Genomic DNA, 72,089 nt, shown 5'->3' with positions numbered 1-72,089 from the left:
ACATTTCTGTAAATGGAATTCTACCACTTAGACTTATGGAGTTTTGTATATAATATTAAAACAACATTCTCCAATTGTCCGACTGTTGTTGAGCAATTTTTGGATATCAAACGGACCTCCCCAGAAGGTAATTTTAATGTGGCCGATTTCCCCTCTTTTGCAATTAGTTGCTATAGGATCTGCTGCTTTAGCTAATTGTCATCCTTTTAGAATGGATCCTACAGAGATACTCCTTCTTGATGAATTTATTTTAAATCAGGATATTTTGGCTCAACTTTTTCCTAATTTTTCCGAGGGAGCAACCCTATTTTTTACCTTGAATTGATCAAATATGCAAAATTATTCTGGTAATATTTCCAAAAGAGTTGCAAATGGATCTACGGGATCACCAACCATTAATGGTTCTAGAACCGTTAATCCTATGTTACACGTAATAGTTCATAGAATAACTACAGAAAAAATATATAAAAGATCGTTAGGCCATGTGGGAAATAATCTCTTAAACATCCCATCAAATAAGTAGAAGACTCGTTAAATTGTGAAATGTTACCCTGCCATAATGTGTTGTGCTTCCAATGGCAATAAAAAGTAACTCATCCAATGGTATTTAACATCGAGCATCCAAAATACTGCCAAATTAAATGCATCCCAAGCCGAAATATCACTAGTTCAATTGGAATGTGTATTATCCATATAGAGATTCTCCAATTGAGAAGACCCAAGGGTATAATTGATTCTATTCGGTTCGATTCTAATCAAAATGGTTAACTGAACCAAACTAATCAGTTTTTAAACTACACAAACCAAAACCAAATCATACACTCATGGTTTATTTAAACCAAAAACCCTTTTTTTTTTTTCAGTTCAGTTTGATTTTTTTTCAGTTATTAATACAAAAATTTATAACTTTGAAAACCCTTAGGTGGGCCAAAAATAAAATATTCTATGCTTAAAACAAAGGCTTCGAATAGTAACCCACAACATATTCAAATACCCCTAGTCCATCAATGGTCAACTGATATAATTAAGAATCTATCGTAATTAAAGTTAATTAAAAATTTAAAATTTTCATCAAACATAAACTAAACTAACAGTGTAATAAATTTTGTTGAGGTGGACATAAATTTTAAATTATTTTATGCTGATTATGATTAATTTAACTTGCTTTAAATAAAATTCTTCAAATCAATGTTCATTAAATCCATTTATAGAACTACTTGTTTATTCGAATTCTTGGCAACTCTGTTCCAAGTGTTAGCTTCCAGGTCAAGATCTGGAGACTCGGAAATAAAATCGAAAAATTAGACGAATGATCGACGGCACGGCGAGGATTGTGAAATTTTGTCAGTTGCTCTCACCATGGCCTTTGCTTCTACAACACCCCAAATTGACTCTAATTTGCTTCGGCAAAACAAGTCGAGATCCCCCGGCGCTAACGCCGGATCCTGCAGTTTCGTCGCCGGATCCGGAGCAAGCCCTTTATCCAACCCGAACATAAAGCGGATTCATCACCGCGATTGCAAAATGCGTCAAAGATGTTTTTCGCACTGGATCAGGACGGAGTTAAGGGCGTCGATGGATCACCGCTGTTCAGCCGAAACTCACCGGAATTCAGCCACGCGGGCTTGTGGGAGCCGCGGCACATATATATATATATTTTAAATTTTTAAATAATTACCAAATTCTGTTATTTTTTTTTTAGTTTCTTAAAGATTGTATTAAAAATATAAATTATAAAATTATATTTTTTTTTTCAAATTTTAAGATATGTATTAAAAGATAAGAAATAAATAAATTTTTTCTTGGAAAAAATAGTTTTGGTTTTTTAATTATAGATTTCAAATAATTATAAAAAATAGTTTATTTTTATAATTTTTTTTAAAAAATATATAAGTTCTTATATGAGATTATGAATTTTGGATTCGCATATATTTGAAAAAAATTCAATGTATAATTCACACAAATCAATTTATAAGATTCGAATTCTCTGCTTCCATACATAAAAAAGTATTTTAAAAATTATTTATAAAAAAATTAAAAAATTAAAAAGCAATGTGACATTTTTGCAATAATTTTTTTTAAAAAAAATAAAATTATTTTCACACACCGATAATGTCAAATTTTATTTTATTTTATTTATTTATTTCACATAGATGTTGAAAAACTTAAAATTAGCTCTTTTTTTTTTTTTTTTTTTAATTTTTAAAAAGTTAAAACAAAAATGAAAACGATTTTTCACATTTTAAAATATCTTTTACTCTTTTGAGAGTGGTGTCTTGGGAGTTTTTTTGTAGCGCCCCGACCCTTTACATGGGTCCGAAGTGCTACTAAAGCATAACATATATGTCTCTCTGATACCATACATATACAACTCGCCAAAATAAGGAGAAACGAGTGTTCCATACTAATCATCATATACATACACAGCGGAAATTACATATTAATACATCCAACACTTACTAGAATTTTAACTATTTCCCACATACATACATAGCTAATTCCATAACTTGTTATTACAATCCCCAAAATAACAAAACTACTGGCTATGTCTCACTAGTTCTGACAATATCTATCGACTGTCTAACACTAGCCCTGCAGTACGCTAGACTCGATCCCTCGAAAGACCTAAAACAAGATTTGTATAATAGGGTGAGACACCTCGCAGTAAGACAAATTATATTATTATCTGTAGAGATCCAAATTGTAATAAGTTGGGTTCATCGACGAAGGAGTCACGTTCGTCGACGAAGTCCTTCAGATCCTCGTCAACAAAATTCAGAGCCTCGTCAACGAGAAAATACCGAGTGGGTCAGAGAAATATCTGGAACTTGGGCTCGACGACGAAGGGATGGCTTCGTCGACGAGTTGTGTGGTAGATTCGTCGATGAAGACACCGACTCGTTGACGAGTTGGACTTGGTCAAAGGCCCTATAAATATCCATTTTGGTTGCTTAGAAGCTAATTCTTTTCCCAAAGCTCTCTCTCTCTCTCTAAACCAACGAAAACTATCTCTCTCTCTCTCTCTCTCTCTCTCTCTCTCTCTCTCTCTCTCTCTCTCTCTCTCAGATTCTTTGCTATTCATTGTCTGTTTCTAAAAACGGAAGTTCCTGCGTGGATCAGAGGAAGAAGTTTTACAACTTTAGGGGATCGGATCGTTATTTTGAGGATTTTTGGGTTTTCCCAAAAATTGAGGTAAGGACCTGATCTCAATTTTGATTGGATATTTGCATAATAGACGAAATTATAGTAAGGTTATGTTATGTGGTTTTAGGTTTCAGGATCCCGTGTTGTCGGTTTGGATCGGTATTGTTTGTAGTTTCGTGTCAAGTTTAAGGTAAGGGGAATTTGATTACAACAGTTATTTTTTGGAAAATTAAACCGCTTAAAAGTTAGTTTATATTTATATGTATGATTTAACTGTTTATTTGCTAAATTCTACCGAGTAGAAACGCCGATTTTACGATTTTACGGTTTTTGGTAAAAATGAGGATTTTGGCGTATGATCTCCAAATTTTATGAAAATCACCTATTTGCATTTATACTGTAATAGGAGATGCTTGAATCCTTTACTTTTACATTTAAATGATGTTTATCGGATTTTTATCATTTAGCGGATTTTTAGATTAAACTCGTGTGATATATGTTGAAATGGAAATGTATGGATTTGATATACTATGTATATGAGATATGGGAATTGAAGTTCCAAATTTGTTATATGGAAAATGTGGAAAACAGAGGCCGATTATACACCGAGCGTTATCAATGAAACAAAAAGGGGAAAACCGAGTGGATAGGCGCCGGTTTGAACCCGATGTGATTATCTGAATTTGTGAAAATACTAGAATTGCACAGTTACTATATTTTGCTATAAATTGTATATATAATAAATGGAACCACAGCTTGCTACAAAAGGGGTTGAAAGATACTCTAGTAAAATGGGTTGAAAAATACTCTAGTAAATGGGGTTGAAAGATACTCCGATGTGAGAAGTTGAAAAAACTTCATTAATGGAGGTGAAAGATACTCCCAATGGCAGGGAATTCCTCAGCTGGAAGGGTACAGTGTAACCACACATGTAAATTAGTGTGGGTACGTAAATAGTTGGCAAACAAGAGTAATGAAACCACTGGTGAAATAATAGACCAGATGGGGGCAGTCGGACTATATATCAAATACTTGACAAATGCCTGTACGAACAGGGCATTGTAGGAGATATCAGTGCACAACCCGTGCCACGGGGTAAATAGGAAAAACATGTTATGACAAGCTGGTCGTTGTTCTACTATTCATATGCATGATTTAAATACTAGAATTTGCAAATAAATCTTATATATTACAGTATTGTAAAGAAATGTTTTACATATATATATATGTATGGGTTTTATTCAAATGTGCACATGTGGTCACACACTGTTGTAACACTTTCTTCCTTACTGAGAGGTGTCTCACCCCATTATACAATCTTTTTTTTCAGGTCCACCAGGACGTCGGTCCTAGTTGCTTAAGGGACTTACAGAATTGTTTTTGGTTGTAGCATACGTAAGTGGTTTATGTGTATATTGAACTTAGTTGGAATATCCTTTTGCGGTTGTATTAATAGGACACGTTCTAAGTCTGTATAAATGTATTTAAGGATACAACAGTAAACTCTGGTATATGTCTATTAGAAATCCCAATGAATGTTTATGTTTTTCCACAACATTTACATTCCCGTTATGTATGAGTTACACCCGTATGTCCCTTTTTAGGGCGGGTTGTCTATGTATCTTGAACAAGTACATGTATTTTGTATGATTGAGTGACACTTGGGTCCGTATTAAGGGCTGGGATGTTACAGTTGGTATCAGAGCCCTTAACCAGTCGGAAGTGTGATTTAAATCATGCTGCCTGGTTAGGGATATGTTCAGAATTAAGAATTTTCTAGTTCTTGTAGGTTAGAATATACCAGAGTATAGGACATGGATACGATCTTAGGTTTTGTTTTGTATACCTAGAGACGAAAACAATTGGCAGACTTCTGTGTTTTTCTAGATCATTAGAAGGGTTCAGAAAATCATGGCAATCTATTGATGGTGTTGTTTCCAAGTGAAAGGGCAGAACTTGAGTTAGAATGATGATGTTGAATTAATGGAGTACATCGATATTCAGGATGTGGATTTAAGGGAATTGAGTCTATAGTATGGTAGTGTTAGCTGATGCTTAGGCTATTACCTTCTAATGGATTCTCATAATTTTCTTTCAAGATGGAATCTAGGGATATTACTGTCAACGTGGGAGGCAGTAGTAGTGAGGGTGCCGGCCCTGAGACTGGTAATGATTCCACTAGTGTTTTACGGGATTTTGCACAACAGCTTATGGCTGAGGTGGTGCGAACGAATAGGGGACAGGACCATCTCACATTTGAGATAGGATGCTCCATTGATCATTTCACCAGGTTGAAGCCTTTGGCTTTCGTAGGAAATGCAGATTTAGTTCATGGTGAAAGTTGGATTCAAGAGATCGAGAAGATCCTGGATGTCTTGAATTGTACGGAGAATCAGGAGGTCACTTTTGCCACGTTCAAGTTGGCAGGAGAGGCTAAGAGATGGTGGGTGTCTATAAAGTAGATGGAAAAGCACCGACCTATACCAATGACATTGACATGGGCTCGATTCAAAGAGCTCTTCTTTGAACGTTACTTTCCGGCCATGGTTAGAAACGCGAAGAAGGAAGAATTCATGAATCTGACTTAGGAATCGATGACAGTGTAGCAGTACAATGCCAAATTCCAGGAAATGTCACGATTTTCTCCATTCGTGATACCGGATGAAGTGAAGAAGGCCTGGAAGTTTCAGAGGGGTCTGAGGGAGGAAATCTGTAGGAAGACGGCGATTCTGTAGTTGCAAAACTTTGCTACGTTGGTTGATAAAGTCATGGTGGCAGAGGAGTGTTTGCTTGAGGACGCAGAGGTCTAGGTTTTGAAGAATAGGCCGGAGCGTCCTAGTTCTTCCTCTGGGGAAAAGCAGGGTAATTGGAAAAAGAACAGTGGTGGTATGTCTTAGAACACCGCACATTTTCAATGTTGCCCTTTGTGTGGTAGGAGACACCTTGGGCAGTGTTTGTTGTCTACAGGGGCTTGTATGCGGTGTGGTAAGTAAGGGCACGAGGTGAGAGACTATGGGATGCAGGGAAATAGTGGAGCCTCGCAGCAGCTCTACAGAGGGAATGGTCCGACACAGCATGGCGGTCAACAGGGGGGTATGACCCAGGCTAGGGTGTATTTTCTGACTCCTGGTGACACTGAGAACGTTGGTGACGTAGGCACAAGTATCATTTACATGCTTTCTCATAAAGCTGTTGTATTGTTTGATTCCATGGCAACACATTCTTTTATTTCCCGAGGTTTTGTTAAATTGTGTGGATTGGAGGTGCAATTGTTAGATTATGAACTGGTGGTAGCTACACTGTCTGGATCTGTGGTTGGGTGTAGCAAGGTAGTTCATGACTTCCCAGTTGAAATTCAGGGAAGGGTACTACCAGTTGATCTTGTGGTTTACGACATGTATGACTTTGATATCATCTTAGGGATGGACTGGTTGTCTACTAGTTATGCCAGTATTGATTGCCACAGGGGGGAGGTGTTGTTCAGACTACCAGAAAAGCAGGAATTTCAGTTCCTTGGATCGTGTGTATGTTCTACACCACGGATCCTTTCTGCTATGCAAGTTAGAAGGCTACTCCTTAAAGGGTGCCAGGGGTATCTGGCGTTTGTGAAAGACATGCCAGCAGAAGAATGGGAATTGGAGATGATTGCTGTAGTGCGTGAGTTCCCAGACGTGTTTCCAGAGGACTTGTCAGGATTACCTCCAGACCGTGAAATGGAATTTTCTATTGAGTTAGCTCCAGGTATGGTGCTGATATCGAAAGCTCCGTATCGTATGGCTCTAGCTGAGCTAAAAGAGTTAAAAAAACAATTTCAAGAGCTGCTAGACAAGGGGTACATTCAACCCAGTGTTTCGCCTTGGGGAGCACCGGTGTTATTCTGAAGAATAAGGATGAGTCGATGAGGATGTGCATCGACTACCGAGAACTGAATAAGGTGACGATAAAGAATAAATATCCGCTACCCTGGATCGATGATTTGTTTGACCAACTTCAAGGCACGCAGGTCTTCTTCGAGATTGACCTACGGTCTCGGTATCACCAACTGAAGGTGAAAGCGAAGGATGTCTCAAAAACTGCATTTTGAACTCGGTATGGCCATTTTGAATTTATGGTTATGCCTTTTGGTTTGACTAATGCACCTGCAATATTTATGGATTTGATGAACAGGGTCTTCCATGAGTATCTAGACCGATTCATCGTGGTATTTATCGATGATATTCTAATGTATTCTAGGAGTGTTGCAGAGCATGAAGTTCATTTGAGGCTAGTATTGCAAATGCTTAGGGATAAGAGATTGCATGCTAAACTGAAAAAGTGCGAGTTCTGGCTGGAATAGATTGCATTTCTGGGGCATGTGGTGTATAAAGAAGGTATATCCATGGATCCATGTAAGATTGAAGCAGTAGTGGACTGGACGAGACCGAAGAATGTTCAGGAGGTTAGAAGTTTTCTAGGTCTTGTAGGTTACTATCGTCGGTTTGTGGAAGGATTCTTTAGTTTAGCATGTCCTTTGATGAGACTCACGTTGAAGAACGTGAGGTATGATTGGACGGATGATTGCGAACTGAGTTTTCAGGAATTGAAATGGCGACTGGTTACCGTTCCAATTCTGACTATTCCATCCAATGATGGTGGCTTTGTTATTTATAGTGATGCTTCAAAAAAGGGTCTTGGATGTGTTCTAATGCAGCAGGGCAAAGTAGTTGCTTATGCTTCTCGTCAACTCAAAGAATACGAGTAGAACTACTCAATGCATGCTATGGAGTTAGCAGCGGTAGTGTTTGCACTGAAAATTTGGAGGCACTGCTTGTATGTGAAGGTGTGAGATTTTTACCGACCATAAAAGTCTTAAATACTTTTTCACCCAAAAGGAGCTCAACATGAGACAACATAGATGGCTTAAGTTGATTAAAGACTATGACTGTGTTATTAGCTATCATCCAGGAAAAGCTAATGTGGTAGCCGATGCTCTGAGTCGGAAGTTTGTGGATGCGTCTGTCTCGGCAGTGGAGGTTCAGCATCAGATCTGTATGGACCTTGAGAGGTTGAGTTTGGAGGTGGTAGAAGGAAACCATCAGGATGTCCTTGCTAGCTTGGTGGTACAACCGACTTTATAGGAGAGGATTCGTGTAACGTAGAGGGAGGATCCTGAGTTGGTTGAAATTACGGAAGGAATTAAGAAGGGGTTGAAGATGGATTCAGTATCTCTGGTGATTGGATATTGAGATTTCGTGCCAGAGTTTGTGTACTGAATGATGCCGTGATTAAATAGGTCATTCTGGAGGAGGCACATCGTTCACTCTATACTTTACATCTTAGTAGTACGAAAATGTACCAGGATTTGAGGGAATCTTTCTAGTGGTCCAAAATGAAAAGAGAGATCGCCCGTTTTATAGAGCAATGCCTGACATGTCAGTGGATCAAAGCAAAACATTAGAAATCGGCAGGATCACTTCAGCCACTCGACGTCCCTGAGTGGAAGTGGGAACATGTCTCGATGGATTTTGTAACGGGTTTACTTATGACGGTGCATGGGCAGAATGCCATATAGGTTATAGTGGATCGACTGATGAAGACTGCACATTTTATCCCAATCAGAGTCAATTACTCTCTGAATAGATTGGCAGAACTTTATGTGCAGGAGGTGGTACGACTCCATCGTGTCCCTATTTCTATTGTTTCAGATCGGGATCCATGTTTTACATCTCGTTTCTGGAAGAGTTTACAGGGTGCCTTGGGATCGGGACTGACGTTCAGTACGTCTTTTCACCCACAGACGGATGGAAAGTCGGAGATGATTTAGACGTTAGAGGATATGTTGCGGGCTTGTGTACTAGATTTCGATGATAGTTGGATACGATATCTACTGCTTATTGAATTTGCATATAACAACAGTTACCAGGTGAGCATAGAGATGACACCTTATGAGGCTTTGTATGGTCGTCGGTGTCGATCTCTATTGTACTGGGATCAGGTTGGTGAGCGGCAGATACTGGGTCCAAAATTAATTCAACAGACCTCTGCAAAGGTCAGATTGATTAGAGAAAGAATCAAAGCAGCTCAGTTAGAGAAAGAATCAAAGCAGCTCAGAGTCAACAGAAGAGTTATGCTGATACTCGTCGATGAGAGTTGGAATTCGAGGTAGGAGATATGGTATTCTTGAGGATCGCTCCAATGAAAGGGGTGATGAGAGGTTTGGGAAGAAGGGGAAGTTAAGTCCTCGATATATCGGGCCTTTTGAGATCCTTGAAAGGATAGGTTTAGTTGCTTATCGAGTGGCTTTGCCTCCAGTACTATCTAGAGTCTATGATGTATTTCACGTGGCCGTACTGAGGAAGTACGTACCAGATCCATCACATATACTGAGTTACGAACCTCTAGAGATCAGTGATGCCTTATCGCGTGAGGAAGTACCAGTACAAATATTGGATTGGAGGGTGCAGCAGTTACGGACTAAGGAAATACCTCTCGTAAAGGTATTATGGAGTAACCATGCAGTGGAAGAAGCTTCATGGAAATTATAATATGAAATTCTCCAGAAGTACCCATAGTTATTTAATAGTATATAAGTATGTATAGTAATGTAGATGATGTAGATTGAATGATATGATCTTCGGGAGAGTCTTGTTTATAGATGTAATCTTCCAATGTATCTTTTGTGTAACCATGGTATTCCTCCACCATATGTGAGGGTATGTAATGAATTTGGGCCAAAGTCATTTTGTAGGTGACGGTCGACTCTTTTGTAAAGCGGCATTATAAGAAAAGATTAAGTTAACAATTGTTAGTAAATTTCGAGCATGAAATTCTTATTAGGAGGGGAGATTGTAGAGACCCAAATCGTAATAAGCTAGGTTCATTGGCGAAGGAGTCACGTTCGTCGACAAAGTCCTTTAGATCCTCGTCGACAAAATTTAGAGCCTTGTCGATGAGAAAATACCGAGCGGGTCAGAGAAATATTCGGAACTTGGGCTCGGCGACGAAGGGATGTGTAGTGACCCGAAGAATAATAGCATTTTAATAATAATATGAGGGAGAAAAATAGAACCAAAAACAGAAGGAGGCCGTAGACTTTGTCGACAACATTTCATTTTGGAGACAATATTAAATAATCAAAATTTCAAAAAATTGCTAAGCTTCGTCGACGAATATAGGGTTTCGTCGATGAAGGCCTTAAGGATTTCGTCAATGAAGGCCTTAAGGATTTCGTCGACAAACACAGGGCTTCGTCGACGAGAAAATACCGAGAGAGGTTTCCGGCTGCTTTGAATTTCGTTGACGAATACAGGGCTTCGTCAATGAATTTTATGAAAGACTCGTCGATGAGGTGACGTGTCTCGTCGATGAATCTAGTAGTATATAAGGAGGAAAACCGGGATATTTCTCATTTCTCTCGCCGCTCTCTCTCTCCTCTCTCTCTCCTACGACTCTCTCTCCCTTCTCTCTTCGTTTTTGGCCCCACCAGTTGCCGGATCGACGATTCGAAGCTACCACGACGCTCCTAGCGGAGTTCTCTGCAAGACAGCCAGAGCGGATCGTCAGGAAAACGAAATTGGATTTCATCCCAAATTCAGGGTAAGACCTTTTAGTTTCCTTTTGACCTTGTGATAGTTATAAAGTATGATGTAGGCAGAAAAATACTGATGTTTAGTTCTGGCAAATATGGTTTCAGGGTGTTGTATAGGAGACCCTGTGGGTATCGAACTAGAGTACAGTAGGGGCTTTTCAGAGTTAAGGTAAGGGAAATATGCTATGTTAGAAAATTTCTAAATATTATACAGTGTATTTATATACGAAAATTATGTATTAAAGTATGGTGTGGCTTGTGAATATGTATGTAGTATGGGGATATGTTTTATGAATTGTAGTTTCATGATTTTTATGAATTTCAGTGCCATGATTTTACGGGTTTAAGTACTATGATTATGTGAACTTCAGTACCATGATTTTACGGATTTTAGTACTATGATTATACGAATTCCAGTATTACGAATATGCAGTTCCATGTTATGATTATTCAAATTTCAGTTCGTTATGCAGCATCATGGTTATTATGATTACTTCAAAATCATGGTAAATCAGTTAGATATGTATAGAAATATATTATATGATATCAGACCCTGTTGGACTTGCAGCTATAGAGCACGGTACCATTGCTACAAATGTTACGTTATCAGTGCAACCACCTATTCAGATAATACGTGGTAAGGTCGACCACCTAGGCCCTTGAAGAGGTTAGGCTCCCCATCCAGATATGGGTTGAGGTGGGCAAGTCGATTGATGGAGTTCAGTGATTTATTCCTGGTTGACCAGCCAGGGTAAATCAAGCCTACGGGCCGCACAACCTTGTCATGAGGGGGCATGTCATGACACAGATAGCCACAGGGAACAGTTTCAGTTACTATTACTTACGTATTGATTTACAGAAACAGGGATCCTACTTATGTACACTAGAAGTATTTTGAATTATTAACATAATACTGATATGTTAATCAATAGGGAAAAAGGGGTGGTGTACTTTATTATTTGTATTGTACTTTAGTACTCAGTTATTCATGTTTATATGAAAACAGATTTCATGATATATACATAGTAGCTCATTTGCCACACACTAGTAATAGCATATTTCTCCTTACTGAGCGTTGACTCATCCCAGTGTTGATATATTTTTCAGGTGATCCAGGTAGGCGAGCAGACCAGGCTCGCAAATAGAAGGGCTTCAGTAGTGTCTTGCAGAAAGTGGGTATGTTTTTGGGAGTGTTTTTGTACATCCCAGTATAGTTGAGGGAATTTTTGGGAATACAGTTATGTTTGTATATATTGGAAAACATTTCAGAACTCTGGTATTGTATAAAATGGTTTATGGTTATGTTTGTATGATTTCTACTTCCTGCTGCTTAGGTTAATGCTATGGTATCAGAGTATGTTATTTGCTATTATGGAAAAAAAAAATCAATTTATTAAACAGGTCGTTACAGGATGGCTTCATCGACGAGTTGTGTGATGGATTCGTCGACGAAGACGCCGACTCATTGACAAGTTGGACTTGGTCAAAGGCCCTATAAATATCCATTTTGGTTGCTTAGAAGCTAAGTTTTTTCCTAAACCTCTCTCTCTCTCCCTCTCTCTAAACTAGCGGAAACTCTTTCTCTCTCTCTCTCTCTCTCTCTCTCTCTCTAAGATTCTTCGCTATTTGTCATCCGTTTCTAAAAAAGGAAGTTCCTGCGGGGATCAGAGGAAGAAGTTTTGCAACTTTAGTGGATCAGATAGTTATTTTGAGGATTTTTGGGTTTTCCCAAAAATCGAGGTAAGGATTTGATCTCAATTTTGATTTGATATTTGCATAGTAGACGAAATTATAGTAAGATTATGTTTTGTGGTTTTAGGTTTCAGGATCCCGAGTTGTCGGTTTGGATCAGTTTTGTACGTAGTTTCGTGTCAAGTTTAAGGTAAGGGGAATTTGATTACAACAATTATTTTTGGAAAACTAAACCGTCAAAATTCTAGTTTATATTTATATGTATGATTTAACTGTTTATTTGCTAAATTCTACTGAGTAGAAATGCCGGTTTTACGATTTTATGATTTTTGGTAAAAATGAGGATTTTGGCGTATGATCTCCAAATTTTATGAAAATCACTTCTTTGCATTTATACTATAATAGGAGATGCTTGAATTCTTTACTTTTACATTTAAATGATGTTTATCGGATTTTTATCATTTAGCAGATTTTTGGATTAAACTCGTGTGATATATGTTGAAATGGAAATGTATGGATTTGATATACTATGTATATGAGATATGAGAACTGAAGTTCCAAATTTGTTATATGGAAAATGTGGAAAACAAAGGCGGGTTATACACCGAGCGTTATCAGTGAAACAAAAAGGGAAAAACCGAGTGGATAGGCGCCGGTTTGAACCCGATGTGATTATCTGAATTTGTGAAAATACTAGAATTGCACGGTTACTATATTTTGCTATAAATTCTATATATGATAAATGGAACCACAGCTCGCTACAAAAGGGGTTGAAAGATACTCCAGTAAAATGGGTTGAAAGGTACTCTAGTAAATGGGGTTGAAAGATACTCCGATGTGAGAAGTTGAAAAAACTTCATTAATGGAGGTGAAAGATACCCCAATGGCAGGGAATTCCTCAGCTGGAAGGGTACAGTGCAACCACACATGTAAATCAGTGTGGGTACATAGATAGTTGGCTAACAAGAGTAATGAAACCACTGGTGAAACAAGAGACTAGATGGGGGTAGTCGGACTATATATTAGATACTTGACAAATGCCTGCACGAACAGGGCATTATTGGAGATATCAGTGCACAACCCGTGCCACGGGGTAAATAGGCAAAACATGTTATGACAAGCTGGTCGTTGTTCTACTATTCATATGCATGATTTAAATAATAGAATGTGCAAATAAATCTTGTATATTACAGTATTGTAAAGAAATGTTTTACATATATATGTATGGGTTTTATTCAAATGTGCATATGTGGTTACACACTGTTGTAACACTTTCTTCCTTACTGAGAGGTGTCTCACCCCATTACCAGTCCCTAGTTGCTTAAGGGACTTGGAGAATTGTTTTTGGTTGTAGCTTACGTAAGTGGTTTATGTGCATATTGAACTTAGTTGGAATATCCTTTTGGGGTTGTATTAATAGGATTTGTTCTAAGTCTGTATAAATGTATTTGAGGATACAACAATAAACTCTGGTTTATGTCTATTAGAAATCCCGATGAATGTTTATGTTTTTTCGCAAGATTTACATTCCCGTTATGTATGAGTTACACCCTTATGTCCCTGTTTAGGACAAGTTGTCTATGTATCTTGAATAGGTACATGTATTTTGTATGAGTGAGTGACACCTGGGTCCATATTAAGGACCGGGATGTTACATTATCAATGTGTGACTAGCTTGAGTTGTGTACAAATATTACTGTTAACATTTAAATACATTTAATTGGCATTCTAAAAACAGTACTGTAATATATCTGTCGGAAAATCCATAATATATAATAAAGTACTACTGACTCAATATAATCCATTCTATAGTAAATATGCCCATATATGCCTAAAAGATATAACCTGAACTACTGTATTAGCATCATCATATAGCCAGAAGACTATAGCTAAGTCAAACTAAGTAGTAAGTATGGTTGAGCCTACCCTATACCCGAAATTCTACATCGGTAGGCTCACCCAGAATTCTACATCGGATGGGTCCCCAAAATTCTGCATCGGGGAATACTCCCCAGAACTCTAATCAACTATCCAATGCCAACACTCTCTCTAAGACATGTGATTGCACTATCTCCGAACATATAGTTATAGTACCGTGCTCATAACCTAACATTATATTCACAAGGCTTTAAAATCATATATGGCAATTTACATCAAAAAACTGAAATCATAATTCATTTTCATAAAATCGTATAAAACATAAATTGTTCGTAATTCAGTGGAATATCTGTCATATATTGTTTATTAACATCGACCCCCGACTGTCAATCATAACCTAGCCCTTGACCATCATATCTAATCTCGGCTCATAGCCGTTACAATTTAGTATTACATAAAACCTGTTCAGTCATGCCAATTAAAACTATACTCATGCCACACAATTTTCACCTTGTAAATCATAAATAAAATAACTGATTGAGAAAATAGACACTGTGTTGAAAATAGGAGTATGAGTATCTCCAAGTCGTTATTTTACTAAAAATATAAATAAGTAGGTAAGTACAGGAAAAACGGAGATAATCAACCTTACTTCCTTTGTTTCATATTAAAACACGCCTAAGGTTTGAAATCACAAATTCCAACCGGTGAAAACCTTCAGAAAGCCCAGTACTTTAATCCAAAATATCATATTCAAATTTAATTGGTTGGTTTTGAAAATAACATTGGTTAACCGAACCCTAGACTCGGAAACCCTAAAAAAAAATTGTAACTATATACATATAAACATATCCTATATTTTCAATTGGTAGAACTCATAAGGTTAGCTGACATAATATAATCCCCTTACATGTTTTTGAAAAAGAAATCGAAACGGACGGAAAACCAAAACCCTAACTTTTTTTTGCAACCGGAAAAAAGACGAGAACCCACTAGCCTTGAGGAAGGAGAGCCAACCGGGAGAAAGAAAGAGCCCAAACAAGCTTTTTAGTGACAAAAATTCGAAACCCTAGCAGAGCAAAAAGAGAGGAATTTGAATTTTCTAAAAAAAAAATGAGCTCACATCTATTTATAGGTGAGCAGTCCAGGAGAAAACCATCGATGGTTTTCTTGAGATGAACAAAACTGTCGATGGTTTGGCAGTTGACTCGCCCAATTGACTAAAAACCGGCGATGGTTTTTCTCACACTCTGTGAAACCGTTGACGATTTGGGCTCTGCCAAACCAAAATCCTTCCTTTTCTTTGATTTTCCTTTATTTGTCTCTTTTATATTTATTTCCTTTTATTTTTTGGGTTCGGGTTACTACAATATCCCCTCCTTACAAAAATTTGGTCATCAAAATTTGTTAACCGTTTCTATCACATCCACTAAACTATCATTGATCTGACTCTAGGAAGAACCGGCGGCCACCTACATAGCAACCTCTTCCCAAGTTTATTACCTACCCTCATTTATGGAGAAGAGTACCGTGGTTACATACAATGTCTCGGGAGATTACAATATCCATACAAAACTCTCTCGAATGCCAAACATACACTAAACTATAAATAAACTTACTCTAAACACTATACATACAAAACGACACTTACTTACTGTTCTACTCACCTGTCTAGCTCTGAGCATCTCTGAATAACTATGGATACTTCTGACGTATCTCTGACTCTAACTCCCACAAAGCTTCCTCTATTGCATGATTACGCCAAAGTACCTTTACTAGCGGAATCCTTTTAGAACGCAGCTCCTGCTCCTTACGATATAGGATCTGAACTGGTATATCCTTATATGCTAATGTGTCCCCAAGCTCCAAAGACTCGTAACTGATCACATGTGAAGGATCTAGAACATATCTCCTAAGCATGGACAATTGGAACGCGTTGTGGATCTTAGACAGTGCTGGGGGTAATGCTATCTTGTATGCCACCTGACCGACTCTTTCTAAGATCTCGAATGGCCTAACGTACCTAGGGCTCAGCTTGCCTTTCCTACCAAACCTCATCACCCCTTTCATCGGAGCAATCCTAAAAACTATTGCATCACCTATATCAAACTCCAACTCCTCTCGGTGTGCATTTGCGTAGCTCTTCTGCCAATTCTGTGCTGCTTTAATCCATCCCCTGTTGACCTTCTCAGAAGTCTCCTGAACGAGCTATGGCCCCAAAATCTGCCGCTCGCCAACCTCATCCCCATATAATGAAGATCGGCACCTCCGACTGTACAGTGCCTCATACGGTGCTACCCTAATACCGGTCTGATAACTGTTATTGTATGCGAACTCAACCAACGGTAGATATTTAATCAAATTGCCCCCGAAATCCAGTACACATGCCCGCAACATATCCTCTAGAATCTGGATGGTCCTCTCTGATTGACCATTAGTTTGTGGGTGAAACGCAGTACTGAACATGAGTTGAGATCCCAATGATTCCTATAGACTCTTCCAAAATCGGGAAATAAATTGCAGATCCCTATCTGAAACTATAGACACCAGCACCCCATGTAATTTGACTATCTCCTGAATGTATAGCTCTGCCATCTTATCCATGGAATAATTGAATTTAACCAAAACGAAATGGGTAGTCTTTGTTAGTCTGTCATATATTACATGTCAACGAAACATCGGAAACATAATATATCTGATCATATATACATGTATAATACAAAAAAAATACAATACCAGAGTCTACTGCATTCCCAAAAAGACCATAAACAACCTAGGAACATATCCCCAAAAATCCACCCAAAAATCTCCTTCCTACTACTTACCCTCTAATCAGGGTAGTATCAACTGTCTTCTCTATCTCCTAGCCTGCTCTACTCATCTAACAGGATCACCTGAAATGTTGGAATTCTGGGGTGAGACACATCTCAGTAAGACGAAATATGTTAATACTAGTGTGTGTCATAAGAGTTTTCATAAATAATATATCTATCTATCAAGTTGTATCTGAAATAACATAATGGTATAAATCATATCATAACTCACATCTAGGTCACTTAAAATACAAGCATTTCTGAATTTTCTATCTAATGATACTTTTAGCTATTATATATATAATTTCTATTTTCTATAAATCCATATATATATATATATATATATATATATATATATATATATATATATATATCTATCTATCTATCTATCTATCTATGAAAAATCTCCCCTCAATGGATAACTGAATGCATGAATTAACCCTGCATGCTCGGGTTGTGCGGTCCGTGGACGGGACTTAACTCCGGTTGGCCTACCAAGTTAAGTCAAACTGAAACCTCTGGGGTCTGATTGGCCCCCTCAACCCAGACTACCAGGGAGTCTTTATCTCTCCTCTTGGCAGAATCAACAGATCAATTTCCACACTCTATCTAAGATATGTGGTTGCACTTTGTATTCTGTATCAGCTACGGTACCGTGCTTTATAATCTGATATGGTCCATCAGGGATTTGATATTATATATTACTGTATATATGTATGTATGTATGTATGTATGTATGTATGTATGTATGTATGTATATATATATGTATGTATGTATCTTACTGTTTACCATAATTCTGCATAATTGAAATAACCATGATTCTGTATTATCTGAAACAACTGTATTAACTGTAATACCATGATTTTGTATTACCTGTATGTCATGGTTTTGTATTTTTTGTATATCATGGTATTGTAAAAACTATAAAATTATGGTTCTTTATAACTATAAGTTATAACTTTGTAATAGCTGAAATCATATTTCTGTAATATCTGTAATTCATGTTTCCGTATCAACTGTAAATCATAATAATATAGAAACTGAGTAAAATTATGTACTAAACTGTCATTTCTTATGTCACACAATTAAATAAATAAAACTCATATACTATGATCTGTATTTTTTTTTCTGCTGTATAAAAATAACTTATAATCTGTAGAATTTTCCTAAAACTCAAATTTCTGAATTTTTCTGAAAATACATATTTTCTTACCCACAATTTCAGATTATGAATTTTTCCTGAAATTATATTCTGAAAGCACATAATTATTTATGTATATATATATATATATATATATATATATATATATATATATATATATACATACTATAAATAACTGGTAAAATTTCTAAACATCTGGCATAATATATTTCCCTTACTTGACTAACTGAGATCTATTTACTATTTTTTTTTATCTCATGCTTGCGGCGTTCATGATTTCAACACCTTGAAATTACACATATATTCCCTGGTCAATCAACCGAATTCCCAAAACAATTATCATATTCACATTTCTAAGCCTATATATCCAATAAACCAAATAAACCACCAATAAACACCCAAAATACATCCTTACCTTAGTATTGGGATGGTGCCTGAACTCCTTAAATCAAAATTCTAGAAAACTTGTAGAGAATCGACCCCTGATTGTCGTGGTGGTTTCTAATCGTCAATTCGGGCTTAAATCGAAGTAGAATTGTAGAGAGAAGGGGAGGGTGTTCGTGGGTTTAGAGAGAGAGAGAGAGAGAGAGAGAGAGGGAGAGAGGAAATTTATTTTACAAAACAAGTGAAGCTCGTAGGTTATATAATCTCAGCATTGCTCAACAAAATGGGCGATCTCTTTTTTCATATTAGACCACCAGAAAGATTCCTGCAAATCCCTATACATCTTCGTACTCCTTGGATGCACTGTATAGAGTGAGCAATGTGCCTCCTCTAGAATGACTCGTTTAATCTCAACATCATTTGATACGCATATCCTGGTGTGAAATCTCAATACCCCGTCATCTGAGATATTGAAATCTGGTTTCAATCCATTCTATACTCGCTCTATAACTTGTACTAGCTCTATATATTTCATCTGAGCTATCCTGATCCTTTCTCATAAAGTTGGTTGCACAACCAAGCTAGCAATGAATTCCTGGTGATTTCCTTTCATCATCTCCACACCCAACCTTTCTAGGTCCATAATGATTTAATTCTAAACTCCCATTACCGAGACTGACGCATTTATTGACTTCCGACTTAGAGCATCAGCTACCACATTAGCTTTTCTTGGGTGTTAACTAATGGTACAATTGTAGTCTTTTATCAGCTTAAGCCATCTCCGCTGCCTTATATTCAACTCCTTATGGGTGAAAAAGTACTTAAGACTTTTATGATCCGTAAAAATCTCGCACCTTTCACCGTACAGGTAGTGTCTCTAGAGCTTAGTGCATACACTACCACTGCCAATTCCATGTCATGTGTCGGGTAGTTCTTCTCATACTCCTTGAGTTGCCGAGAAGCATAAGTGATAACTTTTTCCTGCTGTATTAAGACACACCCGAGACCCTTTTTAGAGGCATCACTATAAATCACAAATCCCTCATCTCTTAATGGAATGATCAATGATGGAGCAGTAACTAGCCATTGCTTAAATTCCCAAAAACTCTACTCGCACTCATTAGACCATTCAAACTTCATATTCTTCCTCGTGAGCTGTGTCAGTGAACCTGACAGTTTATAAAAACCCGCTACAAACCAGTGATAATATCCTACCAGGCCCAAGAAACTTCTAATCTCATGTATGTTCTTCGATATCACCCAATCCACTACCGCTTCTATCTTGCTCGGGTCCACTGATACACCTTTTCTGGACACTACATGCCCCCAAAAATGCCACCTACTCTAACTAGAATTAGCATTTTTCAAACTTCGCAAACAGCTTCTTCTCCCTAAGTACCTGAAGTACCAACCTCAAATGAGTTGCATGCTACTCAGGACTCCTCAAATAAATCAGGATGTTGTTGATGAATACCATCATGAATTGATCTAGATACTCATGGAACACCCTATTCATCAAGTCCATAAATGCTGCAGGAGCATCGATCAATCCGAAAGGCATAACCGAAAATTCATAATGGCCATAACTAGTACAGAATGCAGTCTTCGATACATCTTATGATTTCACCTTCAGCTAATGATACCCGGATTGCAGATTGATCTTGGAGAAGACCTTTGTGCCCTGTAACTCGTCAAATAGATCATCAATTTAGGGTAACAGGTATTTATTCATCACTGTTAATTTATTAATCTCTTTGTAGTTGATGCACATCCTCATCGACCCATCCTTCTTCTTCACGAATAGCACCGGTGCTCCTCAGGGTGACACACTCGGCCGGATGAAACCCTTGTCAAGTAAGTCTAGTAATTGCTCCTTTAACTCCTTTAGTTCTACTGGGGCAATTTAGTATGGAGCTTTCAAAATCGGTGCCGTCCCTAGAGTAAACTCAATAGCGAACTCGACCGCACGATCAAGAGGCAATCCCGGTAAGTCTTCTGGGAACACATCTGAGAACTCCTTTACTATGGTAATATCCTCCAATTTAAACTATTCCCTCGATGCTTCCTTTACAAATGCAAGGTACCCTTGGCATCCCTCTAGAAGTAACCTTCTCGCCTAAATGGCTAAAAGGATCCGTGGTGTAGAGCGCACACATGATCTTACAAACTTTAATTCCTACTCCCTGGGAGGTCTGAATACTACCTCCTTTCTATGACAATCGATACTTGCATAACTGGACGTTAGCTAGTCCATCTCCAAAATGATATCGAAGCCGTGCATATAAAAAACAATTAAAATGACTGGCAGCACTCTCTTAAATCTCCATTGGAAAATCTCTAATCACCCTACTATATATTACTACTGACCCTGACGGTGTAGCCACTGCTAACTCGGCACCTAATAATTGTGCCTCTACCCCATATAATTTGACAAACCCCTGAGAAATGAATGAATGCATCGCTCCTGAATCAAATAATACAACACCTTTATTCAAAAGCATGTAAATGTTACCTGTCACTACATCTCCTGCATTCTCAACGTTGCTAGGAGTTAAGGAATACACCCTCACCTGGGTTGTACCCCTCTAATATCTGCCTTGCGGTGCTTGATTACCTCCCCGATATGGCTACTGTGGGGGTTCGTTGCTCCTCGGCGGGTGCAGTCTCGCACCATATGCCCGGGTTGACCACACTAGTGGCAGACACCTGATCCAGCCATGCACTTCCCTATATGCTGTTTGCCACAAGTAGGACAAGCAGGGTATGATGTGGTACCTTGAGATGCACTACCACCTGTCTCTTATCGTTGGCCTTCGCCACCACCATACCTCTTCCAAGGACCCTGCCTTACACCTATATGAAAACTAGAAGGCATTGGTATCTTCTTCGAGTTTTGAGCCTTTACATCCCTCTACAAGCTTGCCTCTACCACGATAGCTTTATCTACCAGTGTGGCGAACTCCTGTACCTAAAGCACTGACACTTGCTTTTTAATCTCTTGCTTCAAACTCCACTCGAAATTCCAAGCCTTCGCAGACTCGTCTGGTACCATGTAGGGAGCCAACCGTGACAGTTCCACAAATCAGGCAACGTATTGCTGAACTGTCAGCTGTCCCTGAGTTAGGTTCAAGAACTCCTCTGCCTTCGCTTTCCTGACAAAGGCTGGAAAATACCAATCAAAGAATACTTCTCTGAAATGGCTCAATGTCATAGTCACTGGTACTAGTCTCTGCTCCTCTAGCAATTTTACCACTTCCCACCATCGCTCGGCCTCTCCGGTTAACTTAAACATAACATAAAACACCTTTTTTCTCATCGGTGCATTGAGTAAAACCAAGATCTTTTCGATCTCCCAAAACCAGTTGTTCGCAAGAATTGGCTTGGTACTTCCCATGAAGATAGGAGGCTTTAGGTGTGTGAACCTCTCAATAGAATCTCCCAGCTCAGCAGTGGGACGATCTTGCCCTTGAAAATTTCATGTAATCTTGGCCATAAACTGTTGGGAAAAATCTCAAAATGTCAATATAAAATCACTGCCACCCTCATGGGCTGCTCCTTCACTGCTACTTCCTCTAACGATAGTGTTACTATCCCTGGGATCCATCCCAAAAAAAGAACCAAACGAGTTAGAATTCCTATATCCTAACATGTCTGGTGCAATTATAACACAAAATACTCACTTAAAATAAATCCCAATTACCACAGTCTAAATTCTTTCTCCCTAATTAATGACATACTCTACCAATCTCATATTCCCGTTCTAATTTTCAAGTTCCTGTCCCTTCCGCTTGGAAACAAAATCATCAATGGATTGTCATGGTTTTTTGAACCCGTCGAATGATCCAAAAAAATATAGAAGTCCGTCAAGGAATTTCCGCCTCCAGGCTTACGAAGCAAAACTCAACATTCCTATTCTACCTGTTCCTATCTTCCTATACTTTGGTATGATCTACTAGTCTCGTCTAACCAAGTCTACAAGACCTAATAACCTAGTTCTGATACCACCTGTAGGGCCCCGACCCTCTACGTGGACTTAGAGTGCTACTAAAACATAACCCACCCAAATAAGGGGAAATAGGTGTTCCATACTGATCATCATATACATACACATTGGAAATTACATACTAATACATCCAACACTTACCAGAGTTCTAACTATTTCCCACATACATACATAACTAATTCCATATCCTGTTATTACAATCCCCAAAATAACAAAACTAGTGTCTATGTCTCACTAGCTTTGATAATATTGATCGATTGTTTAACACTAGCCTGTCAGTACGCTAGACTCGATCCCTCAAAGGACCTAAAACATGATTTGTATAATAGGGTGAGACACCTTTCAGTAAGATGGATTATATTCTTATCATTGTGTGACTAGCATGAGTTATCGTGTACACATATTACTATTAACATTTAAATACATTTAACTGACATTCTAAAAATAGTACTGCAATATATTTGTCAGCAAACCCATAATTTCATAATAAAATACTGTTGGCTTAATATAACCCATTCTATAGTAAATATGCCCATATATGCTTAAAAGATACAACCTGGACTACTGAATTAGCGTCGTCACGCTATCACAATCTCATACGACATGTTTCCCCCCATGACGGGTTGTGCGGCTTGAAGGCTAGACCTACCATATAGCCGACCGACTATAGCTAAGTCAAACTAAGTAGTAAGTACGATTGAGCCTACCCTATTCTTGGAATTCTGTATTGGTAGGGTCACCCCAAATTCTACATCAGATGGGGTCCCATAATTCTACATCGGGGAGTACTCCCCAGGACTCCAATCGACTATCCAATACCAACACTCTCTCTAAGACGTGTGATTGCACTATTTCCCAACATATAGTTATGGTACCATGCTCATAACATAACATTATATTCACAGGGTTCTAAAATCATATATGGCAATTTACATTATAAAACTGAAATCATAATTCATTTTCATAAAACTGTATAAAACATAAACTATTTGTAATTCTATGGAATATCTATCATATACTATTTACTAACATCGGCCCCCGACCGTCAATCTTAACCCGGCTCTCGACCATCATATCTAATCTCGGCTCATAGCTGTTACAATTCAGTATTACACAAAACCTGTTCATTCATGCCAATTAAAACTGTACTCATGCCACATAATTTTCACCTCGTAAATCATAAATAAAACAATTGTTTGAGAAAATAGACACTGTAATGACCTCAAAATCTCAATATAAAATGTTACATAATAATTAGAAAAGTCAACCCGAACCCGTGGTTAGCAAGGACACCTGTCAATCACAGTGGAAACCTAAGCAGCAGTAAGTATAAAATCTCAAACATCCAACCATAAGACATAATACCGGAGTTTACTACATCATCAAAATACTGTATTTATATACATCTTTCAAAACATCAAAATAACCCTAGGATTATACAACAAAATCTCCTGATTCTAGATCAAAATCTTACCCTCCTAGTGGGGTAACTCAATAAGCTCAACGACGGCCACAACCCGCCGGTCTCTCAGGGTCTCCTGAAAAATTAATTAGGTTCAGGGGTGAGATACATCATGTTGTGTGACAACATGAACATTTAAGGCAATTATACATATACAGTACATTTCATATTTTTGTAAACTTTCATAATGTCATACCGAATAATTATATATTTTCATATTTACTAATAAATCATATTATACATGAAACATCTGTTATAACTGATAATACTAAAAACATACCCAGGATGAATAGCTAGTTGATGTCATATATTACCCCCCATGACGGGTTGTGCAGTCCGAAAGCGGAACCCAACAATGGCTGGCCGACCACTACCGAGTTAAAAATGTCTGTAAGTACGATGGGCCCACCACACCCTGGTCTGGACTGCCAGGTAGACGTCCACACTCTATTGAAAGCCACATCGACTATCCATCTCCTACCCCCTTGTGGGGTGGTTAGTACCGATCTGATCATAAATATCTAATCTATAAGCTACGGTACCATACTCCTGAACTGAACTAAACTAACATCTGGGTTCTGATAACATATAATACATGATAATATAGCATCTTTCATAATTTCATAAGTATGGCCTCGCGCCGAACATTTCATAAATACGGCCTCGTGCCGATCGTTTCATAAATACGGCCTTGCACCGAAATCATACATAAATACGGCCTCGTGCCGAAATCATTCATATGTGTATATCATTCTGAAAGTAATCAATTTATCATGTATTTTCAACATCATAGTGTATTATATTCTTTCATAATTTCTCAAAACATATTTCATTCATATCATTGTCATATCATGATATTTTCCCACGTAAAATAATATTCATGCCACACATTTGCTTTATAAAACCATACATTATATTCTAAAACCATAGTTTTTGACATCTCATACATACATATTCATTTTAACATATTAGCAGTATTTTCCCAAATATGCAATTCCTTCATATCATATAGATATAATACATGCTTTTCTGAAAATAAATTTACTCAATTTGCATGGAAAATAACTGGTTTAGTTTATTCCCTTACCTAATTACTGAGAAAGCCCCTAAAATATCCTGGTCTAACACCCGTAGAGTTTCCTGCTCAATATCTTGAAAATGAAAACTCCTAGTACTAAACTTTAGTATTTTCACGTGTATATCATTTCCTATAACTACCATAAGACCAAATTTGGCTTAAAAAGCCTTACCTCAACTCAGGGATGATTTTCAACTAAGCTCTACTGACGATCCGCTTCAGCAGATATGGAGAGAACTTCTCTAGGAGCGTCGTAGTGACTTCAGACTGTCGAACTGGCATAAATCCGGCTCGAAATCGAAGAAAGAAGGAGAGAAAGCAGAAGGGAAGAGAGAGAGCGAGATTTTTTTTCCAAATTTTTGACGTTTAATCTGGGTTTTTGATATTTATAGGACTGAATTCATCGACGAGCCACGTCATCTCGTTGATGAGTCCTTCAATAACTTCGTCGACGAAACCTACTCCTCGTCGACGAAATTCAAACTGCTCAAAAACCTCTCTCGGTATTTCCTCGTCGACGAATCTTGCCTTCATCGACGAGGTCCTCTTATACCCTCGTCGACGAATCCCCTGTGTTCGTCGACGAGGCCCTGGTAATTTGTTTCGATGAACTTGACTTCCTCCTTCTGTTACTGTTTCCATTTTCCACCCTCTTAATCATTATTTAAATCCCATTTATTATTCGGGTTGTCACAGACACTATACTGAAAATAGGAGTATGAGTATCTCCAAGTCGTTATTGTACTAAAAATATAGATACGTAGGTAAGTATAGGAAAAACGGAGATAGTCAACCCTACTGCCCTTGTTTCGTATTAGAACACGCCTAAGGTTTGAAATCACAAATTCCAACCGGTGAAAATGTTCAAAAGGCCCAGTACTTTAATCCAAAAATATCATATTCGAATTTAATCGGTTGGTTTTGAAAATAACATTGGTTAACTGATCCCTAGGCTCGGAAATCCTAAAAAAACCGTAACTATATACATATAAACATATCCTATATTTTCAATCGGTAAAACTCATAAGGTTAGTTGACATAATATAATCGCCTTACCTATTTTTGAAAAAGAAACCGAAATGGACGGAAAACTGAAACCCTAGCCTTTTTTTTATCCCAACCAGCCAAAAGACGAGAACCCACTAGCCTCGAGGAAGGAGAGCCAACTAGGAGTAAGAAAGAGCCCGAACAAGCTTTTTAGTGATGAAAAGTTGAAACCCTAGTAGAGCAAAAAGAGTGGAATTTGAATTTTCTAAAAAAAATGAGCTCACATCTATTTATAGGTGAGCAGTTCAGGAAAAAACAGTCAACGATTTTCCTGAGATGGACAAAACCGTTGACGGTTTGGCAGTTGACTCGCCAAGTTGACTGAAAACCATCGACGATTTTTCTCACACTCTGTAAAACAGTCGACGGTTTGGGCTCTGTCAAACCAAAATCCTTCCCTTTCTTTGATTTTCCTTTATTTCTCTCTTTTATATTTATTTCCTTTTATTTTCCGGGTTCGGGTTACTACATTTTCAACATGACATAAGTCGAGTGTAGTCTCTATGTTTAAAAGAAAAGAAGAATGAATTCGAATAATATGAAAAAGAAAGATCAAATTAAAAATATTATAAATTAAATTAAATTAAATAATTTTTATAGAAAAAATATTTAAATTACTAATTATTGCATCTCTTGTGAATATTATAAAAAATAGGTGTATATTATCTTCGTCACAATTTCTGCTCAAGTCATTAGACCAATTAAGTAATCTCGTCTAAGTTTGGATTTGTGTTGATTTAAAAAAAAAATAAAACTCAAATGCATAATTCCATGCTTTTATATACGAAAAATGTTTTTCAACTTTTTATTTAAATTTAAAAGATTAGAAAATAATTTTGTAATATTTTTAAAAATGAAAAATAAAACTAATTTTACAAATAATAATGTCAACATTTTTTATTTTTATTTATTTTGTTTCATACAAATGTTATAAAAGTTAAAAAAGTAGCTAATTTTTATTTTTAAAAAAAGTAAAAATAAAAATTATTTTTCACATTTAAATGAGCCTTAGGTTTTTTTTTTTTTTTTTGACAGTGGTGTCTCTGGAATCATTTCAACAAGATAAAGTTGTGTATAGAATCCACACTCAACACATGTCTGTCTCTCAGTGCAATAACCTTAGAAATGTTAGTATACAAATTTTTCTACTTAATTTGAAATTGATAATGGGAGGTAAAAAGATAATGTGAAGTTATAAAAAAATAAAATTATTAGTAGTCATGATTTGTAAATTTTAATTAAAAGATAATATTAAGATCAAGTTATTTTAAAAAGAATAAGAAATAAATATGCAAGCTGAAAACTGCAAAAAACATCAATAAAATAAAAAAAAAATTAACTTGGAATATGACATAATATTCTATTAATTGAGATGCGTAAAATATATAATAAATAATTTTTAGTAAAATTATAATAATTAAACAATAAATTGTTGAACTTGAAAGATGAACATGGACAATATCAAAAAAGAAATAAAAATGAATAATATTATTAAGTAAATTAAATAATTTTTTAAAAAAAAACTATATATATATATATAAAATTACTAATCATTTCATCACCCATGAATATAGTGGTGGTAAAATGGGTTGAAACTCGACGAGTGACCCATGACCCGCCTTGTTAAATTGGGTCTTGATTTAATGTGAGATGCCTTGTTTATAAGCTGGTCAATCCGAATACCACCCGTTAAATAAACGGGTTGGGCTGGTATCTATTGAGTGACCTGTTTATCTTAATATATATATAATATAACCTAACCCTACGCTATTTCCATTCCATTCGCGGACATTCGCAGATCGCAGTTTGCTCTTCAGTTAGGGTTATCTTCAACAAGCTAGGGTTTTTTTTTTTTTTGCCTTCACATTTGGCCATTTCCATTCCATTTGCAATTGCGGCGATTTGCCTCTTTCGATATTTTGCAAATCACAATCTTCGTAATTCACTCTTTGGTTAGGGTTATCTTCAACAAGCTAGGGTTTTTTTGCCTTCACAAATATGATCTTCAACAAAAGCTAGGGTTTTGCCTTCACAAATCTAAGAAGGAAGGTTTTCACATTCGGAGGGAGGAAGTTGAGGGTTGAAAGTGATTTTTTTTTTAAATGTCATTTTATATGAAATATTTATAAATTTTTAAAATAAATAAATTATATTTTTAAGCTTATTAAACGGACGAGTTTTGGTTTATATATTAGTCACACATTTATTAATGAGTCAACCCAAACCCGAACTTCTTAAATCCCTACCCATTTATGATCCGTCCGAACCCAACCTGTTAACTCATTTTGCCACTCCTACCCGTGAACATTACAAAAAATAGGTAACAATGCATAATATATTCTTCATAACGTTGCGCTCTCCCTCCTTTTTCCAAAGTTTGATTTATGAAGGGAAAAAAATAGAAAAAAATAAATGTAAAAATATTTTAAAATATATAATCTTCCTTATAAGTTTTAGGAGAAAAGACACTAACCTTCCATAAGGTTTGGTTAAAAAACGATGACCTCCTTTAAGATTTCAAAAATTCAAAAGATTTCCCTTAAAGTTGGTAAAAAACACACAAATCTCCCTTTCTATTTTGCAAAAAAAAGAAATTTTTTTTTTTTTAGCGAGGGTTGTCTATTTTTAGCAAACCTTATGAGAGGTCTATGAAATTTTTGAAAATTCAAGAAAGGTTTGTAATACTTTCAAAATCTTAGGAGAGATCTTTGTATTTTTACCAAACCTCCAAAGAAGCAGTTCATAATAATTATTTGGATAAAAGACGCTAACCTCCGCCGAGGTTTGATTAGAAGACAATGACCTGTCCTGAGGTTTCAAAATTTCTAAAGATCTCGTTTTAAAAATCTCAGAGACCTTCGTAAAGGTTTGTCAAAAAGACGTAAAACTTTTCTTATATTTTGTTAAAAGATAATTTTTTAAAAATGAGAATTGTGTATTTTTGGAAAATTGCAAGAAATGTTGTGGCATTTTTGAAATCTCATGAAAGACCTTTATCTCTTTGTCAAAGTGAGTGTCTTTACCCTGATTATTATGATTACAATTTTTATCACAATGGTTGTTGTATATAATATTGAATTAAAGATGAAGAAACACAAGTGTTGAATTCAATATTATATATATATAGGACAATGTCATACGAATTCCTCTAATACATTCATTGCTTGAATCCTCATTCATGTCCATACTCCCTTGCTGTCACAGTATGTAGGACAATGTCAACTCCTGTGCATTATGTTTTAATAGCTTAATGTGTTCGCATTGTAGGGATTAGGATTCATATCACTTGTAATCAAGTTTAGTCTTCCTTAACATCATCCTACCAGGTTGCATTACCCAGGGCCACCAAAAAAAAACATTGAAACATCCTCGAACTTGTACCAATTGATACACCGTCTTTGTCTGTCCAGTTAGACACTCTTCAAGATTTGACCAAACATTTAAGCAGCTCACAGGACAATTAGTTAGTCACCTTAACGAGTCCCCAGATTTAGTAGGGTCAGTCTAGGGCATTCTTCCCACTCCAAGAGTTCCAATAGCACCTATCAAGATGAATCAGGCTCCACCACAAACAAGCAGACCAGTTCAGCCCCTCCAGCCTCAAGTTAACCTAGAGTCTAGGTTTGAGGCTGTAGTTTTGATGAATTTGACAATATAGGGTACCAACCTAACCCTAGGCATGTTTCATTTTCCCCTAACCATGATCCGAAGGACTATGGACATGTATCAAAAACAATGTTTTAAACGGCGAAGGCGTAAGGCGAGGCGTTCTGACCCTTAAGAGGCGAGGCGTAAGCCTTAATGCGTTGGGTGGTAAGCGTTTTGAGATTTTATTTTTAGATAAAAATGTAAATAAATTATATATTTTAAAAATAAAGAAAAAGTTAAGAAAATCACAAATATAAAGTGAAAAAAAATCAAATATAATTCGCAAACTACTTGTTGGCCATTCAAAAAAATTTCTAACTTAAATTCATTACATAAATCACGACAAGAGATATCAATAACATTACAAAGTTCAAATCATTTTTCAAGATCTAAGATATAACTAAATTGTTTTGGAAAGGTTGAGGTTCAAGAGTTTTAGAAATTAACTCATATTATCACACTCCTTTCATATAACATGGAGTTAATATTTTCTAGCCAAATCTTACTTGAGAATCACACACCCAAAATGCATAAGCCTCAAGTAAAAAGACATAAAAGGCATGCCTTTTGTGCAAATGCGTAAGCCTCAGTGTGTAATGCGTTAGTTTTTTGGGATTTGGTATTTTAGATTAAGCCTCAAGGCGTTTTAGGCATGCCCTGCCTTGAGTCGAGCCTCGATAAACATTGTTCAAAAAGGGCCAAGGTAGATGTGCATACCTATGACAAGAAATTAGAACCAAATTCCTTTTTAGATTGGGCAAAAAATATGGAGGATTACCTTCAGTGGTACTGTTTAGGACAAAGTTTAGTATGACAAGAAAAACTTGTAGGCCCAGCCAATAAGTATTGGGAAATTGTGCAAAAAGCGCTACAACTATGGGATGATCCTCCTATTACCCATGGGAAGCGATAAGACAACGATTGAAAGAGAAGTTCCTCCCTTCTTTCTACAAGAACCAACTGTTTAGTGACCTTTTGAACCATTGAAAAACCACCACTATAGCAAAGCTATATTGAGCAATTTGACAAGCAATTGCTAACGGGTGCTTTTGTCGAGGTCACACATCACACAATTACTAGGTTCATGAATGGTCTTAAGGAGGATGTTAGTAGAAAGGCTGAATTATTTTCACCAGAGTTTTAGAAGAAACATGATGGGAGCCTGCAGATGTGTGTAGACTACCGCGCGCTCAACAAGGTGACAGTGTACAACAAGTATCCTATTCCGTTGATTGATGATTTGTTGGATCAGTTAAGTCATGCCAAGTACTTCACTAAACTTGACTTGAGGTCAGACTATTATCAGGTGAGGATTGCTGATGGGGAAGAGCCGAAGACTACTTGTGTGACACGATATGAGGCATTATGCTTACCTGTGACCGCTTGTCGCGTGTGCTTGGTATGAGTTTTTATCGTGTAAATACTAGTGTAGGGTTGTTTTTCAGTATTTATTTCATTGTATACCAAATAAGGCAATATGACTCCTCCGTCACTTTGATGTTTCCTAGTGTCAAAGTGAGAATTGCTTAAAAAGCTCTTTAGGAAGGATGTTTATTAGAAATCTCTAGTTGTCTAAAAGTATCTCAAGATCCCCAGTAGGTCTTCATCTTAAGGATTAGTCACGTGGACCGTAAAACAGACACGTGGATATCCAGTGCGTAATCCAAAAAAAAAAAAAAGAAGCGCATGAGGAGGTTGAAGAGGAAGCGCCGAAAGATGAGGCATAGATCCAAGTAGCCATCTTACCCAGGCTCTTCCAACGCGATTTGTTAGTTTTTTCCCCTGTTTTGGCGTGCGAAACATTTTGTGTTAGTAGGTTCCAGTTAACTGAGAATGTGGCTGTAAGTGTTATTTTGTTGAACTCTACATATGCATTAATGCCCAAAGGATTGGTTCGGTAATTCAAAGCGTGCTGCTACTATTATTGTTATTATTATTTTTTTTACACATTTTGTCATGGGTAGCATTCTGGAAAATTTTAATGTTTACTAGACGATGAATAGTTGATGTCAGCAAAGAAAATACACGCAGAAAAAAAATGTCTTATTTATTTGTCTCTTGACACTAATAAATTCACAGCAAGCATATAGAGTTTTGTTCTCCTTGCTCGCTCCTCTAAGCAACAACTACAGACACAAAAACAAAAAGCCCTGAGACACGACTACATCTACTAACCAGCCCAACATAATAAGCTCAAAGCATGCAGCAGCTTCCTTTCCTCTACGCCAATGCAATTTCCTTTCTTCCTATACATAATATATAACTCACAAACGGTGCCTCTTGTTTCCTCTGACGCAATCCAACACCCTTTTTCCGTAAAGATGGCTGTGCAGCGAATTCTGATGCTCCTCAATGAGCTTCACCAATGCTTTGTGCGTCCATCCCTGCTTAATATTATATTAGTAAACGCTCCATATATAGTTAAGTTGATGCATGGGAGGAAATTAAAAAATAAACATTAAAGGTGGAGCGAGTGAGCATACCTTAGATACAGCCAATGCAGACTGGACGACGTAGTTGGCATACGGATCCAGAAAGAGCAACGAGACGTTTGGGGTTGAAATGATCTCTGCAATAATATCGTCGGACACCCTTTCATCCGACTCTCTCAAACACTTCTCCACCACATTGCTTCCATACTTGTCCATCGATAGACGCGCAAACTTCCCTCCCAGTTTTGTCACTATTTTCCTCGTCACAAATGGTATCTTCATTCCCACTGCGTATTGCACCACATAGTTCCTAAAAATAATTTAAAAAAATTGTATCAATATATACATACGTTTGTAAGTGCTAATTAAGTATATGGTTCAGATTATTAATGCATAATGCACAAAACATGCATAGGCCAGGAGTATTTAAATGGAAAAAGTTTTAATTAAAGAGGAGATGCACATAGGTATATATAGATACCCATAGGGGTTTCCGGACAAAAAGACAGCATTTGAAACCACTTGGGCCAGAAGGCGATCCCTAGCCTCTCCACGAGCATGAGCCACGCATTGTTGCAATGCACAACACCCGCTCTTATCAATGGCAATGTCGACGCAGTTGGCTGCTATTTCCAGCAGAAGAGGCTGCATTCCCACACGCAATACACATAGAAGAGTTAGTTAAAACGACAGCGCATCAATGCAAAAATTGAATAGTATGTATGCCATGCATGCATGTGATCTAATGGGGTGATAGACAAAAATAAAAATAAATAAATAAATACACCCAATTATATATGCACTTGAAGCTTTATTTGGTATTATATAATTCTTATGTAGCATAAATGTGGAAGGACATTGAAAGTTGATCATTCACTTACATATGTTTGGTATTATTCAATTGCCAGACTTTCTATAATTTATCTTCAATTCTTTAAGTTTCATTTGAAATTTAGAAAATATTATACAAAGGAAAGAAAAATGTTAAGAAATTGGTATTTTTGTATTTGTTTATTAAAGAAAGTAAAAAAATATTTTTTAAAAATAAAAAACTTATAAATAAAATTTTAATTTTACACATCATTAATATTAAAATTTTTTATTTATATTAAAATAAATGCAATAAAAAATAAAATTCCTCCTTATTTTTTTTCCCTTTTCTCAAACAATATTAATAAAAAAGAGGATTTTCACGTGTCTATAAAATCAGAATTTTGGATTAAATATCCTCCCATTCTCACATGTGATGATATTTTGTGGTCTTACCCAACAATATATAGAATTGAAGCTTAATTAATTAGTTACCTCAGTATTAGGACGGGAGAAAAGTTTCAAGCAATGTTGAATGACATGCTGCCCATTCAAATTGGTGGTGAGTGTCACCGTGATGCGCTTCAGAGCCGCCACCATCAGTCCAATTTGATCTGCAGTGCTCAAGCAATCCAACAGTTTCTGTATCCCTCGAGTGCTGCACCAATTGCCAATTTCAATAATAACTAATCGTTAGAAACATTCAACCCAAACAGAATTTCATAAATTATATATATATAATACTTACCCATGCGTATCAAGACAGATTTTCCTGAAGGCTGCTTCATCCTTAACAACGCAGAGAAGAAACTCACCAATCATTTCTTCATTGCTCTTCTCAAGAATCTTCTGAACCAGAGAATTCCCAAACGGGTTTACCATTAATTCGCACAAACTCTCTGTCACCTCCGAGAAGACGAATTGAATTTCTCTTGGGGTTCCCTCCTCCACGATCTTCTGCAAGAAACGACACCCATGTTGGTCTTTCGCCACCGAAGCAATCCGCTCGCGCAATTCCTCCACCGACGAATAGCTCGGCCGCCGCCGGTTCCTAGGTTCGAAGTCCTTAATTAATCCTTCGCTGCGTCGAATTCCAGAAGACGATGGAACCCCATTGAAATTTGAATTAGGCTTAAAAGAAACAGAGCCCGTATCCGAAACTTCCCGACCCAAAACTCCATGACCCTGCGACGAGATTCCACCCTCGTTAGTCCCTTGGGCGTAACGAATCGTCGCCGGGAGCCAACTGCCGTAAGAGGAATCAACAGAGGTCATGTTGAGGAGGGAATGGCTAAAACCCCCAAAATTTCTAGAGCCCAACGGCGGAAATCCATTGGATTGCAAGGGCATCCCCATCTGTCCCCTCACGGCAGCCTGAATTCTGAATCTTTGCAAATCCAAATTGGTCCGATTAGCCGTCGGAAAATATTGGTTCGGATATTCGGAGAAATTTGGTGCCGGGAAGGGAGATTGAGGAGGAGGGAGCATCGAAATATTGAGATGACTGAAGCTAGCATCGAGATTCTGGGCCGGAAGACTCTCCGGCGATCCGTGATTTTCTGAATGCGGATACGAATATACATCATATAAGTCTTCCGGTAAAAAGTAAGGGTAATCGAGATGGTTTTCAATGACAGGGGCAGAGCTCAGATAGTTCTCCGCCATTGAAGAGTTGATGGGGGTTCGCCGACAGAAAAGTGAGGCTCTTCGGCGGGAGAGAAGAAAGAAGGTGGAGGAGGAAGTAAGAACCCGGAGAGTAAGGGTTTAAGTAGAGGGTTAAGATAGAAGCGTTGTTGGAATGTTGAGTTTATGAGAAGTTGATCATGGATATAGGAGGTTTCCATATTTATAAGGAGGTTTCCAAGAGAGAAAAGTAAGGGGAGGAAAGATTATAATTCAAAATTTAAGTGTATTTTTTCTCATCTTGGATTTATCTTTATAAGCTATATTTTTGAAATTTAAATTTTTGTTTGAAAGAATACATTTTTTTTTTTGGTTACTTATGTCTGATATTTATTTATTTAATTTTAAATTTATAAAGTAATATATTAAGCCAATGTTAATTTTATAAATAATTTTCTTGTACATTTTATTTAAGAATTTCTTATTTTAAATTGTAAGTTCAAAGTCAAGAATTACAAAATTATTGATTTGCACTTGCCATATCCAAAATAATAATAATAATAATAATAATAATAATAATAATAATGAATGAATGAATGATTTAAAAGAGAAGTAAAAGCCTATTAGTCAATTTGCACTAATCAAAACTAACCTTCTTAATAATGATCAAGAGAGGGAGAGAAGGAGAGATTAGAACTTTAGTTAAATTTGATTTCCTCTATTAATTTGTTCGTAAAAGTGAGAGAAAAAAGAGATTTTAGCTTAATTTAAATTTAGTCTAATTTTTTTATTTATCTATAAAACTCAGCCTTATTTGTTTGAAATTTAAAATATTGTTGAGAAAAAAATAGGGGTCCATATAGTAGTAGAAAATATTTTTTATTTTTTTAAATTATAAGAATACTAGTGTCATTTAGTTTTTTTTTATATTTGTATTAAAAAGATAGAGAATAATTCGTAGTTTTCCTATTTAAAATTTTAAATAAAAATTATCTATTTTTATTTTTTTGAAAAAAACATATAAGAAATCAAAAATAATAAAAATATGTTTTTTTTTTAAATTTTTATAATTCTTAAACAACTGAAAATAGAAAATGAAACAATGTCCCACAAGTAAATAGTAGGATTTTTTTTTCCATTTTTTATATAAATGTCACATAATTTTAAAAAAATAAGTTAATTTTTTTTTTGTAATTTTTCAAAAAATTAAAATAAAAAATAAAATTTGATATCCACAACAAAAGGGTTCTAAACTTTTTTTAAAGATTTTTCCTAAAATTTATTTTACAAAATATATAAAGTAATTTATTTGTCCAACATTAATTTTATAAATATCCTAGGCATTTTATTTAAAGATATCTCTTTCAAGACTTCCATTTTTAAATTTATTATTTTTTAAGAGATAAAGAGGAGCAAGAAAAGAAGATATAAAATAGGAATTTAAGAATATTTTTAAAATTTTTTGAAAATTTAAAATTTATTATTTTTAGGGGATAATTGGGAGGGAAGATTATAATGGGAGTGTAAAATTTTCTTAAACTTTAAAATAAAACAATTATTAATTTTTATGCATCCATAATTTGTAGATATTATAAATATAATATAATTTATAAATTGAGGGTATTTTTTAAAAAATAATTAAAGAAAAAAATATTACTAAAAATATCTTGCTTTTAAAATTAGTAGTAGACATGATAGGTCGAACTAATAAATGTGTGAGTAATTTTCTAATATTTGAAAATTTTAACTCAATAACTTATGAATATTGGGACTCTTCAGAAAACCCGAACATCATATCTAAATCTTAAAGATATATGATTAGATATGAGGTGTTCTCAGGGTTACAAATAACAAATCATGTCTTAATATACATTTTCTAATGCATCTATAGTACATATAGGGAGACAATACTGGGCATTGTTGCAATACATAACATCCGCTCTTTATCAATGGCAATGCCGACGCAGTTGGCTGCTACTTCTAGCAGAAGAGACTGCATTCCCACACGCAATACATATAGAAGAGTTAGTTAAAACGACAGCGCATCAATGCAAAAATTGAATAGTATGTATGCCATGCATGCATGTGATCTAATGGGTGATAGACAAAAATAAAAATAAGTAAATGCAGCTAGTAAATAAATAATACTTACCCATGCGTATCAAGACAAATTTTCCTGAAGGCTGCTTCATCCTTAACAACGCAGAGAAGAAACTCATCAATCATTTCTTCATTGCTCTTCTCAAGAATCTTCTGAACCAGAGAATTCCCAAACGGGTTTACCATTAATTCGCACAAACTCTCTGACACCTCCGAGAAGACCAATTGAATTTCTTTTGGGGTTCCCTCCTCCACGATCTTCTGCAAGAAACGGCGCCCATGTTGGTCTTTCGCCACCGAAGTCATCCGCTCGCGCAATTCCTCCACCGACGAATAGATCGGCCCCCGCTAGGACCCCGAATTTTCGTTCCTCGGTTCGAATTCCTTAATTAATCCTTCGCTGCGTTGAACTCTAGAAGACCATGTAACCCCAGTGAGATTTGAATTAGGCCTAAAAGAAATAGAGCCCGTATTCGAAGCTTCCCGACCCAAAACTCCGTGACCCCGCGACGAGATTCCACCCTTGTTAGGCCCTCTGGCGTAACGAATCGTCAACGGGAGCCAACTGAAGTTGTGTTGAGGAGGGAATGGCCAAAAATCCAAAAATTTCCAAGCCCAACGGCGGAAATCCATTGGATTGCGGGGTATCTCCCCTTGTGGCAGCTTGAATTCTGAGCTTGATTAGCTGTCGAAAAATATTAGTATGAATATCCAAAGAGATTCGGCGACAGGAAGGGAGATTGAGGAGGAGGGAGCGTCGAATTATTGAGATGACTAAAGTTAGTATCGAGATCCTGGGCCGAAATATTCTCCAGCGATTTGTGATTTTCTGAATGTGGATACGAATATACATCGTATAAGTCTTATGAGGAAAAGTAAGGGTAATCGAGATGGTTTTCAATAGTAGGGATAGAACCCAGATAGTTCTCCGTTATTGGAGGATTGATGGGGGTTCGCCGGCAGAAAATGATGGGTGGAGAGGAACCCACAGTCATTAGTTGTGACTGAAACTCAGTGAAAATAAATACAACAACAATGTATTTCAATCTGAAAGATAAACACAAAGAAATTTCAAAGACAGCTCTCACTCTCTCGCTCACTGATTTTTCATTCTCAAAACAACACAATTTTTACATTACACACACACAACTATTTATAGCAGATACAGAACTACAATAATCAACATAAGCTGCTGGCAGGTGAGGTTGGTAATTGTCGTTCAATAGAAGCGGCTGGTCGGCAGCCGTTGTCAACCATTGCTGCCACCGTCCACAGTTAAGTTTACTATTTCAACAGAAAAGTGAGGCTCTTCGGCGGGGGAGAAAGAAGGCGGAGGAGGAAGTAAGAACCTGAGGAGTAAGGGTTTAAGGAAAGGATTAAGATGGAAGTGTTGTTGGAATGTTGGGTTTATGGGGAGTTGATCATCTCTAACAGGCGTATAGGGGGTTTCCATATTTATAAAGGAGTTTTTGAGAGAGAGACGCATAGGAAGGAAAGATTACAATTCAAAATTTAAGTGTATTCTTCATGTGATTTACATCTTTGATTTATCTTTATGCCCTATATTTTCGAAATTTTAATTTTAGTTTGAAAGAATACATTTTCTTTTTGGTTGCTTATGTATGATATTTATTTATTTAATTTTAAATTTATAAAGTAATATAGTAAACCAATGTTAATTTTATAAATAATTTTCTCATTTTATTTAAGAATTTCTTATTTTGAATTGTAAGTTAAAAGTCAAGAATTAAAAAAATATTAGTTTGCACTTGCCATATCCATAATTGTAGTGACCCGAAGAATAATATGATTCTAATAATAAGAGGGAGAGAAATGGAAACCAGAAACAGAAGGAGGCCGTAGACTTCAACGATGACATCGCCTTTTGGGGGATAACCATAATTTCAAGAAAATGGCCAGGACTCGTTGACGAATACAGGGTCTCGTCGACGAGTACATCAGAAAAATTCATCGACGAACACAGGGTTTCGTCGACGAGAAAATACTGAGAGAGGTTCTGGGACAGCTTGAATTTCATCGACAAATATAGGGTCTCGTCGACGAATTTAATGAAGGACTCGTCGACGAGGTGACGTGTCTCATCGACGAAATCCACTATTCTATAAATATGAAAATTTGGATTTAAAGCTTCTTTCTAACTCTCTTCTCTCTCTCTCTCTCTCTCTCTCTCTCTCTCTCTCTCTCTCTCTCCCCTTCGGTTCTTCCTCTTTCTTTCATCGATTTCGGGTTAGATTTATGTCGGATCGACAATCCGAAGTTACCACGACGCTCTTGGTTAGATTCTCTATAAGTCTGTTGAAGCGAATCGTTAGGGAAATGAAGTTAGATTTCATCCCAAATCCAGGATAAGGCTTTTTACTCAATATTTGGATTTGTAACAGTTGAAAAAAGTGTTATACGCCTAAAAATACTGAACTTTAATTCTGGGCAATGTTGTTTCCGGGGGTGTTGAATTGGAAATGTAGGAAATCATCCCTAAGTTGAGGTAAGACTTTCAAGCCGAATTTGACTTAGTGGTAGTTATAAAAAATGTTGTACGTACGAAAATACTGAACTTTAATACTGGGAGTTTTCATTTTCAGGGTGTTGAGTTAGGAACCCTGCGAGTGTGGGACAGTTTTATTAGGGGCTTTCTAGGAATCAGGTAAGGGGATAAACTAAACTAGTTTTGTTTTGAGAATATATATATATATATATATATATATAAAATATAATTAACATCTAATTTGCGAAAAATGTATATATATATATATATATGTTTTATATTTGTAAAATACTGTGAAAATGATCGTATGATTGAATATGTGAAAATCCGTTTGTGTGGCATGAGTATAAAATGTTGTGAAATACTGTTTTCTGGGAATATGGATGATATGGATTTTTATGATGGAAAAATCGGCGTACGGGCCAAGACTTTTGTGATATGGTTTGCCGGTGTTTGGGTCGATATTTTTTTGATATGGTTTGCCGGCATACAGGCCGAGCTATGTGTGTGATTTGCTAGCGTACGGGCTATGTTATGGTTTGCCGGCTTATGGGCCGAGCTATGTGATGTGATTTGCTAGCGTACGGGCTGTGCTATGTTTGCCAACGTACGGGCCAAGCTATGTGATGTGATTTGCTAGTGTACGGGCTGTGCTATGTTTGCTGGTGTACGGGCCGAGTTATGATAAAAAAATATGCAATACCGGCATATGGGCCAATGGTTTTGATGACACACATATATACATGCAAAATGATATGATTGATGTGGAAATTAATGATATGAGATATTCAAATATCACGACTTTAGTATATGTATATGATATCAGAACCTGATTGGCTTGGTCTAGGCTAACACTTGCACGGTACCGTTGCTATGTGTCCATGGTCTTCGTGATCATGATATCTGTGTTAACGCCGTTGTACGAAGTGGTGTGAGATTGGATGGTTGATGTGGTTGATAAGAAGTGTGCTGATCGCCCCTGGTGTATAGACCAGGTCTGGCAGACCCATCGGACCTACAGACTACTGTTTGACTTGACAGTGGTCGGCCAACCGTTGTCAGGTCCCACCTTCGGGTCACACAACCCAGTCATGTGGGGGTAATACATGACAATAGCCAGCTAACCTACCAGGATGGGTTTTATGTTATTATTACTATATGAGATGGGATATGTTTATGAAAAATGCAATATGTTCTGCTATGATTTGATATATACATGTTTTCCCAGATTTGACAAAATAGTACTGAATATGTTATGTATGGTATATGTAGAACAAAGAATACTCATGTTGCCACACACTGGTATTAGTTTATTTCCCTTACTGAGAGGTGTCTCACCCTTATATTTCATAAACTTTTCAGGAGTCCCAGATAGGAAAGTGGGAAAAGCCCCGCTGAACTAGTGCTATGTATCTGCCCTTTTGAAGGGTAAGTTTTGTACGAACAGTTAGTTTTGTGGGAAATGTCCTTAGATTTATTTTGGGATGTATATATGGAAATACTGTGGACTATAGAAACTCTGGTATATTGTAATATATGGTATTGAGATGTACATTATTGTATGTTTTCTGCTGCTAGGGCTCCTGCTGTATGTTCTTATATATCCCTGGTACCCACAGGTCCAAGTGGATGGTGACATACTGAGGTGGAATGTATGACGTTGATATTATTATTATAAAAAAAAAATGTGGAAAATGAGCAAATTGTGATAGCTTGGTATCAGAGCCTAGGTTGTTAGGTTTTGTAGGCTTTAGAATGCAGCGGAAACAATACCAGAGTTTAGGAAATGATTTGAGGTTTTGTTCTACAGTCTAGAGGCAAGACTTCCGTGGTAGTTTCTGTGTTTTACCTGGGGTGATGATTTCAGGAAAACCATAGTAAGCTATTATTAGGTTGTGTTCCTAGAATGTAGGATTGAGGATTAGAAATGAGTTGGAAATGTTGAGATAAGTGGTGAGGATAGGTGGGTAAAATATAAGGGTAGGATTTCTGAGTTGCGTCTATTATTTTCAGGATGGATCCGGAAAGAAATAGTGCCCATGCGAGTGGCAGTGATGGAGCAAGACCATCAGGTGTAGTTGGGATCGACTCTGACGCAGTATTACGTAGCGTGGCTCAGCAGGTTATGATTGCTAGGAGTTCGAGGGAGTAGAGTGGTCCATCTGTAGGCCATGGGTGCACCATAGAGAAGTTCGCAAAGATGAATCCTCCAGCGTTCTCAGGCGGAGTTGGTCCTGTAGTCGCTGAGAACTGGATGCAGGAGATTGAGAAGATCTTGGCTGTACTACAGTGTACTAAGGAACAGAGGGTCCTCTTTGCCACCTATCGACTGACAGGAGAGGCTGAGAGGTAGTGGACTACAGTGAGATTATTGGAGCACCAGAGGACGACTTCGATAACTATGACATGGGATCGATTTAAAGATTTGTTCTTCGACAGATATTTTACAGTTACTGTAAGGGAGGCTAAGGTAGAAGAGTTCCTGAGTCTGAAGTAGGGATAGCTATCCGTACAGAAGTATGCAGCACATTTTATCGAGCTCTCTCGTTTCTCGCCTTACATTGTTCCTGATGAAGCGAGGAAAGCCAGGTAGTTTGAAAGAGACTTGAGACGGAGTATATTCAAGTAGGTGGTAGTGCTGCGGTTCCAGGACTTTGCTGAGTTAGTCGACAGGGCGGCCTTGGAAGAGATTGGTGAGCTTTTTGATTCAGAGGAGCAGGGACAGAGGAAGAGATCTGCATCTACTGGCTACCAGCAGGGTCATAGACCGAGCCAGTGGAGGAGAGGAAATCATGGCAGAAGACGAAGACAGGAGACGGGAGGACGTGAGGTGCAGACAGGGCAGGGTCGTCTAGTTTGTCAGACTTGTGATAGGAGGCACTGGGGAGAGTGTCGAGCTAGTGGTGTAGTGTGTTATCGCTGCGGTAGATCGGGGCACATAGTGCGAGATTGTCCTATCCCACCAGATACAACTTCGTTGTGCTATCGCAGCGGTAGATCTGGGCACATGGTATGAGATTGCCTTACTCCACCAGATGCAGTTCCAGCTCCTAGACCATATCGGGGAGGTTATCAGGCGCCACGTGGTGGCCAGCAGAGGAATACAGCACCAGCTAGAGTGTCTACTTTGACCCCGAGTGAGGCTGAGACGTCAGGTGACGTTGTGACAGTGTGGTCATTATGTTTTCTTTTAAAGTTATTGCTTTGTTTGATTCTGGAGCTACACACTCGTTCGTGTCATCGAGGTGTGTTAAATTATGTGGGGCTGAAACGCAATCATTAGATGTTGAATTGTTGGTATCTACACTGATTGGATCGGTAGTGAGATGTAGTAGGGTGCTCCGAGATTGTCCAGTTGATATTCAAAGAAAGACCTTGTTTGTTGATGTGATAGTTCTAGACATGCACGAGTTTGATGTTATATTTGACATGGATTGGCTAGCAGCTAATTTTGCTAGTATAGATTGTCATGCACGAGAAGTGATATTCAGACCCCGAGGAAAGCAGAGTTCAAGTTCGTAGGGTTGCGAGTGCAATCCTCGCCTCATCTAGTTTTAGCTATTCAGGCTAGGAGACTACTGCTGAGTGGTTGTCAAGGATTTGTGGCTGTTGTGAAGGAGATGTCAAGGAATGAACTGAAGCTTTCTAGCACGCCTGTAGTAAAAGAGTTTGCAGATGTTTTTCCAGATGAGTTACCAGACTTGCCACTCGACCGTGAGGTAGATTTCTCTATTAATCTACTTTCTGGTACGACGCCGATTTCTAAAGTACCTTATCAGATGGCGCTAGTAGAATTGGCAGAGTTGAAGAATCAGCTGCAATATCTTCTTGATAAAGGCTTCATACGACCTAGTGTATCCCCGTGGAGTGCTCCAGTTTTATTTGTGAAGAAGAAAGACGGGACTATGAGGATGTGTGTAGACTATAGGGAAATTAATAAAGTGACAATCAAGAACTAGTATCCTCTACCCCGTATCGACGATTTGTTTGACTAGCTCCAGGGTACACGAGTGTATTCGAAGATTGACCTCAGATTCGACTACCATAAGGTGAAAGTGAAAGCAGAAGACGTCTCGAAGACGACCTTCAGGACCAGGTACGGTCATTACGAGTTTCTTATTATGTCGTTTGGTTTGACGAATGCTCCTGCGGTATTTATGGACTTGATGAACAGAGTCTTTCATCGATACCTAGACCAGTTTGTTATTGTGTTTATTGATGATGTACTAATCTATTTGAGGAGCTATGAGGAGCATGAGAAGCACCGAAGGTAGGTTTTGTAGACACTTCGGGAAAAGAAGTTGTACACCAAGTTTAGTAAATGTGAATTTTGACTTGAGAAGGTCGTGTTCTTGGGACATGTTGTATCTGGAGATGACATTTTTATAGATCCTAGCAAGATTGAGGCAGTAGTGAATTGGGCTAGACTGAGAAATGTCCAGGAGATTAGGAGTTTCTTGGGGCTAGTTGGTTATTACTATTGTTTCGTTGAGGGATTCTCAGCTTTGTCAGGACCTTTGACACGATTGACAAAGAAGAATGCCAGATTTGAGTGGGATGACAGCTGTGAGCATAGTTTTCAGGAGCTGAAGCAGAGATTAGTCCCAGTGCCTGTATTGATCATCCTATCCAGGGGTGAAGGTTATAATATCTACAGTTATGCGTCCTTGAAAAGACTTGGCTGTGTATTGATGCAGCATGGCAGGGTAGTGACATATGCATCTAGGCAGTTGAAAGAATATGAGAAGAACTACCCTACACATGATCTTGAATTGGCTGTAGTGATACACACACTGAAAATTTGGAGGCATTACCTGTATGACGAGCAGTGTGAGATTTTCTCTGTCTACAAGAGCTTAAAGTATTTCTTCATGAAAAAGGAACTGAATATGAGGCAGAGAAGGTGGTTGGAGTTGATTAAGGATTTTGATTGTACCATCAGTTATCACCCAGGGAAAGCGAACGTGGTAGTTGATGCGTTGAGCAGGAAATCCAGGGAGCCAGTGTTGGCGGCTATGGGGATCCAGCATCCTATCATGATGGATCTGGAGAGACTCGGCATAGAGTTAGTAGAGAGTGATCTCCTAGTATGTATTGCCAGCCTAGTGGTACAGCCTACTTTGGTGGAGTGGTATGAAGAAAGAGATTGCCGAGTATGTAGCCCAGTGTTTGACGTGCCAGCAGGTAAAGGTTGAGCACTAGAGGCCAGTAGGGCAGTTGCAGACGTTGTTTGTCCCAGACTGAAAGTGGGATCATATATCGATGGACTTCGTGTCAGGGCTGCCGACGGCATTATATGGCCAGAATGCTATTTGGGTGATTGTTGACCTTTTGACGAAGACTGCCCACTTTATTCCCATCAAGATCAGCTACTCTCTTAGCCGTTTAGTGCAAATTTACATTTAGGAGATAGTTCGTTCTCATGGGGTGCCTGTATCTATTGTGTCAGATTGAGACTCACGATTCACGTCACGATTTTGGAGGAGTTTGCAGGAGGCTCTGGGGTCTTAGTTATCGTTTAGTACGGTGTTCCATCCTCAGTCAAATGGATAGACTGAGGGGACGATACAAACATTAGAGGATATGCTCCATGCATGTGTATTAGATTTTGGGGGTAGCTGGACTCAATTCATGCCACTGGTAGAGTTCGCATATAATAACAGTTACTAGTCCAGTATTGGCATGACACCATTTGAAGCTTTGTACGGTAGGAGATGTCGTTCTCTTTTATTTTGGGATGAAGTGGGCGAGCGGCGAGTAGTGGAGCCAGAGCTTGTGCAGCAAGAACGTGATAAAGTTTGGTTGATCAGAGATAGGATCAGTGTAGCTCAGAGTCGATAGAAAAGTTATGCTGACAATTGTTGCAGGAATTTAGAGTTTGATGCGGGTGATCACGTGTTTATGAAGATAGCTTTGATGAAAGGGGTTATGCAATTTGAGAAGAAGGGTAAACTTAGTCCTAGGCTTATCGGTCCATTTGAGATTCTCGATAAAGTGGGACCGGTAGCCTATAGGCTAGCTTTTTCACCTGTGTTATCTAGGATCCACTACGTATTTCATGTTGCTATATTGAGGAAATACGTTCTCGATCCTTCTCATATCATCAGTTATGATGAGTTGGAGCTTAATGATTCACTGGGGTATGAGGAGGTACTAGTACAGATTCTGGATAGGAAAGTACAAGAGTTATGTAACAAGAAGATTCCTCAGGTAAAAGTTTTATGGAGGAATCACGCAATTGAAGAGGTTTCATGGGAATCTGAGGAACAGATGAAACAGAAGTATCCATATCTATTCCAAGAAGATTGATTGTGTAAAATGTAAGTAGTTAGGTAGTTTCTTTTGCAGGTACATGTAATGGTTCAATTAGTGTAGTATTTTAGTTATGGGAGAAGTTTTCTTTTGTACATGTAATCTTCCAGGACTTGGACTGTAACCACGGTATTCCTCCGCCATAAGTGAGGGTAACTAATAAAATAAGTAGACTATTTTGCCTAAGGGATAGTAAATTATGTAAATAGTAAATTTCGAAGACGAAATTTTAAAAGGAGGGGAGAATGTAGCGACCCGAAGAATAATATGATTTTAATAATAAGAGGGAGAGAAATGGAAACCAGAAATAGAAGGAGGCTGTAGACTTCGTCGATGACATCGCATTTTGGGGGATAACCATACTTTCAAGAAAATGGCCAGGACTCGTCGACGAATACAGGGTCTTGTCGACGAGTGCATCAAAAAATTCTTCGATGAACACAGGGCTTCATCGACGAGAAAATACCGAGAGAGGTTCTGGGGCATCCTGAATTTCATCTATAAATACAGGGTCTCATTGACGAATTTAATGAAGGACTCGTCGACGAGGTAACGTGTCTCATCGATGAAATCTCCTGTTCTATAAATATGAAAATATGGATTTAAAGCTTCTTTAAGAATCTAACTCTCTTCTCTCTTCTCTCTCTCTCTCTCTCTCTCTCTCTCTCTCTCTCTCTCCCCTTCGGTTCTTCCTCTTTCTTTTGTCGATTTTGGGCCAGATTTATGTCGGATCGACAATACGAAGTCACCACGACGCTCCTGGTGAGATTCTCTACAAGTTGCCGGAGCGGATCGTCAGGGAAACGAAGTTAGGTTTCATCCCAAATCCAGGATAAGACTTTTTACTCAATATTTGGATTTGTGACAGTTGAGAAAAGTGTTATACGCTTAGAAATACTGAACTTTAATTCTGGGCAATGTTGTTTCTAGGGGTGTTGAATTGGGAACGTAGGAAATCATCCCTAAGTTAAGGTAAGACTTTTAAGTCGAATTTGACTTAGTGGTAGTTATAAAAAATGTTGTACATACGAAAATACTGAACTTTAATACTGGGAGTTTTCATTTTCAAGGTATTGAGTTAGGAACCATGCGGGTGTGGGGCAGTTTTATTAGGGACTTTCCAGGAATCAGGTAAGAGGATAAACTAAGCTAGTTTTTTTTTGAGAAAATGTATGTATATATATATATATATATATATATATATAATTAGCATCTGATTTGTGGAAAATGTATATATATTTATATATATGTTTTATATTTGCAAAATACTGTGAAAATGATCGTATGATTGAATATGTGTAAATCCGTTTGTGTGGCATAAGTATAAAATGTTGTGAAATACTGTTTTCTAGGAATGTGGATGATATGGATTTTTATGATGGGAAAACCAGCGTACGGGCTGAGATTTTTGTGATATGGTTTGCCAGCGTACGGGCCGAGCTATGTGTGTGATTTGCCAACGTACGGGCTGTGCTATGGTTTTTCGGCTTATAGGCCGAGCTATGTGATGTGATTTTCCAGCGTACGGGCTGTGCTATGTTTGCCAGCGTACGGGCCGAGCTATGTGATATGATTTTCCAGCGTATGGGCTGTGCTATGTTTGCCGGTGTATGGGCCGAGCTATGATAAAATATGTAATACCGGTGTATGGGCCGATGATTTTTCAGACACACATATATACATGCAAAATGATATGATTGATGTGGAAATTAATGATATGAGATATTCATGTATCAAGACTTTAGTATATGTATATGATATCAAAAGCTGGTTGACTTGGTTTAGGCTAGCACTTGCACGGTACTTTGCTATGTGTCCATGGTTTTCGTGATCATGATATCTATATTAACGCCGCTGTACGGAGTGGTGTGAGATTGGATGGTCGATGTGGTTGATAAGAAGTGTGCTGATCGCCCTTGGTGTACGGACCAGGTCTGGCAGAACCATCGGACCTACAGACTACTGTTTGACTTGACAGTGGTTGGCCAACCATTGTCAAGTCCTGCCCTCGGGTCACACAACCCAGTCATGTGGGGGTAATACATGACAATAGCCAGCTAACCTACTAGGATGGTTTATATGTTATTATTACTATATGAGATGAGATATGTTTATGAAAAATGCAATATGTCTGCTATGATTTGATATATACATGTTTTCCTAGATTTGAAAAAACAGTATTGAATATGTTATGTATGGTATATGTAGAACACAGAATAATCATATTTCTACACACTGGTATTAGTTTATTTCCCTTAATGAGAGGTGTCTCACCCCTAAATTTCATAAACTTTTTAGGAGCCCCAGATAGGAAAGCGGGAAAAGTCCCGCTGAACTAGTGCTGTGTATCTGTCCTTTTGAAAGGTAAGTTTTGTATGGATAGTTAGTTTTGTAGGAAATGTCCGTAGATTTATTTTCGGATGTATATATGGAAATATTGTAGACTATAACAACTTTGGTATATTGTAATATATGGTATTGAGATGTATATTATTGTATGTTTTCTGCTGTTAGGACTTCTGCTGTATGTTCTGATATATCCCTGGTACCCATGGGTTCAGGTGGATGGTGACCTGTTGAGCTAGAATGTATGACGTTGATATTATTATTATAAAAAAAATGTGGAAAATGAGCAGGTCGTGACAGCTTGGTATCAGAGCTTAGGTTGCTAGGTTCTGTAGACTTTAGAATGCAGCGGAAACAATACCAGAGTTTAGGAAATGATTTGAGGTTTTTTTTTTACAGTCTAAAGGCAGGACTTTTGTGGTAGTTTCTGTGATTTACCTGGGATGACAATTTTAGGAAAACCATAGTAAGCTATTGTCGGGTTGTGTTCATAGAATGTAGGACTGGAGATTAGAAATGAGTTGGAAATGTTGATATAAGTGGTGAGGATAGGTGGGTAAAATATAAGGATAGGATTTCTGAGTTGCGTCTATTGTTTTCAGGATGGATTTGGAAGGAAATAGTGCTCATGCGAGTGGTAGTGATGGAGCAGGACTATCAGGTGCAGTTGGGACCGACTCTGATGCGGTATTACGTAGCATGGCTCAATAGGTTATGGTTGAGATCGCTAGGAGTTCAAGGGAGCAAAGTGGTCCATCTGTAGGCCATGGGTGCACCATAGAGAAATTCACAAAGATGAATCCTTCAGCGTTCTCAGGCGGAGTTGATGCTTTAGCCGCTGAGAATTGGATGCAAGAGATTGAGAAGATTTTGGTTGTACTACAGTGTACTGAGGAACAGAGGGTCCTCTTTGCCACCTATCGATTGACAGGAGAGGCGAAGAGGTGGTGGATTGCAGTGAGATTATTGGAGCAGCAGAGGACGACTCTGATAGCTATGACATGGGATCGATTTAAAGATTTGTTCTTCGACAGATATTTTCCAACTACTGTAAGGGAGGCTAAGGTAGAAGAGTTCCTGAGTTTGAAGCAGGGACAACTATCCGTCTAGCAGTATGCAGCATGTCTTATCGAGCTCTCTCGTTTCGCCCCATACATTGTTCCTGATGAAGCGAGAAAAGCCAGGTAGTTTGAGAGAGGCTTGATACGGAGTACATTCAAGCAGGTGGTGGTGCTACGGATCTAGGACTTTGCTAAGTTAGTCGAGAGGGAGGCCTTGGCAGAGATTGGTGAGCGTTTTGATGCAGAGGAGCAAGGACAAAGGAAGAGATTTGCATCTACTGGCTACCAGTAAGGTCATAGACTGGGCCAGTGGAGGAGAGGAAATCATGGCAGAGGATGGAGACAGGAGACAGGAGGACGTGAGGTGCAGATAGGGCAGGGTCCTCCAATTTGTCAGACTTGTGGTAGGAAGCATTGGGGAGAGTGTCGAGCTAGTGGTGTAGTGTGCTATCGCTGCAGTAGATCGGGGCATATAGTGCGAGATTTTCCTATCCCACCGGATGCAGCTCCGGTGTGCTATCGCTGCGGTAGATCGGGGCACATGGTACGAGACTGCCCTACTCCACCAGATGCAATTCCAGCTCCTAGACCATATCGAGGAGGTTATCACGCGCCACGTGAGGGCCAGCAGAGGAATATGGCTCCCCTTAAATGTATTTGTGCTTGTGTGTGTGTGTATGTCGTAACCTGAATTTTATAAAGCGAAAAACCTCAAATATATTTATACAAGAATACTAAAAGCCTCATTATACTAATATCTCCAATACCAAATTTAATTCATCTTTAGAAATTCTAAAATATACAAAAATAACAATTTAATATTTAATCTAGACTGCTCCGTCTAATCCCACCCGCGCTCCGCTACGCTACTTTATTTTCGGTTAGGCTCCTCAAGGTATTTGAAATGTATGAAAATAATTGGGTGAAATGCCTCTCAGTAAGTAAGGACTAGATTATTATCAGTGTGTGGCTAAAATGAGTTTTAGTGTAAAAATAACTTAATAACAGTTTTACTTTTTAATAAAACTTGATTTGTAAACTCTCAATCACATATATAAGTGAATATGCGTAATTTTTTCCAAAACATCACTCAAGCCTATTAAGTGGCCACAATCACATAAATACAAAATTAAATATAAAAGAACTCCTTCTGGCATATGCATGTCGTGTTTAACCCCCCATGACCGGGTTGTGCGGTCCGAAGACTGGACATAGCTAGTTAGTCGGCCAACGAACAAGACTACGTCAAATATCATGTCTGTAAGTGCGACTTCCCTGTCACAACCTGGTTTGGAAATGGGTGTGTACTCCCCTACTCAGACCAATTCCACTATCCATCGCCAACACTTTCATAAAAGTGTGACTGCACTAATCCTCATCTATAACTACAATACCAAGCATCCACCACATCCAACTCATCAGGGTTTTTAGAACATATAATCACAATTTTTGCAATTAAACAGTATAATAACTTGATCATTTTCTCGACATATAATTTGTAATAAAATCTCATCATTATTCCCAATAAAATACTTAATAAATATAACACTATAAAATTCACAATAATACACGTAATAAATATAACACCGTAAAAATCCCAACATGCTTAATTATGCATTTAAATAAATTAAACTCATGTCACATGATTTGCATGTTAATTATAATCTAATAAATTACCAAAAATAATAATAATAATATACTCAAGTATATTTTAATAAAAATGCGGGTATGATCACCTCCACACATTTAATTTAACTCAAATATATTTAAATAAAATACGATAGGATTAAATCTATGTATTTCAATTGTACTCACATAAATATTTAAGTAAAACCATTATCCCCAAATTCATATACTAAAATTTAATTGAATATAACTAAAATAAAAATGTGATCACCGCGGTTTAATTTAACTCAGGCATATATATGAATAAAATCAATATAATTAAATTAATATACTTAATTTAAATCAAGTATATGGATATAATTAAATTCAAGTAATCCATTTAAATCAAGAATAATTTAAAATAAATTCTAACATAATCAAGTCCACTTACACTAGCCCTAGAGTGGTGCATATGGTGCACAAAACACGAAATTCCTCCGGTTAAATCTTTGAAGAGTGGAGTTGAGATTCGAGAATGATGTTCGTTCTTCAATTTGACCGGAAGATGAAAAAGAAATTAAGAGAGAGAGAGAGAGAGAGAGAGAGAGAGAGAGAGAGAGAGAGAGGGCATGAAATTGCTTAGGGGTGGGGTTGAAATGTTTCTTAAAGTTTTAGAAAGTTTCACGAACACACACAAACACACACACACACACACACACACACACACACACATATATATATATATATATATAATATAATATTATAATATTATTATATTGTATTATTTAATTAATAATTATTATTTAATTATATTATATTATATTATATTATATTATTAACTCTCTTCTTCTAGGAAAAAGTAAAGGTAATCAAGATGATTTTCAATGGCAAGGACAGAACCCAAATAGTTCTCTACCATTGGAGGGTTGATGGGGGCTTCGCCAACAGAAAAGTGAGGCTCTCCGGCGAGGAAGAAAGAAGGCGAATGAGGAAATAAGAACCTAGGGAGTAAAGGTTTAAGCAGAAGGTTAAGATGGAAGTGTTGTTGGAATGTTGGGTTTATGGGGAGTTGATCATCTCTAACGAGCATATAAGGGGTTTTCATATTTATAAAGGGGTTTGAGAGAGAGAGAGAGACGCAAGGGGAGGAAAGATTACAATTCAAAATTTAAGTGTATTCTTCATGTGATTTTCATCTTGGATTTATATTTACGTCATATATTTTCAAAATTTAAATTTTAGTTCGAGAGTGTTGAAAGAGAAACTCTCAATATTTCTTATTAACACTGTACAAGGCTTTATAGCTAAAGGAGGTAGGGTATACAAGGGTAAAGGAGGAAATATACAAGGGTACAAGGGTAACTTAGGAAGTATACTAACACCCCCCCTCAAACTCAAGGTGGTATTGAAGATGTCAACTGGAGTTTGCATACTAAAGCACGATGGCGACTAGGTGGATGAGCCTTTGTGAAGATATCGGCCAATTGATTAGTTGAAGGAACTGATAGGAGGCAAAGTATCCCTTCCTGAAGATGATGACGCACGAAATAAAAATCGATCTCGATGTGCTTGGTGCGTTCATGAAAAAATATCATTGTGAGCAATCTAGACAACACTATGATTGTCACAGTAAAGCAAAGTGCGCGAGGGCTGAGGAACACCTATATCGTGGAGAAGCCAACGAAGCCAAAGAAGCTCAAAAGTTGTATTAGCAAGAGCCCGATACTTGGCCTCAGTGCTAGAGCGAGCAACAATAGTCTGCTTTTTGCTTCGCCAAGAGATAAGAGAGTCACCAAGTAGAAAAAGAAAACCAGTGGTAGACTGACGATCAGTAGGATTCCCTACCCAATCAACATTTGAATAAACCTACAACGTCAAGGATGAGTGAGAGGAAAAGAAAAGCCCATGAAATAGGGTTCCTTTCATATATCGTAAGATGCGAAGAACAACTGCATAGTGAACGGAACGAGGAGCCGACATAAACTGGCTGACAAGGTGCACTGCATAGGCAATGTCTGGTCTAGTGACAGTGAGATAAATCAAGCTCCCAACAAGTTGTCCGTAACGAGTGGCATCAGGAAGCTCCCCATCAGTAGGACGGAGTTTGATGTTGGGCTCTAGCGGACTATTAGTGATCTTACAATCTGTGATACCGGAACGTGTCAGAAGATCGGAATCATATTTAGCTTGAGTCAAAGAGTAGCCATCAAAGGTAAGAGACACTTCTAAGCCTAGGAAGTATCAAAGAGAACCGAGGTCTTTCATCTCAAACTACTGACACAGAAATTGCTTAAGCTCATGAATACTAGGAGCATCATCACCAATAATGATCATATCATCAACATAAAGTAGTAGAATAGTGATGCTAGTAGCTATTGGATGGGTAAAAAGGGCTGAATCATAAGGGCTAGAGGCAAACCCAAGTTGTGCAATAGTGGAGCTGAACTTGGCAAACCAAGAACGGGGAGCTTGCTTAAGCCCATTAAAGCATGGTGGAGATGACAGACTTTACCAGAAGGATGAGGATATCTCGGAGGGGGTTGCATATATACCTCTTCAGCCAAATCACCATGTAAGAAGGAATTCTTGACATCCATATGAAATAAAGGCCATTGGCGAGCATAGGCAATAGCCAAAAGTGAGCGAACGGAGGTAATATGAGCAACATAGGCAAATGTCTCCTCACAATCAATGCCATATTCCTGAGTAAAACCCTTTGCCACTAAACGAGCTTTATGTCTTACTTTAGAACCCTCGGAGTTCGTTTTCCATTTATACACCCATTTGTTCTCAACTACAGTCTTTCCAAGAAGCAGGTCAACCATGACCCAACTATGAATTTTGTGAAGGGCGTCAAGTTCTTCAGACATAGCTTGCTACCAATTAGGAATAAAACAAGCTTCACGATAATCGCGAGGCTCATGAAGGGAGTCAAGAGTAGAAAAACAATGATAATCACTAAGATAGGTAGGAGGTGCCCTTACCTGACTAAAACGACGGACATCCAAATTAGAGGACTTAGGCGGCGTGGATGCGATGGCATGATCATCCGATGGGCCAGGTTCGGGAGAGGCAGACACGAAGTGATCACCTGATGAGTTGTCATAATCTACACTAGAGGAAAAATCGGGAGAGAGATCGATGGTAGGGTTAGTGAAAATGGGAAAGTATGAAGGACAATCAGAAGAAAATGGAGAGGTACTAGTGAACATTTTGTGTTCCCAAAACTGAACATGTCGAGAGACTCGAAGATGCTTGGCTATGGGGTCGTGGCACCGATAACCCTTGTGTTCAATGCCATAACCAAGAAAGCAACAAAGATGAGAACGAGGTTCAAGTTTTGTATGTTCATGAGGTGGGAGCAAAACAAAGCACGCACAACCAAATACTTTGAGAAGAGAATAATCAGGTACCTTTCCATAGAGAGCCTCATATCGGGATTTATTAAAAAGAGTAGGGGTTGGAACCCGATTAATAGTGTAAACAGCGGTAAGAACAACTTCTCCCCAAAAGGATTCTGGGAGGGATGCATAGAAGAGTTGAGAGCGAATAGTTTCAAGGATGTGGCGATGCTTACGTTTAGCACGACCATTTTTTTGGGAGGTGAATGGACTGGATCGATGGGATAAGGTGCCAGCCTTGTGAAATTCTGTAATGAAAGGAGTAGAGGTATATTCTAGGGCATTGTCGGACCAGAATACTTTAATGGTGCGATTAAACTGAGTTTTAATCATTTGCTTAAAGTCACAAAAAAAAGTAAGTAACCTAGTGCAATCATGCAAAAGATAAATCCATGTATACCGAGAGTAATCATCGATAAAAATAACAAAGTAACGAGAGCCGCCCTTAGTAGGGACAAGAGCAGGTCCCCAAATATCAGAATGAACCAAATCAAAAGGTAAAGAAGATAGATAATTACTTTCCCTAAAAGGTAAAGCTTTCTGTTTCCCAAGTTAACAAGGCATACAATCAAAAGGTTCAAACTTAACATTTCCCAAGCAACCACTAGAAGATAAAGACTGAACACGAGATAATGAGGTATGACCAAGACAAGAATGCCAAACATGGGAAGACACTGCAGCAAAAAGAGATGGGGTAGAACACGAACGAGGCAAATGCAGAGACATGAGCTCGAAAAGGCGACCAACTTTATGATCGATCCCAACAAGCTGGCCCGGCTTCGGATCCTGCACATCACAACCTTTGTGAGAAAAGGTTAAGATCAAACCACTTTCAACAAGTTGACCAACAGAAAGGAGATTGAGCGATAAGTTAGGCACAACATATGTGTTAGGGACAGAAAAAACAAGAGTAGAAACATGACCAAGATGACTAATAGACATATGCGAACCATTAGCAGTAGAAATTAAGGGAACATGAGTTAAAGACTGTTTATGCGTCACTAAAGAGGAATCAGAGGTCATATGATTGCAATAGGCAGAATTAATAAACAAAGGTGTAGAGGTACCTGTGGAGACTGATAAGGTAGTAGAAGTGTGGGAGAGAACCTGGGTGATAATTGCCTCAATGTCAGTTGCAGAAAGAGACGACAAAGGAGGTGCAGAAGATGGAGTAGAAACTGAGGAGTTGGTGGAGACAGCAGCAACAGGCCTGGAAGAGGAAGATGCCTTAGCCTTGAGAGCATCCTTGGCCTTCTTCTTAGGACAATCAGAAATACGGTGACCGTCTTCCTTACAATAGTGGCACTGGCCATTGAAACAACGTGGTCTAGAAGAAGCAACAACCGCAGTAGGAGTAGAGGAGCTATATGGAGCAGTAGCCAAGATCATATCAGTAGAATGAACCCGACGAGTTTGTTGTCGTGTCTCCTTAGAAATGAGCTCCGTAAGAGCAACCTCAAGTGTAGGAAGAGGAGATCGATGTAACAAAGAAGCTTGAGTAGTCTCAAATTCACCCCGGATATGCATAATAAAGTATAGGAACTAACGACGATCCCGATATGCCGCAAAAAGCCTAATTGACTGCTCATCAGAAAAAGCAGGGTCAGCATGAGAAAGCTGATCCCAAATGCCACTAACCTGAGCATGAAACTCGGTAATAGACTGTCCAGGTTCCTGATGCATCTGAGAAAGCCTAGTTTCCAACTGAAACTCGAGAGCAGCATCACTGCTACAGTTGTATCGTTTGGCCAAAAAATCCCAAGCAAGTTTGGCATTACGAAACTTAGGAAGAAGACTCTGAATAGTAGGAACAGATGTATTAATAAACCAGGAAAGGATCTTACAATGAGTACTTTCCCATTCATCAAGAGCCTTATCAAACTCCTCTATGGATTGCGTGGCAATTTTGGTAGGTTTCGGTTTTGTTCCAGTGAAAAAACGCCATAATCGCCGACCAATAAAAAAAAATGACATTTGTTGAGCCCACACATTGTAGTTGGAGCCATTCAAAACAATTTCAATAGGACGAGCAACATCGGTGAAAGACACCATTTAAAAAAAAAAAGGCAAGGACAATACTGGAAAATTTGAATCACAGTAAAGAGAGTAAGAACTCAGCAATTTTTTTTTTTGTTTAGTAGTGTGCTTCTGTTGGAGAGTAGGAATTTAAAAAAAAAAATTGATTGGAAATTGGAATCACAGTAAAGAGAAAGGGGCGCTTCTCTAGTGTCGGGAGAGTTGCAATGGAGCATAGCCGGCCATGCAGAGAGACCACCAGAGGATGCAGCAGTGGAACTGGTGCTGTTGCTGCCAGAGGGACAAAGTTGACGAAACGATGCCTATAGACGAGAGAAGCAAGATCACCGGAGAATCAAGAACACCGGAGAATCAAGAAGGACACGAGACCAAGACGGCTGAGAACGGAGAGTGGCAGCAGCTGAGGGCCGCGAGACCACGACCACAAAGAGTGCAGAGACGACGAACAGAGACGACGCCGGAGAAACAGAGATGACGCCGAAGAAGGAGACGACGAACCAAGAGATCACGAATAGACCACGACCACGACAAGTGCAGAGACGATGCCGGAGAAGGAGACGCGAGACAGTGGAGAACTGAGACGACGCTGGAGAAGGAGAAATAGAGGCGAGTGGTGAACTAAGAGACCACGAATAGACCACAACGTGCATGAGAGAGTGGTGACGATAATGATGCACCGAGAAGCAAAGAGAACACCGAGAGGGAGCCAGAGGATTGATGAGGGGTGCCAGAAACCATAAGGAGAGCTGGAGCGGACGGCGGTGGCAGAAAAAAAACAAAATTAAAGAACCCTAGGCTCTACTACCATGTTAAAAGAGAAACTCTCAATATTTCTTATTAACACTGTACAAGGCTTTATAGCTAAAGGAGGTAAGGTATACAAGGGTAAAGGAGGAAATATACAAGGGTACAAGGGTAACTTAGGAAGTATACTAACAGAAAGAATACATTTTATTTTGGGTTGCTTATGTCTGATATTTATTTATTTAATTTTAAATTTATAAAGTAATATATTAAGTCAATGTTAATTTTATAAATAATTTTCTTGTACATTTTATTTAAGAATTTCTTATTTTGAATTGTAAGTTCAAAGTCAAGAATTAAAAAATTATTGGTTTGCACTTGCCATATCCAAAATAATAATAATAATAATAATAATAATAATAATAATAATAATAATAAATGATTTAAAAGAGAAGTAAAAACTTATTGGTCAATTTGCACTAATCAAAGCTAACCTTTTTATTAATGATCAAGAGAGGGACGAAGGGAGGAATAGATTAGAACTTTAGTTAAATTTTGTTTCCTCTATTAGTTTGTTCGTAAAAGTGAGAGTAAAAAAAAAAGGAGAAAAACTGCCGTCGGAGGAATCAATAGAGGTCGTGTTGAGGAGGGAATGGCCAAAACTCCAAAAATTCTCAAAGCCCAACGACAGAAATTCATTGGATTGCGACAACATCCCTATCCGTCCCCTCATGGCAACTTGAATTCTGAGCCCTCGCAAATTCAAATTGGTCTTATTAGCCACCAAAAAATATTGGAATGGATATCTGGAGAGATTTGGTGACAAGAAGGGAGATTGAGAAGGAAGGAGCATCGAAATATTGAGACGACTAAAGCTTGTATCGAGATCTTGGGTCGGAAGACTCTCCGGCAATCCGTGATTTTCTGAATACGGATACGAATATACGTCGTATAAGTCTTCTGGGAAAAAGATTTTCATCTTGGATTTATCTTTATGAGCTATATTTTCGAAATTTAAATTTTTGTTTGAAAAAATACATTTTCTTTTTGGTTGCTTATGTCTGATATTTATTTGTTTAATTTTAATTTTATAAAGTAATATATTAAGCCAATGTTAATTTTATAAATAATTTTCTAGTACATTTTATTTAAGAATTTCTTATTTTGAATTGTAAGTTCAAAGTCAAGAATTAAAAAATTATTGGTTTGCACTTGCCATATCTATAATAATAATAATAATAATGAATGAATGAATGAATGAATGAATGATTTAAAAGACAAGTAAAAGACTATTGGTCAATTTGCACTAATCAAAGCTAACCTTCTTATTAATGATCAAGAGAGGGAGATAAAGGGAGGGAGGGAGAGATTAGAACTTTAGTTAAATTTGGTTTCCTCTATTAGTTTGTTGGTAAAAGTAAAAGAGAAGAAAAAAAGAGAAAAAATAATTTTTTATCTGTAAATGTGTGAGAAAAAAGATATTACAGCTTCATTTAAATTTAGACAAATCTTTTTATTTATCTATAAAACTCAGTCTTATTTGTTTGAAATTTAAAATATTGTTGAGAAAAAAATAGGGCTCCATATAGTGGTAGAAAATATTTTTTATTTTTTGAAATTATAAGAATACTAGTTTCATTTGGTTTTTTAATATTTGTATTAAAAAGATAGGGAATAAATAATTTGGACAAAGTATACATAAATTGTGGTTATTGTTCACGGGCACAAATCCAAACTCCCAAGCTCAAAATCCGATCTCCACTGTTCAGATTGTAACTCCTTGAGTCATGAATGTCTCCTCCAAATTTAGCTCGATCGAACCACTGACGAAGCGGGATGAGAGTCTTGATGAAATCTGGGCAGCATGAGAAAAATCACATTTTTCTCTCTTTCTTTCGAGAAGTGACGATTCATCCCCTGTCCCTTATCTTTTTATAACTTCCATTAGGTTATCATACTAAAGGGGTGAGTTTTGAGCTTTTAATAAAGCCTACTTGGTCTTTCCTCCACATCGAAGGAAATAACCCAACAGTTTGTTACCATCAAAATTAGGCTGTCAAACCTTAGGGCTAATAATCTCTCTCTTTTTTATGATGACAAACTCTTTTAGAAAAATGGGGGCAAAAGCTTCCCCTAAATGTATTTGTTCTTGTATGTGTGTGCGCGCGTGTGTGTGCGTGTATATGTGTGTGTGCGCGCGCGCGCGCGCGTGTTTGTGTGTGCGCAAAATTTTACCCACTTTTAATTGAAGGAAGGGGGGAAAGAACAAAACCATATTTAAGTTTAGTAAGTTCATATACAATGTAAAAAATAAAGATGTCTAGTAGATAGAACAATACCAATAAATTGTTACATTAACAAGAAGCCAAGGATGACTTACACAAAAATAATTAAAACAAGTACTTGAGAATGCATATGTAGTAACCTGAATTTTATATAGCTTAAGACCTCAAATATATTTATACCAGAATACTAAAAGTCTCCAAATACTAATATCTCCAATATCAAATTTAATTTATCCTTAGATATTCTAAAATATGCAAAAATAACAATTTAATATTTAATCTAGACTGCTCCTTCTACTCCCACCCATGTTCCACTACGGTACTCTGATTTCGGTTAGGCTCCTCAAGTTATCTAAAATGTATGAAAATAATTGAGTGAGATGCCTCTCAGTAAGTAAGAACTAAATTATTATCAGCGTGTGACTAAAATGAGGTTTAGTGTAAAAATAACTTAATAACAATTTTACTTTTTAATAAAACTAGATTTGTAAACTGTCAATCACATATATAAGTAAATATACGTAATTTTTTCCAAAACATCACTCAAGCCAATTAAGGAGCCACAATCATATAAATACAAAATTATGTATAAAAGAACTCCTTCTCGTCTATGCATATCATGTTTAACCCACATAACCAGGTTGTGCGGTTTGAAGACTAGACATAGGTAGTTAGTCGGCCAACCAACCAGACTAAGTTAAATATTATGTCTGTAAGTGCGATTTGCCTATCACAACCTGGTCCAGAAATAGGAGTGTTCTCCCCTACTCAGGCCAAATCCACTATCTATCATCAACACTATCACAACAATGTGACTGCATTAATACCCATCTATAACTATAGTACCGAGCATCCACTACATTCGGTTCATCAGGGTTTTTAGAATGTATAATTACAATTTATGCAATTAAACAGTATAATAACTTGATCATTTTTTCGACATATAATTTGTAATAAAATCTCATCATTATTCCCCATAAAACACGTTATAAATATAATATTGTAAAATTCACAATAAAACACATAATAAATATAACACCGTAAAAATCCCAACATGCTTAATTATGCATTTAAATAAATTAAACTCTTGTCACACGATTTGCGTGTTAATTATAATTTAATAAATTACCGAAGAAAATATATAATAATATACTCAAGTATATTTTAATAAAAATGCGGGTATGATCACCTCCACACATTTAATTTAACTAAAATATATTTAAATAAAATACGACATGATTAAATCTACTTCAATTTTACTCACATAAATATTTAAATAAAACCGTTATCACCAAATTCATATACTAAAATTTAATTGGATATAACTAAAATAAAAATGTGATTACCGCAGTTTAATTTAATTCAGACATATATTATGAATAAAACCAATATAATTAAATTAATATACTTAATTTAAATCAATTATATGGATATAATTAAATTCAAGTAATCCATTTAAATCAGGAATAATTTAAAATAAATTCTAACAAAATCAAGTCCACTTACACTAGCCCTAAAGTGGTGCTTAAGGTGCATAAAAGACAAAATTCCTCCGATTAAATCTTTGAAGAGCGGAGCTGGGATTTGAAAATGATGTCCGTTCTTCAATTTGACCGAGAAATGAAAGAGAAATTGAGAGAGAGAGAGAGAGAGAGAGAGAGAGAGAGAGAGAGAGAGAGAGAGAGAGAGAGAAAGTGAAATTGCTTAGGGGTGGGGTTGAAATGTTCCCTAAAGCTTTAGAAAGCTTCAGGAACACACACACACACACACACAAATATATATATATATATATATATATAAAATATAATATAATATAATATAATATTAATATATTATTAAATTAATAATTATTATCTAATTATTTACTATTATATTATATTATAATATATTATATTATTAACTCTCTTCTTTTGGGAAAAAGTAAGGGTAATCGAGATGGTTTTCAATGGTAGGGATAGAACCCAGATAGTTCTCCGATATTGGAGAGTTGATGGGGGGTTTGCCGACAAAAAAGTGAGGCTCTCTGGGGGGGGAGAAAGAAGGCGAAGAAGAAGTAAGAACTTGAGGAGTAAGGGTTTAAGTAGAGGGCTAAGATGAAAGTGTTCTTGGAATGTTAGGTTTATGGGGAGTTGATCATCTCTAATGAGCATATAAGGGGTTTCCGAGAGAGAGAGAGAGAGAGAGAGAGACGTAAGAGGAGGAAAGTTTATAATTCAAAATTTAAGTGTATTTTTCATGTGATTTTTATCTTAAATTTATCTTTATGCCTTATATTTTCAAAATTTAAATTTTAGTTTGAAAGAATATATTTTATTTTTGGTAGCTCATGTCTGATATTTATTTATTTAATTTTAAATTTATAAATTAATATTTTAAGCCGATGTTAATTTTATAAATAAATTTCTCGTACATTTTATTTAAGAATTTCTTATTTTGAATTGTAAGTTCAAAGTCGAGAATTAAAAAATTATTGGTTTGCACTTGCCATATCCAAATTAATAATAATAATAATAATAATAATAATAATAATAATAATAATAATAATGAATGACCTAAAAGTGAAGTAAAAATCTATTGGTAAATTTGGACAAATCAAAGCTAACCTTCTTATTAATGATCAAGGGAGGGAGGAAAGGAGAAATTAGAATTTTAGTTAAATTTGATTTCCTCTATTAGTTTGTTTGTAAAAGTGAGAAAAAAAAAAGGAGAAAAATTAATTTTTTATCTGTAAATGTGAGAGAAAAAAGAGATTACAGGTTCATTTAAATTTAGTCTAATCTTTTTATTTATCTATAAAACTCAGTCTTATTTGTTTGAAATTTAAAATATTGTTGAGAAAAAAATAGGGGTCCATATAGTGGTAGAAAATATTTTTTTATTTTTTTAAATTATAAGAAAACTATTTTCATTTAGTTTTTTTAACATTTGTATTAAAATGATATAGAATAAATAATTTAAAGAAAGTATACCAAAATCGTGGTTATTTTTCACGAACACAAATCCCAACTCCCGAGTTCAAAATCCGATCTCCACTATTTATATTGTAGCTCCTTGAGTCATGAACCTCTCCTCTAAATTTTAGCCCGATCAAACCACTAACGAAGTGGGATGAGATTCTTGATGAAATCTGGGCAGCATGAGAAAAAGCATGTTTTTCTCTCTTTCTTTTGAGAAGTGACGGCTCCTCCCCTCTTCCTTCTCTTTTTATAACTTCCTTTAGGTTATCACACTAAAGGGTTGAGTTTTGAGCTTTTAATAAAGCCCACTTGGGCTTTCCTCCACATGGAAGGAAATAACCTTACAATTTGCTACCATCAAAATTAGGCTGTCAAACCTTAAGGCTAACAATCTCTTTCTTTTTGATGATGACAAACTCTTTTAGAAAAATAGGGGCAAAAACTTTCCCTAAATGTATTTGTGTGTGTGTGTGTGTGCAAAATTTCTCCCACTTTTGATTGAAGGAAGGGGGGGAAAGAACAAAACCATATTTAAGTTTAGTAAGTTCATACACAAAGTAGAAAATAAATATGTCTAATATATAGAACAATACCAATAAATAATTACATTAACAAGAAGCCAAGGATGACTTGCCAAGAATACTAAAAGCCTCATTATACTAATATCTCCAATATCAAATTTAATTCGTCCTTAGAAATTCTAAAATATACAAAAATGAAAATTTAATATTTAATCTAGACTGCTCCTTCTATTCCCACACACACTCCGTTACGTTACTCTGATTTCGGTTAGACTTTTCTAGGTATCTGAAATATATGAAAATAATTGGGTGAGATGCCTCTCAGTAAATAAGGACTATATCATTATCAGCGTGTGGCTAAAATGAACTTTAGTATAAAAATAACTTAATAACAATTTTACTTTTTAATAAAACTAGATTTGTAAACTGTCAATCACATATATAAGTAAATATACGTAATTTTTTCCAAAACATCACTCAAGCCTATTAAGTGGCCACAATCACGTAAATACAAAATTATGTATAAAAGAACTGCTTATGGCCTATGTATGTCTTGTTTAACTCCCATGACCGGGTTGTGCGGTTCGAAGACTGGACATAGCTGGTTAGTCAGTCAACCAACCAGACTAAGTCAAATATCATGTTTGTAAGTGTGATTTGCCTATCACAACATGGTACGAAAATAGGTGTGTACTCCCCTACTCAGGCCAAATCCACATCTTTCGCTAATACTTTCACAACAATGTGATTGCACTAATACCCATCTATAACTACAGTACCGAGCATCCACCACATCCGACTCATTAGGGGTTTTAGAACATATAATCACAATTTATGCAATTAAATAGTATAATAACTTGATTATTTTCTCGACATATAATTTATAATAAAATCTCATCATTATTCCCAATAAAACACGTAATAAATATAATACTATAAAATTCACAATAAAACACGTAATAAATATAACATCGTAAAAATCCCAACATGCTTAATTATGCATTTAAATAAAATAAACTCATGTCAAATGATTTGCGTGTTAATTATAACTTAATAAATTACCAAAGAAAATATATAATAATATACTCAAGTATATTTTAATAAAAATGCGGGTATGATCACCTCTGCATATTTAATTTAACTCAAATATATTTAAATAAAATACGACAGGATTAAATCTACGTACTTCAATTTTACTCAGATAAATATTTAAATAAAACCATTATCACCAAATTCATTTACTAAAATTTAATTGGATAGAACTAAAATAAAAATGTGATCACCGCGATTTAATTTAACTCAGACATATATATGAATAAAACCAATATAATCCAATTAATATACTTAATTTAAATCAAGTATATGGATATAATTAAATTCAAGTAATCCATTTAAATCAGGAATAATTTAAAATAAATTTTAACAAAATCAAGTCCACTTATATTAGCCCTAGAGTGGTGTCTACGGCGCACAAAAGATGAAATTCTTCCAGTTAAATTTTTGAAGAGTAGAGCTATGATTCGAGAATAGAAATTAAGAGAGAGAGAGGGAGAGAGAGAGAGAGAGAGCATGAAATTGCTTAGGGGTGGAGTTGAAATGTTTCTTAAAGTTTAAGCTTCAAGAACACACACACACACATATATATACATACATACGTATATATATAAAATATAATATAATGTAATATTATATTAATATATTATTATATTATATTATTAAATTAATAATTATTATTTAATTATTTATTATTATATTATATTATAATATATTATATTATTAACTCTCTTCTTCTAGGAAAAAGTAAGGGTAATCGAGATGGTTTTCAATGGCAGGGACAGAACCCAGATAGTTCTCTACCATTGGAGGGTTGATAGAGGGTTCGTCGATAGAAAAGTGAGGCTCTCCAGCGGGGAAGAAAGAAGGCGGATGAGGAACTAAGAACCTAGGGAGTGAGGGTTTAAGTAGAGGGTTAAGATGGAAGTGTTGTTGGAATGTTGAGTTTATGGGGAGTTGATAATCTCTAACAAGTGTATAGGGGATTTCCATATTTATAAAGGGATTTCCGAGAGAGAGGGACACAAGGAGAGGAAATATTATAATTCAAAATTTAAGTGTATTCTTCATGTGATTTTCATCTTTGATTTATCTTTACAGCCTATATTTTCTAAATTTAAATTTTAGTTCGAAAGAATACATTTTATATTGGTTTGCTTATGTCTGATATTTATTTATTTAATTTTAAATTTATAAAGTAATATATTAAGCCAATGTTAATTTTATAAATAATTTTCTCGTGCATTTTATTTAAGAATTTCTTATTTTGAATTGTAATTTTAAAGTCAAGAATTAAAAAATTATTAGTTTGCACTTGCAATATCCATAATAATAATAATAATAATAATAATAAATGATTTAAAAGAGAAGTAAAAACCTATTGGTCAATTTGCACTAATCAAAGCTAACCTTCTTATTAATGATCAAGAGAGGGAGAGAGGGAGGGTTAGATTAGAATTTTAGTTAAATTTGGTTTCCTCTATTAGTTTGTTCGTAAAAGTGAGAGAAAAAAAAAGAAGAGAAAAACTGTCATAGGAGGAATCAACAGAGGTCGTGTTGAGGAGGGAATGGCTAAAACTCCAAAAATTTCCACAGCCCAATGACGGAAATTAGATTGCGAGGGCATCCCTATTTGTCCCTTTGCGTCAGCTTGAATTCTAAGCCCTCGCAAATCCAAATTGGTTTGATTAGCCGCTGAAAAATATTGGTACGGATATCCGGGGAGATTCGACGACGAGAAGGGAGATTGAGGAGGAGGGAGCGTCAAAATATTGAGACAACTGAAGCTAGTATCGAGATCCTGGGCCGGAAGACTCTCTAATGATCCGTGATTTTCTGAATGCGGATACGAATATACATCGTATAAGTCTTCTGGGAAAAGTAAGGGTAATTGAGATGGTTTTCAATGGTAGGGATAGAATCCAGATAGTTCTCTACCACTGGAGGATTGATGGGGGTTCGCCGGTAGAAAAGTAAGGCTCTCCGGTGAGGGAGAAAGAAGGCGGAGGAGAAAGTAAGAACCTGGGGAGTTAGGGTTTAAGCAGATGGTTAAGATGGAAGTGTTGTTGGAATGTTGGATTTATGGAGAGTTGATCATCTCTAACAGGCGTATAGGGGGTTTCCATATTTATATAGGGGTTTTCGAGAGAGAGACGCAAGGGGAGGAAAGATTACAATCCAAAATTTAAGTGTATTCTTCATGTGATTTTCATATTGGATTTATCTTTATACCCTATATTTTCAAAATTTAAATTTTAGTTTGAAAGAATACATTTTCTTTTTGGTTGCTTATGTCTGATATTTATTTATTTAATTTTAAATTTATAAAGTAATATATTAAGTCAATGTTAATTTTATAAATAATTTTCTCGTACATTTTATTTAAGTATTTCTTATTTTGAATTGTAAGTTCAAAGTCACGAATTAAAAAATTATTGGTTTACACTTGCCATATCCAAAATAATAATAATAATAATAATAATAATAATAATAATAATAATAATAATAATAATAATAATAATAGTAATGAATGAATGAATGAATGATTTAAAAGAGAAGTATGGTCAATTTGCACTAATCAAAGCCAATCTTCTTATTAATGATCAAGAGAGGGAGATAGAGGGAGGAAGGGAGGGAGGGAGAGATTAGAACTTTAGTTAAATTTGGTTTCCTCTATTAGTTTGTTCTTAAAAGTGAGAGAAAAAAAAAAAAAAGAAGAAAAATTAATTTTTTATCTATAAATGTGTGAGAGAAAAGAGATAACAGCTTCATTTAAATTTAGACTAATCTTTTTATTTATCTATAAAACTCAGTCTTATTTGATTGATATTTAAAATAATGTTGGGAAAAAATAGGGTTCCATATAGTGGTAAAAAAAATATATATATATATATATATATATTTTAAATTATAAGAATACTAGTTTCATTTGGTTTTTTAATATTTGTATTTAAAAGATAGAGAATAAATAATTTGGACAAAGTATACCAAAATCGTGGTTATTGTTCACGAACACAAATCCCAACTCCCGAACTCAAAATCCGATCTCAACTGTTCATATTATAGCTCCTTGGGTCATGAACATCACCTCCAAATTTCGGCTCGATCGAACCACTGACGAAGCGGGATGAGAGTCTTGATGAAATTTGAGCAGCATGAGAAAAATCACGTTTTTCTCTCTTTCTTTTGAGAAGTGAGGGCTCCTCCCCTCTCTCTTATCTTTTTATAACTTCCTTTAGGTTATTACACTAAAGGACTGAACTTTGAGCTTTTAATAAAGCCCACTTGGGTTTTTCTCCATATGGAAGGAAATAACCCAATAATTTGTTACCATCAAAATTAGGCTGTCAAACATTAGGGCTAACAATCTCTTTCCTTTTGATGATAACAAATTCTTTTAGAAAAATGGGGGCAAAAGCTACCCCTAAATGTATTTGTGCTTGTGTGTGTGTGTGTGTGTGTGTGTGTGTGCGTGTGCGTGTATGTGTGTGTGTGTGTGTGTGTGCGCGTGCGTGTGTGTGTGCATGCGCAAAATTTCTCGCACTTTTGATTGAAGAAAGGGGGGGAGGGGGAAGAAAAAAACCATATTTAAGTTTAGTAAGTTCATACACAAAGTAGAAAATAAATATGTCTAATAGATAGAACAATACCAATAAGTAGTTACATTAACAAGAAGCCAATGATGACTTGCACAAAAATAATTAAAACAATTACTCGAGAATGCATATGTGGTGACCTGAATTTTATACAGCGGAAGACCTCAAATATATTTATACTAGAATACTAAAATCTCATATACTAATATCTCCAATATCAAATTTAATTCATCCTTAGAAATTCTAAAATATACAAAAATAACAATTTAATATTTAATCTAGACTGCTCCTTCTAATCCCACCCATGTTCCGCTACGTTACTCTGATTTCGGTTAGGCTCCTCAAGGTATCTGAAATGTATGAAAATAATTTGGTGAGATACCTCTCAATAAGTAAGGATTAAATTATTATCAGTATGTGGCTAAAATGAGATTTAGTGTAAAAATAACTTAAAAACAATTTTACTTTTTAATAAAACTGGATTTGTAAACTGTCAATTACATATATAAATAAATATACATAATTTTTTCCAAAACATCACTCAAGCCTATTAAGTGGCCACAATCACATAACTACAAAATTATGTATAAAAGAACTGCTTATAGCCTATGCATGTCATGTTTAACCCCCATGACCCGGTTGTGCGGTCTGAAGACTAGATAGAGCTGGTTAGTTGGCCAACCAACCAGACTAAGTCAGATATTATGTTTGTAAGTGCGATTTGCCTATCACAACCTGGTCTGAAAATTGGTGTGTACTCCCTTACTCAGGCCAAAACCATTATCCATCGCCAACACTTTCACAAAAATGTGACTGTACTAATACCCATCTATAACTATAATATCGAACATCCACCACATTTGGCTCATCGGGGTTTTTAGAACATATAATCACAATTTATGCAATTAAACAGTATAATAACTTGATCATTTTCTCGATATATAATTTGTAATAAAATCTCATCATTATTCTCAATAAAACACGTAATTAATATAATACTGTAAAATTCACAATAAAACACGTAATAAATATAACACTGTAAAAATCCTAACATGCTTAATTTTGCATTTATATAAATTAAACTCATGTCACATAATTTGCGTGTTAATTATAATTTAATAAATTATCGAAGAAAATATATAATAATATACTCAAGTATATTTTAATAAAAATGTGGGTATGATCACCTCCGCACATTTAAGAGAGAGAGCGTGAAATTGCTTAGGGGTGAGGTTGAAATGTTTCCTAAAGCTTTAGAAAGCTTTAGGAACACACACACACACACACACACATACATATATATATATATATATATATATAATATTATATAATATTATATTACATTAATATATTATTATATTATATTATATTATATTATTAACTCTATTCTTCTGGGAAAAAGTAAGGGTAATTGAGATAGTTTTCAATGGTAGAGACAGAATCTAGATAGTTCTCCGCCATAGGAGGGTTGATGGGGGGTTCGCCGACAAAAAAGTGAGGCTCTCCGGCGGGGGTGAAAAAAGGCGGAGGAGGAAGTAAGAACCTGGGGAGTAAGGGTTTAAGCAGAGGGTTAAAATAGATGTGTTATTGGAATGTTGGGTTTATGGGAAGTTGATAATCTTTAACGAGCATATAGGGGATTTCCATATTTATAAAAGGGTTTCCGAGAGAGAGAGACACAATGGGAGGAAAGATTACAATTCAAAATTTAAGTGTATTTTTCATGTGATTTTCATCTTGGATTTATCTTTACGCCATATATTGAAAATTATTTAAAAATTTAAATAATGAAAAAAATAGTAAAAAAAATATTATTTAGGAAAATAAACCGGTGTAGCCAGTCTAAACTGGGTCAACCGGTTCATTTCAGTGGGCCACATGTCCACCTAGAGTGGTGACACGTAGAACACTTTTTGTGATGACCCAAAAATATATATATATATATATATATATATATATGATTAAAGTACAATAATAATAAAATAATAAAAATAGTCATTAAGTTAATATCAATACAGAAGTGTTTTTCTGTAGGATCCTTGATTCCATGTTTGATGCCTAAGAAAGACCTTGTCTTAGCGAGTGCTCAGAGACCATTGCGGCTCAGTCGCTCCCTGGAGGTCGGCCTGGTCAAAATGGAATTTCATAAGATAAACAGGATAGATACTGTTTGTATACGTAAATAAGTATATATATACATAAAATAGTGTTTTGACAGACATAATTTGTAGAAATACATAATAAGACTATGTGGGGTCCACATGAGTCCCGGAGCCACAAGACACTGTTTATATACGTAAATGAGTACATAAAACAATGTTTTAACTGATATAATTTGAAGAAATATATGATAAAATAATAATAATATAGGTATCCTATGCGGAGCCCACAAGACTGTGTGGGGCCCACATGAGTCCCGAAACCGTATGAAGGTTTTCACAAGTCTCAAAACTATGCAGGATGCATAAAATCGTATAAGAGTTATTGGAATTACGTACGATCCATTTGGGTCTCGAAATTGTGTGGGGCCCACAAGACTACATGGGGCCCACATGAGTTTTTTTAAAATTTAAATTTAATTCTTGTTCAAAAATAAAATAAAATAAAATAAATACTAAATATAGTTTAAAATTAATAACAATGATAATAATAATGATTAAGAAAAATAATAAAATAATAAAATAATAAAATAATTAGTTAGGTAATGGATTAATTAATTAGGTAAGTAATTAATTAAAAATTTATTTAGTGGGAATGGTGGCAAGCACTCCCAAATAGCCTCCACTCAACCCATCCCTTGCCCATTCTTTAATTTTTAAAATTTTAATTTCACCCATCTCCTCACACTTTTATAAATTCTATTTCTTCCCCAAAATTTTCCTATAAATAGGGAGCTCTCAACCTTCATTTTTCACAACAATTTTCCAAGGGAGAGAAGGATTAGTGAGTGAAAGAATTTGTGGTGGAGAGAGAATTTTTGAATAAATTCTTAATCACCCACTTTTTCCGATCTCATTTCTTAAAGATAATTATTGTGTTCGTAGCACACGGTAAAAGAAGAAGGTAAGTAAATTTGATTATGTTAGTATTTTTATTCAAAATTTATACCCGAGTTTATTTGTAAGTAAATTTTGATTATGTTAGTTTCTTTTTATTTTAAATTCATACCCGAGTTTATTTTGTACGTAAATTTTAATTATGTTACTTAGTTCCACAAAATTTCTATGAGTTTATTTTTACGCATATTTAATTATACCAGTTCTATCTTTAATATACTTGCATCTATTTTTGGGTTAAGAAATGTTCCAATCCCCTCGGGTAAATTTTCAGCATTTCTTTCTATTCAAAAATAAAATTATATATATTTTTAACACAAAAATTGTGTGGCATGAGTTTATTTCTACGTTACATTTTTTTTATGTAAATATGAGTAAAGATGAGATTTTCACGATATTATTTTAAATTGCATAAATTATAATAAGATGATTTTCAAACCCCTTATGGCAACGAAAGTTCAAAATTGCAGATGCTCGGTACCGCAGCTTAAAGTTTATACGGATCAGAGTGCACCCACACTGTTTACAGAGTGGTTATTTATGTTAGTGGATTTCTCCTGAGTGCACACCTGGTTTAAGTCCAGGACTTAATAAGGAAAATCTCACTTAAAGTTTACGTACGTTGATTTAGTTTGGTCGGCCAGCCAGCTAAGTCCAGTCTTCGGACCGCACAACCCAGTCATGGGGGTAAACATGACTTATGGCAAAAAGGCCTAAGGGTGGTTTTTATAATATATGTTTATACATATTTAATTACGTATACAAGTTACTGATGATTTGAAGGAAAAGTATAAGTTTACGTGAAAAGGATCATTCTGGTGCTTAAATGACGATCTAAGGAAAACGTATAAGGAAAAGTATATGTATGTTTATCATTAAATGTTTTTACAGTTTTAAAGTTAAAAGTTTAATTTAGCAGTTATAATATATGATTATAAAAATTTACTGTTGAAATTGATGACAAAAGTTTTATGCAGAAATTTTTAATTTTATATTTATTCTAAAAGCAGTCTTGAAGTTATATTATTAAATATTGTTTTACGAAATTCTTTAAAAGCTCATTTTAGCCACACACTAATAATAATCTTATTTACTTACTGAGCGTCGTCTCACCCCAATCATATTTTATTTCAGATAACTCTGAAGGACATGTCGGAAATCAGGCTTAGCAAGCATGCGGGTGGGGATTAGAAAAATAAAGATTAATTAGAAATATAGTATGATTTCAGATATTTACGTTTGTGTAATTTTCTTCTTTTGAAATAAGTGATTGTAACATGAATAATTAGCGCTCTGGTTTGAATAAAATTTGAGTTTATTTGCTTCCGCTGTAAATCAGTAGTAAAAAGTTAATATCCCAGGCCCCTCGGGGTCGGGGTGTTACACTTTTATTTACGGTTATATATGTATATGGATATATATAATTCGTTCTAGCAGGGTGACGTCACCTTGCCACGTGGCATCACCCGATTATCCCTATTTTTTCTTTTCTTTTTTTAAAAAATTTCTACAACAAGGTGATGTTAGCATGACGTCACCCTACCACGTGGCATATCCTATGTGGTTTGGGACAAATGATAGGGATTGCTAACGTGACAACAATCCAATCCATCTAAAGAAAACACAAATTGAATGGTTGAAATTAAGCCACATCACCCCTTAAACACTTGGTTCAGATTGTGACACATTTCACCATACAAACGTGACACGTGTCCCACCACCTTTATATATAAAAGCCAAAAATTGTTCTTTCTTCCATTTTCCC

The 72,089-nt window shown here is 36.4% G+C and overlaps 2 protein-coding genes across 2 annotated transcripts; both read right to left on the bottom strand.

Moving 5' to 3' along the window:
* Positions 1–31,905: 31,905 nt before the first annotated feature.
* On the bottom strand, positions 31,906–34,657 carry LOC131155650 (pumilio homolog 12-like). The gene is made up of 5 exons (XM_058108914.1): positions 33,870–34,657; positions 33,617–33,779; positions 32,793–32,956; positions 32,363–32,621; positions 31,906–32,263 (listed from the first exon to the last, which is right to left on the bottom strand). Exons 1-5 carry the CDS (start codon positions 34,607–34,609, stop codon positions 32,144–32,146), a joined length of 1,446 nt encoding a protein of 481 aa, XP_057964897.1. The 5' UTR covers positions 34,610–34,657; the 3' UTR covers positions 31,906–32,143.
* A 1,881-nt stretch (positions 34,658–36,538) lies between these two features.
* LOC131155676 (putative pumilio homolog 8, chloroplastic) lies at positions 36,539–37,417 on the bottom strand. The gene is made up of 2 exons (XM_058108974.1): positions 36,897–37,417; positions 36,539–36,737 (listed from the first exon to the last, which is right to left on the bottom strand). Exons 1-2 carry the CDS (start codon positions 37,148–37,150, stop codon positions 36,725–36,727), a joined length of 267 nt encoding a protein of 88 aa, XP_057964957.1. The 5' UTR covers positions 37,151–37,417; the 3' UTR covers positions 36,539–36,724.
* Positions 37,418–72,089: the final 34,672 nt, after the last annotated feature.

The sequence above is a fragment of the Malania oleifera genome, chromosome 5 (genome assembly GCF_029873635.1).
Source record: "Malania oleifera isolate guangnan ecotype guangnan chromosome 5, ASM2987363v1, whole genome shotgun sequence".
Lineage (NCBI taxonomy): Eukaryota > Viridiplantae > Streptophyta > Magnoliopsida > Santalales > Ximeniaceae > Malania > Malania oleifera.
This window is presented reverse-complemented; position numbering and strand designations above follow the sequence as displayed.

Excerpts from the sequence above, each read along its gene's own strand:
- LOC131155676 (XM_058108974.1), bottom strand. The coding sequence starts at position 37,150 with ATGACTTCGGTGGCGAAAGACCAACATGGGCGCCGTTTCTTGCAGAAG.
- LOC131155650 (XM_058108914.1), bottom strand. The coding sequence starts at position 34,609 with ATGCTCCCTCCTCCTCAATCTCCCTTCCCGGCACCAAATTTCTCCGAA. Across the intron at positions 32,957-33,616 it reads TCTCCCGTCCTAATACTGAG|CCTCTTCTGCTGGAAATAGC; the intron begins GTAACTAATTAA and ends GTGGGAATGCAG. Across the intron at positions 32,264-32,362 it reads CTGCATTGGCTGTATCTAAG|GGATGGACGCACAAAGCATT; the intron begins GTATGCTCACTC and ends AATATTAAGCAG.